Raw genomic sequence first — 72,089 nt, forward strand, 5'->3', positions numbered from 1 at the left:
GTCCAAGCTTTAGTTGATTGAAGTCCTGAGGGTCAGAAAAGGTCGACATTATTATCCCTTAGGTCCTATTGATCTGGTGGTTGAGCGCCCAGGGGGGATTTAAATTCTGCAAAACAGCTCAAGACAGCGCTTCAGGCTAGTCTTTACCATTGAAATAGAACTGGGAGTCTTTACAACTGATGTGTTATCTTTGCTATGGTTACTCCTCTCACCTGATAAGTTTGTCCTTTTGTTTTCTTAAGATCATTATTACTGAGACCTGCTCCAGGACAAGCATTGTGGCCAGGCTTAGCTCACAAAATGGCTTAGGCTGAAATGGCTTCTCTTATGTCGAGAAAGTGACGCTTAGTTCTCTTTTGGGGGGGACCCCCTACCCTATCTGCTTACACAGCAAATAATTTTTTAGTGTGTGTCCCCAATATTAGAGATACAAGTATTCATCCTAAAAAAAAATTATTTGCTGTTTAGATGAAATTCAAATTCATCCGGACATCCTGTATTTTTATGTGCTAAATCTGGCATTGGAATCCCCCGATCCCGCCCACAGGCTGTACTGGACCCTTCATTAAACCTTTGTTGGGGTCTTCCATTTCCTGCCATTTCTGACTCACACACAGCCGTCCGCGTTCCACTGAGGCTCTGGGTGTTGCTGCAGCAGCAGGTCCTGCCCTCACTGACGGTGGGGCTCTGCCAGTCCCAGCCGCCGAGCCCAGGTCAGCGAGCACACACTCCCTCCTCCCACAATGCATGATGTGTGGAGGCCCTGAGGGACCCTCATGTCAATCAAGAGGCGGGGCTCCCTTCATGGGGCTGAGCCCGATCTGCCTGTTCAGGAGGACAGCTGAACGGACTTAGCCTGCCCTGCAGTCCTGGATGTCTGGAAGGAGACCCTCAGGATGCCCGAAGCATCATGGCTGAAGGTGGCACAAGGCAGCGGAGCAGCCCTGAACCCATAGATGCAAATTTCGGGTTGGGTGGCCCTGACCGCTGCTCTGAGTGTGCTTCCCCATCGGTAACTTGGAGATATACTCACCCCTAGGGTGGTCGGGAAGAATATGTATGTAAAAATCTTGGCACGTGGAGGGCATTTCAGAACTAGAAATTATTTGTAAATATCGTTCATCCTATAGGTCTGTCTCCCCTGTGAGGCTGTGAACACTCAAGGCCCGGAATCCTGTCTTCTCAGCGTCTGCCCAGGGCCCAGCCGAGGGCAGGGCTTGGAAATGTCAAAGAAGCAGGAGTTGGGCTGCGTTCACCCTCTGACAAAAGTCGCAGAATGAGCAAGAGAATGCTCTTTCTCTGAGTTAAGCTTCTGGGAGGGAGAGCTCATTATCAGGGCCAGATCCAGACTTTTCGAGGCCCTGAGCCCTAAGCGTGAAGAACAGAGTTAGCACGATCATTTGCATGATTTTTTTCCAGCTGTCAGTACCCACTCCCCCAGCTTTTTGTGCATGTGATCCAGCTTTGTGGCTGCATTAAGTGTAAGCTTTAGCTACGTATTACGTGATCTGATAGTGGGAGCTGGGACTGGGGCAGGGCATTTCTGGGGCAGGAGACCTCCTGCCAGACAGCAGTCAGGCCCTCGCGTAGCCTGGGACCTTCCGCTCCTGGCGAGAGCCAGGACTCCCCTCCAGGGCCGCAGCTCGGCAGGACCAGCCTGATCGCGGCTGGTTTCCCCTGGCTCACAGCCTGCTCACCAGTTCTCGGATGCGCTGGGCCAGGAGCCCAGGAGGTAGATTATATAAAGTGAAAGAGGTCCATTTACGGAGCCCGGAGGTACAGCACAGACACCCCTACTTTTAGGTGACAATGGGGCTTCTGAGGACCCTAGTTCTACCACTGGGCCAGCTGACTCCTGGTTTGACGTCAGGCTGGGTGTGGGCTCCATCACGGGCCACCCAGCACAGGCTTCATCTGGTCTTTGCAAAATAAACGCAGTCGGCAACACCTGGCCACACAAGGCCAGACCCCTCCTGGCCTCAGACCTCCGGGGCTCCCCAGGCCCACATCTCACTAAATTCAATGCTTGGGGCCACGTCAGGCCAGGACAGAGGCAAACCAGTGGAGACCAGGGAGAATCGGAACCACCTGGAAGATTGGAGGGCACATCCCTCTGCTATGGGGCCACACCCCCATCCGCATCCCAGATGCCCTTCTGCAGGGAGGCAGGAGGAGGGGATGGAAAGCTGAGAGTAAGCTGCCCAGGTGCCATCATCTGGAGGAGCAATTTAAACTTATGCATCAGATGAAGTCTCTGGAATGGACTAAAGATGTTTTGCTTTTCTTTCTATCCCGTGGGTGGTAGCTTATTGGGAAGATTGAATCTACCCTCTATGAAATTTAAAAACCTGTTTTCTTTGCAAGTCTGAGTTGTGGTGTGGATCAATTTGGGACCCTGTGGCAAATGGAGAGGCAAATGGTGCCTCATATAGGCACCGAGGGAACCAAGGGTGTTTTGAGGACACTTCCCAGGCTGGTGTCCAGGGTAGCATACTTTTACATCTGTTATAAAGTGGACTTGAGCCATGACATAGAGATCTTTTGAGTTCTCTTTGTTTGGTCATTTTAGCAACAAGTTGTCTCTCTGTGGCCACATGTCAGGGGCCAGAGGACCTGAGCTCAGGGTGTGACTTCAGGTGGCCACAGCTCTGAGGGCGGCTGTGTGTGGTTATAGACCTGCTGGAGGGCTGGAGGGGGTTCTGCTGACCATGGTTGAAATAGCCCCCCACACCCAACCCTCTCCCTGAAATGCGTCATCCTGGACCCATTTGGGTGTCTGGTGGGATCTTTGAGTGACATGTTTCATCCTTTTTCAAAGGATGGCAAGGACCCTCGCACAGCCCTTGGAGATCATGCAGTCTGCCTCTCCCCTGCCAATTTAGGAGCTCTCTCACTCAGCAGTGGCTGTTCCTCCTAGCCTCCCCATTCTCTTGCATCGGTGGTGCTGGTTATATTTGATGACCTGAAAGAAATAGACTGTCAGCAAAAATGGGTTTATTCGGGATCAGCAGAGAATTGCAACTTGGGATCTGCAACCAGGGCAGCCATGTGCAAGTCCCTGCACAGCAAGGGAAGGAGAACGCTTTTATAGAGGGGAAAGGAAGGTGGGAGGGCTCTAGTAAGCAAAGAATCCATGGCTTTTCATTGGCTGAGTCCTTGCCAGGAAAGAGGAGGAATCTTTCTTCTTCCTGTTGGGCTCTGCTACAGTCTCAGGATGTGAGAGCTCCCCCTTCCATTCTCCCAACTCTATTAGTTGAGATTTCTGTTTATTAATTTTTTACATATTCCACTTGCCACCCCTTCTTTGCCTGATCTCCCCTGGGAGGCTGACAGATAGGACTGCATCACCCATGTGCCCCTGCTCCCTCGCTTCTGCTCACGTTTGGGAGGTACTAACATAAGATAGCAGGACAGGAGGAGAGAAAGAACTAGGTATTCATCCCCACCTTACACACACACACACCCACACACACCCTCTTTGCAGGTGACACAGTTCCTTCCCCTGGTCCCTTCAGCCTAGAACCATTCACACTTCCTCTTATGCTGGTTCTAGGGGCTTTTTTTTTTTGGAGTATAGTTGATTTACAATGTTGTGTTAGTTTCAGGCGTATAACAAAGTGATTCAGTTATACATATACATATATCTATTCTTTTTCAGGTTCTTTTCCCATTTAGGTTATTACAGAATATTAAGTAGAGCTCCCTGCGCTCTACAGTAGGTCCTTGTTATCTATTTTGTGTATAGTAGTGTGTATGGCTCTAGGGGCTTTGACATCCCTTTGGCTCTCTTAACTCCGCCCACACCTCTGACCGGTCCTCTAATTCTTTGCAGTTAAACCTTTGCGAGTTCCTGCCAGGAAGGCAGCCTCAGAGAGGCCCTCACTGCTCTTCTAACACACTGGACACCCCAGGGTCTCTATAATCGTTTAGGAAAAGCCCCAGGCTAAAGACTGGGTCTCAGCTGTTGGGCAATGTTGATGTTATCTACTGCATTTCTCAGATTCCCCTCCCCCCGGACCTCTGGAGTCTGATTATCTGAGAAGGTTTGGAAGCTGCTACCTCTGCCTGGGCCTGTCTGCACACAGCGATCACCTTCCCTCTAATTCTAAGACTTTTCTAGTCACTGAATGCTTTGGCAAAATCATTGTAAGCTTTCTAGGAGACCAACCCACTGGATCTACCTGAGGACCCTGGGAAGATATGGCACCACCTTGACCATCACCATCGTAGTCACTACCTCAAAAACATGACCAGAAGAGCACTGAGGTCAAATCTGGGTCACATGTGGCAGAGGCTTGGGTAAAGGGGCTCCAGAACAACCAAGGGAACTTCACACCTTAGACACCTGCAAACTGGAAGCTGAGAGTTTGCTCACTTTCCACCTGACAGAATTATTCTAGACCCAGCCGAGTTCTCTAATGTCACCTCCCCTGCGAGGTCTCCTTTCCTCAGCACAATCAATACTGGATTGTGCCCCGCAGTGTTTGGGGACACATCACATTGTGTTCGTTGCTGGTTTGCCTGCTGCCCTCCGTCCGCTCAATCAGGACTTGAATCAGGCAAGTCAACATTTTCTAGATGTTCATTGAGTATGTATCACAAAACATGCCTCAAATTTAATTTGCACAGGATCAAATCCCAGAAATTCATCCAGACAGTTTCATTTGCCTTCCCTGAAGACCAGTGGGAAACAGAAATACAGAAACATCTTAGATCTTAGCTCCCCGACCAGGGATCGAACCCTCACCCCCTGCGGTGGAAGTGCGGAGTCCTAACCACTGGACAGCCAGGGAAATCCCCCTAGGATTTTCAATGGTTGGAAAATGAGCTCACTTCACAGGTGTCTCCTTTGCTGAGGTTAATAAGTGGAAGAAGCATCTGGCCTCGAGTCAGGGGGCGTTGACTGAAATCCAGGCTCCACTGCTTGTCCCTGGGTAACCCTCAGCAACCGACTTCAGCTCTCGCCCTCAGTCTCTTTATCTGCATGAAGAACCGAATACAAGAATGGATGTGGAGAACCTGGCCCCATAAGGAAACGTTATAAGGGCGGGAGTCCAGCTAGGTGAGTCCTAGTGTTGCAAATCCCACACACAGATAGAAGGGAGTGGTGGCCCCCCAGGAAGGTGTCTGGCAAAACGGTAGATGGACTATTTCGTTGGGCTTTGGATTTGCTGAGTGGAGTACACAGACAGCCCCAGGTTTAGAGAAGGAGGAATTGTACAGAGTGCTCGCTGAAGCAGATTGGTTGGAGAGGAAAAAGGAGGAGATTTGGGAGGGAGAGAGAGAGAAGGAAGGAGGAGCTGCTCTGGGGAGAAGAGCTTGGGGGAAGAATAGATTTATAGCAGGTGTCTCGGAGTACATGCAGAATAACATCTCCTCTTTGCCAGGAGATCCTCAGTAAGACTTACCCTAGGCATCAGTGTCTTGGCAGTGGATATGCTATTTAAGGGGCTACAGTGATGAGGTGAGACTGGCCACAAGGGAAATGTGATGAAGATCACGACTGTCCCCAAAGCCCTAGTCACATTGGACTACATGAGGCTGGGATGATTTGGAAAGGAGTATAGCAGGCATGTAACAGAGAAGCATAACAGCCCTCCCGCCATGGTTTCAAAGCCTGGACCATTCGACACCCCTCCTCCCTGGAGCATGGCTACAGAGTAGGGGTCGGACCTCGAGTTTTCTTGCAGACACCTAGACTCTTATACACAGGAGATTCTGCCCAGTCAGTTAAGAGTGAGCTTCTAGGTATAGGATTAAAGATAAGATCATGTTACGTCTCTTATTCAAATCCAGGTTCCTTACCATGGCCTCCAAGCCCTTTGTGAGCTGGATCCCACCTCCTTCCGAAGTTATCTCCAAGTGCACCTAGACTACTCCTGGCCTCACACCTTTCCATCAGCCACCCTACCTCTAGGTATAGGATTGAGACTTAACACGTGCAATTCCTCCGTATCTGAGCGTAGGTGGCAAAAATTGCTACAGAAAGAAAAGAAGCCAGTTTCAGAAAAAAAAAAAAAAAAAAAGCTCATCCAAGATGAGTTAAGCATTTGTAGCTCTAGGAGGAGGCAGGATGAAGAAATTCCCTTTCTGGGAATTCCCTGGCTGTCCAGTGGTTAGGACTCTGAGCTCTCATTGCTGAGGGCCTGGGTTCGATCCCTGGTTGGGGAGCTAAGGTCCTGCAAGCCACGGCACGGCCAGAAAAAAAAAAAAAAGGAAAGAAAGAAAGAAATTCACATTCTCATAAGGCCCTTAAAAGCATGAGCTCATAATGGTTTAATAAGCTAGGTTATTGCTAATCTGAGTGATAAGAAAATGGTTAATATAGATTTAATTTCCATAGGACCTTGGGAAAGTGTCTTGACAATTGAATATAAATACCCAATATCTGGGAATTCCCTGGCAGTCCAGTGATCAGGACTCAGCGCTTTCACTGCCATGGCCTGGGTTCGATCCCTGGTTGGGGAACTAAAGATCCCATCAGCTGCGTGGTGCAGCCAAATAAAAAGAAATCCAATATTTGTGTTCCTGGGAATGGTCTTGCCTCAAATCAAATAATGAAGTCACAATGTAGGCCAACGCAGAAGGGGTTGTTCTACCCTGTGTGCCCACTTACCTCCATCTCTCAGACGGTTTTAACACTCTATGATTTCTGTTCACATAATTCATTTCTTCCCTTTGGCTGCTGACTGCTTAAGGAAGTGAGAAGAACAGTAGTGCTAGAGGCAAGTGAGAACTAACATTCATTGACTGTCTTTCAGGCGGCAGGCACTGTGCTAGGTAAATTGTCCATGTTCCATGTGTATTGCTCAAGGAAGATGGTGTATTGTCCACGGTTGGGTGCAAGGGTCCACATATCAAGAACTGTGAAGGGTCTCATATTTATTTTATCTTACTTGCAGTCCAGTAACTTAGCCTGCTACAGGGTCAAGGATGCTGACAGGAGACACGAGACTCCTGGATCAGAGACAAAGACATTATTAGTCAGGGCAGAGCAGGCAGCCTGAGTTTCATGCTTATGCCGATTCTTCTTACCCCTGGAGGGCAATATGAGGCAATCCTGTGGATGCTGGACATGCAGTGGGTTTGTTTCACAGCTGAGGAACCACAAGTTTAGGAAGCTCCAATTTTTTATTATGGGCTGCAAGCAAACCAGCTCACATCTTGTCCTGGAGGGAGACATTAACCTTTATTATACTAGACAGTGAACTGCTCTGGAGGGAGATACTGTCTTTGTACTCCAAGGCTGTCCACTACACAGCCATCCTCGAACAGATGTGCAGAACAAAATCTGCACTCACAAGACTTGGAGAAGCATGAGAGACCAATGGAGAATCGTTTCCCAAATACTAGTGAGTATATTAAGTCACACTGGTTAATTACTTTTTCAAATCTCTAGCATTCTTTGTGCTTGACATATCAATACCTGATGGCAGTGTGTCAAAATCGCTCATCATTATGGCGAGTTTGTTCATTTCTCCCTGTAATTCTATCGTTTTTTAAAATATGTATTTTGAGGCTACTTAAATAGGTGGTATACGGGTTTAGAACTGCTGTATCTTCCTGGTAAATTGAACATTTTGCCGCTATGTCATGATCTTCTTTTTCCCTGCTAATGTTTTTGGTTTGAAAATCATTTTTGGCCGCTGTCAACTTTCTTTTGGTTACTATTTGCCTGACCTATTTTCCCATTCTTTGATTTTCAACTTTTTTGTACCCTTATTCCCAGGTGTGTCCCATGTAAAAAGCATATAGCTGAATTTCTTAATCCAAGTTGATAATCACAATCTTTTAAATGGAAAATTAAGAATAAATTTATTGTGCTTTTTGATGCATTTGGATTTGTTTTTAACCACCTTACTTTGTGCCCCATTGTTGCTTTTTTCCCCCTTCCTGTATTACCTTTGATGGTTTCTTTATATACGTCATAGAGATTAGAAAGAAAATCCCCAAGGAGGATTGAAGAAAGGGAAATAGCCTACGATGTTCGCCAGAGAAAACAATGCTTATTCTAATAAACCCCAACACCAAGCAGGCTAAGTGACTGGTTTTCATTTGATCCACCCAAATACATGTTAGTCTCAAAACACTGACATCTGCTTATTCACTGCTCTTGTTTAGTAAAATAAGAAAAAGAAAAGAGAAGTGAAAAAATTAAAATTGCAAAAAATTGCAGTCAGCCAGGCGACAACTATTCATTAAGCACTGGCTTTGTGTAAAGCTCTGAGCCAGAGTTTGGGAGCTTCCAAGCTAAGGGGGAGACAGACAACAGACAAAGACACAGACCCGCTATTTCCACATGTGATCAGCAGCACATTAAAGAGAGTGCTTTAGCGAGAGGCACTGGGACCCGGTGGGGGGGAAACTACTTTAAAGGGGATGGCAAGAGACAGTTCCTCTGGGCTGAGATGTGCAGGAGCGGAGGAGACCGCCTTGGAAAGGGTCAGGAGGAAGAGGTGAAGGTGGTCCAGGCAGTGGGAACAGTAGGTCACAGACTGAGATAAAAATAAACTCGGCCTGGGACTTCCCTGGCGGTCCAGAGGTTAAGACTCTGCACTTCCACTGCAGGGGGCATGGGTTCGATCCCTGGTCAGGGAAGTGAGATTCCAAGGAAACTATGATCCTGTATGTGCATGATGGAAAGGAGTGAGGCCAGGAGTAGTCTAGGTGCACTTGGAGATAACTTCGGAAGGAGGTGGGATCCAGTTCACAAAGGGCTTGGAGGCCATGGTAAGGAACCTGGATTTGAATAAGAGACGTAACATGATCTTATCTTTAAAAAATTTACCATTTTGTAGAAGGAACTTTGAACAAGGTAAACAACTCATCCTAGACTGCCTTTTAGGATTAAAAGTCCCATGTCCTGGGAAATCCGTCAGGACAGAGAAAACTGGGAAGACTGGTCATGGCAAGTATATAGTAGATGCGAATCTTGGTTCACATCCAGATCTTGCCTTATTCTGCCTTAAGGCCCTTCCTTCTGGACAGGTCATTATTGAGATTTCTTCCCCTTTCAGGACCATGAGGGAATCCTTATTAGGTGCTCAGAAAACTGGGCCAGGGCCTCTAGTTGTCATGGTTACAGCAGGTACCCTAACTGTTCAAGACAAGGGTAGTCCCTTCAATGCCTCTGCCCCACAAGTCCCCCTTGGCACCCCAGGCTGCCAAGTTAGCTGATCTGGTGACCTCGTTCCCTGGAGCCTTGGCTGGGCTCCTCACTGCTCTCAGATGCCAATCAACTGTCTCCCTTCCCAGTCTGAGAAAATCTCATCTCTGGCTCTGCTGCTGGATCCAGACGCACTCTCTATCCTCCAGAACCTCTAGCAAAGAAGCATCTGTGATTCAGGCTCCACAAGTACAGACATCGTTAGGCTGCTTTACAGCTTTCCTATGATTCCAGGACCGTGGGGTATAAAGTCTGTCTATCTGCTTGAAAATTGAAATGCAGGGCAGGGGAATGAAGCAAAGAAGGGAAAAATAGAGGACTTTTCAGTAAATTTTTTCTGCCATGAGTGAAAGCAGAGAGACAAGTTAGGAAGCTACTGTATATTCTAGGAGACAGAGATGGTAGCTTGGATTAGAGTGATGGCAGTGGGGATGGAGAGAAAGGGACGCTTGTAAAACATATTTTGGCGATAGGACCAATGGTACATACTACTGGAGGTGGGAGATGAGAGGACAGAAGGACTCAAGGATCACGGCTTAAGTAATCCTTTTGGTTTGAGCATTTGGTATAAATAACTTCTGATTTGGAGACTCGGGGCCTGTGACCACACACCAGACAAGAATGTATAGCAGGCCCTGTATTTCTGCCTCAAATGTGAAAGCTCTGGCAGGGGGTGTGGAACTGGGCTGTCCACCCAAGGGACAGCTCTGTCACATGAGGGTGGCGGTTACAGCAACGTGAATGAGCTGGCACCGGCAGTTTCATATCTTGGAAGCTCTAAGAGGCCTTGGTTATATTTGTCTTGTGGAATGCGGCGCTGGACACATGATGCAAGATAGTGAAGATACAAGCTGTACTTTTCTCAAAAATGCACCAAATGCACTCAAACCTCTTAAAAGAGTTCAGGAAATAAACAAAATTTTAATTACATGTTACAAAGAAAAGAGAAACATTTTTAAATACAGCTAGACCAGTGGGAAAACTCTGTTTTTAACTTTTTCCTTCTGATTTAGTCGGACTTAGCAGTTGGTTCTTTACTGAGTCCTGAGCCATGCAGTGGTTGAGAGTCCGCCTGCCGATGCAGGGGACACGGGTTCGTGCCCCGGTCCAGGAGGATCCCACATGCCGCGGAGCGTCTGGGCCTGTGAGCCATAGCCGCTGAGCCTGTGCGTCCGGAGCCTGTGCTCCGCAACGGAAGAGGCCGCAGCAGTGAGAGGCCTGCGTAACGCAAAAAAAAAAAAAAGAATCTTCCTGCCAATTCAGGGGACACGGGCTTGATCCCTGGTCTGGGAAGATCCCACATGCTGTGGAGCAACTAAGCCCGTGTGCCGCAACTACTGAGCCTGCGCTCTAGAGCCCGCGAGCCACAATTACTGAAGCCCACGCACCTAGAGCCCGTGCTCCGCAACAAGAGAAGCCAATGCAATGAGAACCCTGTGCACAGCAACGAAGACCCAACGCAGCCAAAAAAAAAAAAAAAAAGGAACTCCCTTCCCCCTCCTCCCTGAAGAAACTCCAACAAAATAGCAGAAAAACTAAAGGTCTGCTTTAAAATGTGTGTGTGGGGTGGGTGTTGGTTGAGTGAGTGGCAGTGGGACTGGGGTTCTGTTCACTGCTTTGAAAACATCTGACAAAGGAGGGTGTGGGGTGGTCAAGATGAGATGGGGAAGTAGGGAATCAAGTCAGTCCAGGGTTTGGGGGAAATTAGGGGACATGGGAGAAGGGAATAGGGAGGGAGGAGCGTGGGAAAGCGGGAAGAGGGCTGGAGGAAATTGGAATCGCACAGCACATTGACAGCACGCCATTAACCACTACCATATGCTGACCATCAAGTTGCAACACAGGCTGGCTTTTTTTGTTTGTTTGTTTTTTGAGCAAAGCCCTATTATTGTGGAGTCCAAACCTTGAAGAGCTTATAAAGCAGAGGGTTCACCAGTCCACCCTGTTCAGGGATTTCCTCTGCAGGCCCCCTGTCAGGAGGGAGGGTCTCTACATAGATTTACAAACCCAAAATGTCGGGGAGAGTCTAGTTTAGAAAGAGATTTCCTCTGGGTGGGTTTAAAGGCCTGTGGGACCTATGTCATCTTTCCCATCCTTGGACCGAGAAGTGAAAAGGCCAGACTTCACTGCAAAGCAAAAAGTAATGCTTGGTGGAGCCATTGTGCTCCTTGGCCAACTCAAACTCATCCCGGCTCTTGTAGCGTCCTGTCCCCCCTGCTCCAAGCTCCAGGCCCGCCTTCCCCAGCCCCTGGTCTGGGCTGTCCACCCCAGAGCAAACGGGTGAGCTGCACTCTTGAATCCTGTCCACGCTGCTCCGGAGCATACTCTGGTCTCCATCCCCACCCATCTCCCCTTGTCATCACTTTTGCTCTAAAGTGGCTGCCCCTGTGCCTGCAGCCCTCTGGGAGGAAAGGCTGAGACACATCTCTGATCTATGGAGCTGGGCTTTAAAGTAAAGGCTTCTGTACATGCCATAAAATTTCAAAATTACAAAAGATGTAGATGAAATTTTAAAAATTAGTCTATTTCTTTCCTATTCCCTACTCAGTTCCTCTCTTTGGAGGCAACTGCCTTCTCCCCCATAATAATGTCTTGTATGTCCTTTAAGATATGTACTATGCATCTACAATCATAACCACACACATTATTTAAAATTTTTTTAATAGCATATTTTACTTACTGTCTGCAGCTGTTTTCTTTTTTCACTTAGTAATTTACCTTGGAGATATACTCATTTTAGTACCTATAGAGCTACCTTTCCTTTTTTTTTTTTTTTTGCGGTATGTGGGCCTCTCACTGCTGTGTCCTCTCCCGTTGCGGAGCACAGGCTCTGGACGCGCAGGCTTAGCGGCCATGGCTCACGGGCCCAGCCGCTCCGTGGTATGTGGGATCTTCCCGGACCGGGGCACGAACCCGTGTCCCCTGCATCGGCAGGCGGACTCTCAACCACTGTGCCACCAGGGAAGCCCTACCTTTCCTTTTTAATGGCTACATAGTATTCCATTCATACCTGTGATGGTTAATTTTATGTGTCAATTTGGGTGGGCCATGGGGCGACCTGATATTTGGTCAAACATTATTCTGGATGTTTCCCTGAGGGTGGTTTTGGATGGGATTTACATTTAAAATGGTATACTTTGAGTAAGCAGATTGCCTTCCATAATGTGGGTGGGCCTCATCCAGTTGGTTGAAGGCCTGAAAAGAACAAAAAGCTGACCTCTCCTGAGCAAGAGAGAATCTACAAGCAGACTGCTTTCGAACTTGAACTGCAACATTGACTCCTTCCTGTGTTTCCAGCCTGACGGCCTTTGGACTTGAACTGCAACTTTCCTGAGTTTCCAGCTTGCCAGCCTCCTTCATCAGATTTTGGACTCACCAAACCTCCACAATCATGTGAGCCAATTCCTTACAATAAATCTCTTTCTATATATACCCACATCCTATGGTTCTAATTCTCTGGAGAACCTAATACTATAATCTATTTAACCAGGCCTCTATTAATGGACACTTAGCTTTTTCATTGTTCTGCTATTACAAAGAATGCTGCAATGAATATCCGTGTATGTATGTCATTATGCACATGCCACACCCATGTTTTAGCCACCAGTGGTCTTTTGCTTCAGTATAAAGGAATGTAGAAAATCCTCCCAAGCAATAGCCAGGCTAGGTGGAGTAATGTCTCGCTACAAATCTTACTCCGAATGTCATTAGTCATTAGGGTAGTGCAAATTGCAAGCATAATTAAATACCCCTTTGCACCCATTAGCATGGACTAGAATGGCTAAAATGATAAAGACTGAGCAGAGTAAGGCTTGGTGAGAATGTGAAGCACTGGACCTCTTCTACCTTGTTGGCAGGAGTAGAAAAAATTACAGCTACTTCGTAAAACAGCTTGGCAGTTTCTTAAAGAGATGAAAATACACTGACTGATGATACGACCCAGCCGTTCCATTCATAGGAACTTTCCCAAGAGGAATGAAAGCATATAGCCCACAAGGACTTATACACACACGTTCACGGGAGCTTTATTTATAATAGCCACACCCTGGAAACAATCAAATGTTCATCAAGGGGTAAATAAACATATTGTGGGATAGTCATACAATGGAATATTACTCAGCAGTGAAGAAGAATGACCTACCGATTCATACAATGACAGGGATGAGTGCCAAAAGAATTATGCAGAATGAAGGAAAACAGACAAAACAGGTGTAAGTACTATGACTCCATGTATATAAATTTCTAGAAAATGCAAATCTATAGTGACAGAAAGAAAATTGGTGGTTGCCTGGGGAACTGGTGGGAGAGCAAGGAAACTTTTGGGGGTGATGAATCGGTTCCCTACCTTGATTGTGATGACCATTTCACAGATGTGTATGTAGGTCAAAACTCATCAAATTGTACACTTTGAATATGTACAGTTATTGTATTTCAATATTTTAACAAGGCTATGAAGATCTTGAGTGTCAAAAAGTAAATATTAATGCTTTCTTCCTTTCTGCATTCCTTCTAGAACAATCTTCATCTCATCCATGTAAATGAATGCCTCAGGAAAATTAGAAAATATACATACTCAGAAAGGGAAAAGCACATTAATATTTTTCCAAAATGTCACCCCCAGTGAGTTACACGTTTAAATTGAGAGTATGCCCCCTACGCCACCCCCTGCTCATCTCCCAGCACACCCAAAAGGCCAGGTAAGCTGCACCACACTGAACCTTCGGCTCCCCAGATCCACCAGCTGAGGTCACTGTGACTTGTCGAGAGGGCAAAGCTGAGACCAGCTGCGAAGTGTTCAGAGCGGGAGCTCACTGCCAGCCTTGAAGGCAGAAAGGAGGCCCAAGGGGCTGATGCCCCTCCTTGCTCTGAGCTGAGCTCTCCTTGCCTGGCTGCAAGCTGTGGGAGGAGAAAGATGAGTCAGTGCCCCCATCGCAGCCTGCAAGAGGCCAGCTGAGCAGCTGGGGCACGCCTCATTCTTGGCAGCCTGTGCTGATGCCCACCTGCCTGGCCCAGACACGCCCTCAACAGCTGCCCCAGATATAGGGCGGGGTGCCGGCTGAGCAATCGGAAGCTCCGGTTATGAAGCAGCCAGTCCCTTCTGCGTGTCGGCACTGGCCCGAAGCAAGAAGAAAATGGATGCACGAGTGAAGGAGGAAGAGCGGCATGCTCCAGGTGAGGCTGAGAAGGTTCGACACTAGCTGTCCCGCCCTGCTTCAAGGCTGCACACCAGGGAGGGCCAGTAGCCTTTTCAAAGTCTTCTGCTCACTGTAGCTCAGCAAGCCCTCAACCCCATGGCCTGGGATTGTCTGAGAGCAGAAGAAGATTCTGGGAAACTTGGCTTGTCTTCTATGTAATTTTCACTGACATCCATTGTTGTCGTAGGGACCCCGTCACTCCCAATCCCAGCCCACTCCTAGCCCCTCAGCCCCTGACAGAAGGATCTGCTAGGTGCATTGTGTTTCTCTTGGACTTCAGAGGACAATATTCTCCATTTTATAAACTGTACAAAAGAAGGTCGACCTGTCCTGCTCACCCAACAGGGACAAACATTAATGGAATCTGCATTGTTTATTACTTTAAAAAATTATACTTCAGGTATTTGGTAAGTTTGTGTTTGTAGGATAAAGAGAGAGATGCTTAAAAGCTCAGATCTTAAAAACAAAAAGGCAAAGAACTCTGGGTACTTGAGTTTCAATTGCCCAAGATCCCTTTCCAGCCCCTGATTCCATAGATTCTCCTAATTTGCAGGATTGTTTTAGCTCACAGACCCAGGATCCTTGTATTCCCTGGAGCCTCATATGCTTGGTTATGCTTGGCTGTTTGTCTTCATTTTAGATATTCAAGAATAGCTGTTAAATTGAGTAGTGAGGGTGGTAGAATATTCCATTCTCAGCAAGATATATTTAGAAGGTTCTACCGTTAAAAGTCACAGCAGGGACTTCCCTTGTGGTGCAGTGGTTAAGAATCCGCCTGCCAATGCAGGGAACACGGATTCGATCCCTGCTCTGGGAAGATCCCGCATACCGCGGAGCAGTTAAGCCCGTGCGCCACAACTACTGAGCCTGGACTCTAGAGCTCACGAGACACAACTACTGAGCCTGTGTGCCACAACTACTGAAGCCCGCGCACTCTGGGGCCTGAGTGCTGCAACTATTGAGCTCACGTGCTGCAACTACTGAAGCTCGCGCACCTAGAGCCTGTGCTCTGCAACAAGAGAAGCCACCGCTGGGCAAAACTGAAATCTATACGGAAGGTCATTAAGAAGGGCAGGTGGAATTCAGGGGCATGGATGGAAGCTACTGTCTACAGGTAGAATTTCTTCTTCCCCAGGAAGCCTCAGCTCTGCATTTGAGGCTTTTTGAGCAATTGACTCAGGCCCACCCAGATTATCGAGGATAATCTATCGTACTTAAAGTCCACTGATTATGGACTTTAATCACATCTATAAAATGTCTTCACTGCAACACCTAGGTTAGTGTTTGACTGAATAAGTGGAGGCTATAAATCAAGCTGACAGGTAAAAAAGTAATCACAACAGAGTCTGCCTGTTGGCCTCAGTCTAAGACATGTCCATGGAGTCCTCCTGAGAAGTCTGGACCAGTAGGTGAGGTAGCAGCCGGGGCATCTGAGGGATGAGTCCTCCTGCGATGGGTGAATGGAGGGGCCCAGCACAGATTATCCAGCACCATCCCGGCTGTGCACCAGATGGGACTTTATACCATGGGATCGCAGGATGACCAGAGCATCAGAGCTGGGTGAGCCTTTAGAGCCTCTTAGTCAAACTCTCATTGCCCACTGAGAAAACAGGCCCATATCAGTGAAACAGCCAAGATCAGCCAGAAAAAGATCTCCAGCAAGAATGGGGAAAGGAATTAGAAGACTGAGAAGATGGAGAAGCAAGGAAGAAAAAAGGCCTGATGGAGAAGGAAAGGCAAACAGATCCTTAAACCTCCGAGTCAAAAGAAACCCTGGGGTTCCCACAGTCCACACCCTCATTGCACTGATGGGAAAACCGAGGCCCTAGGAGGGGAAGGAACTCCCTCAAGGTCACTCTGTGAGTTGAGGGTATAACTGGAACCCAAGCCAAGCCCATGTCTCCTGGGATGGTGCTGGGTCCCTGCTGCCCTCCCAGGCAGCTGGAGCCACTAAAGGCTGCCCTCTCACCCTTGGGCATTTGGAGACTGGCATTCTTAGAAAAGAAGAATCAATTTATTGGTCTTAATAATTAGTTTAGGAACCAGAGAGCTTGGGGACTGTGTCATGAGAACAATCCCAAACTCAGTCTCTGACCTGGAAAAACATAGCCACCTCTGTCCTGTGGCCACAGATGACATTCCCACCCCCAGTCATGCATGCCAAGGGCACCAGGGAAGGGCTAGGGGGCTTGGTGCTGGCCTGCCCCGTCCCACCCTCCTACTTCTCATTCCCAGAGGGACACATGGCTCAGAACAGGCGCCCTGTGGATGGCAGGGGCGGAGCACGCTCCTCTGTGCTCCACCGTGCAAATGGAAACATGGAGCACAGGGGAGTAATCGGCTCAAGGCCGTGCAACAAGCTACTGACTAAAACACCGGCCCTCTAATTCTCAGTTCAGCATCTTTGCTTTTGTTTGTTTGTTTTTTTCCCATTGTTTTTCACCCACTTACAATTGATTCCAGCAGGGCAGCCCAGCACACAGACAGTGCTGTGAAAGTGTCTGAAAGTGTTTTTACTGTGTGTTCGTTGCCGGATGGAAGGTGGGCAGGCTTGAAAGGGCCCAATAAGGTATCATTTAGCTGCTCAAACTCTTACATTAGAGGACAAGTATTCAAGTGTGGTTTTGAGGTCCCATGCTTCAAAAAAATAGAGAAAAAAATCACAGGGAGAAGTACCATGGGCCTCTGGGAGAAATGTGAGCCTGGGCCTGCTCCAAGGTTGCATAAACAGCGGTTATAACCATGACTAATCCAAACCCCACTCAGAGCTTTGCAGAGTGCGTCAGCTCTCCCTGTGGCTCGTGAAATCCCTGCTCAAAACTGAACCCTTTTAGGGAAGAGGAAACTGACCTTAGCACGGGCAGAAAGCCGCTGTGCGTCAAGTCACACTCCTGCTCGGAGACACCCTGTGTCAGGAAAGGTCACATTTCTGAATGACTAATAGCTGTACCAGATGCCAAAGCTGGGCAGAATCAGGTTTGCAGAGCTCTAAAATAGATGCTCTTACAAGACTAAACTGTGCATTTATCTGTGATTCAGGGTCAATGACCCCTTTTCTGGATTGCCCATCCATCAGCAAATATTTATCGGGCTGGGCTTAGCGCTAGGTGGTTTGGTGTATAAAATGATTCACAAATCTGTCCTGGCCCACCAGGAGCTGTCTAGCCGAGGTGGTAAGACAAACTCATACACAGATACTGAACAAAACCAGCCTGGGTCTGCAAGTGAGTGGCGTCCTCTGGAGTTGTGCGTCATGGAAGCCCTGGCCACGGTGGTCAAGGCAGGGGAGCTCAGAGGAAGAGTAGATCCCGGTGGGCTGGGCCGGCCGGGGAGGATGGCTGTTCAATGCCCATATCCCTCCCCTTCCTCTCTACTGCTGGCAGTCACTGGCTGGGCCTGTTGCCAATGACAGAGGGTAGGAAGGCTGGTGACGGGCCTGGTGAAGCGCCTGAAGAAGGAGGGCACCAGCATGACAGGAAAGCCACGTTCAGCATTCATGCAGATTCCCTTGGCATCTTCCGCTGTGTCACTCCGTCATGGCCGGCTGGCCCCTTGCAAGTGCCGTCCAGCAGGCTCACTGGAGCCAGCTCTCCACCATGCTTACCGGGGACGCTTGCCACCTCCCATTTCTCTAACCAATTACGTGATGTAAGGGACCAAAGTAGTGACAGCTTTTCCAAGTGCCCCCCCGATGCCTTTCCAGAGGGGAAGATTTATCTAAAAATTGTACTAAAATTTTACCATGGTAGCTTAATTCCAATGGAGTTAAGTAGCACCCACCCTGGCTCCCTTTTTTTGAAAGGCCAACAAGGAGGTGAGGGTACTTAAGTTGCTATTACCTTGGTGTGAATTGTCTGTTCAGCTTTGCTGCATCAATAGAAACTGGGTCTCCAGGAAGGGCCAGTGGCCCCCTCCTTGGGTCTGCCTGCTCTGTGCTCTGCTGGAAAGTATATCTCCTGAGAAGCCCACTGCCCTGTGTCCAAAAGATCGCCAGCAATCACCAGCAACTATGCAAGAGGCACAGAACAGATTCTCCCTCGTAGCCCTCGGAAGGAACCAGCCCTCCAGACACCTCGATTTCAGACCTCTGGCCACCAGACCCATGAGACAACAAATTTCTGTTGTTTAAGCCACTCAGTTTGTGGTACTTTACGGCAGCCCTAGCAGACTAATGCCTATGGCTTCTCTGTTTAATTATTTGTGTAGACCCCTTCCTCTTCTACCCTGAAATAAATCAGGTTCCGGGAGGACTCCTACCTCCAGTCCTGCTACCCAAGTCCACGGATAAGAGGAGATGCACACCTTCTCTTCAAGGTGACGCCCTCATCTTCAGAGGCTTATGTTTGCTGATGCTTCCTGGACGATGCTGCTGCTGATTGGGCCTCCCATCGCATCACCACCTCCTTCGTTCTGGCTTCTGTCTGATCTCAGCTGCTCTTAGCAGCTCCGATTCATATTTTGAAGGCTGTGGATCTGCTCCCAATTTTGCTGAACAAAAGTCCATTGATTTGGCCATCCTTCTTGATGCTTTTGCATGACTTGAGAAAAACCAGACAGATGCTAAACCTACGTCACCGTGTTCATCCCAGAAGTCCTGAAGGTTCAGATTTAACTCCATAAGCCCAGGTAGTGATTTCAGCTAAGTGCATGGAAAGTCATTTTCCCACGGTGATAATTACGTAGCATTTTTCATCTTCACGGTACTTGGGCAACACTTAACAATTACTCCTTCTAATACCTGGAGCAATTACAAATAAAAATCACACATTTTTATTTGGCTAAAGGAGATAATTACCAATATTAGGAGACAAGGAATACCTTGAGGGACTGGAGGTGAATAATTAAATTGCGGTAGAAATATTTCAAGGCCTGATTGCCTTCTGTTTTCATGAGAGTAAAGAGATTGAAGCTTCATTAGGGGGACTTCCCTGGTCGCCCAGTGGTTGAGAATCCACCTGCCAATGCAGGGGACAAGGGTTCAAGCCCTGGTACGGGAAGATCCCACAGGCCACAGAGTAACAAATCCCGGGCACCACAACTACTGAGCCTGTGCACCTAGAACCTGTGCACCTAGAACCTGTGCTCCACAACAAGAGAAGCCGCTGCAGTGAGAAGCCAACTCAATGAGAAGCCTGTGCACCGCAATGAAGAGTAGCCCCCGCTTGCCACAACTAGGGAAAGCCCGCGTGCAGCAACGAAGACCCAATGCAGCAACGAAGACCCAATGCAGCAAAAAATAAATAAATAAAAATAAATAAATTTATTTTAAAAATTAAAAAATAAAATATTTATACATTGATTTAAAAATAACAATAATAAATCCATTAGATGTTAACATAGACAACATAATTTTATGAAAAATAACTATATTTTTCAAAATAAAAAATTATCAAGAAGATTGGCATTGTTTTACATTTACTTATGAATTTCTGTGATTTTCCTTTTTTTGTGGGGGAGGCATGCAGGGTATGCAGGGTCTTAGTTCCCCAACCAGAGATCGAACCAGTGTCCCCTGCAGGGGAAGCGCAGAGTCTTAACCACTGGACCGTCAGGGAAGTCCCTGAATTTCTGTGATACATTTTGATAGCAAAGATATCATTCAGTTTGTTATAGATTATTTCCCACTGTTGTTTGCCCTTAGTTAGTGCATTTTCTTTCGTATTTTTCCTTATTCCAAAGCACAATTTTGGGGAGGAGGGGAAAAGAAATTAATTTATAACATAGCTTAAATGTTCTACTGACTTTTACTAATAAACTCCTCTATGAAGCAGAATTCAAATTTCCAGATTTCTGGGAATTCCCTGGCGGTCCAGTGGTTAGGACTTGGTGCTTTCACTGCTGGGGCCTGGGTTCAACCCCTGGCTGGGGAACTAAGATCCCACAAGCTGCACAGCATGACCAAAAAACAAAAACAAAAACAAATTTCCAAATTTCTTTATCTCCGTTAAACTTCTTTCAGGTATATAATAAATTCCTTAAGTACTATACATATTAAGGGAATAACAATTCTATGGAACTGCAGGCTTTGGGCAGACCACTAATTATTTCTATAAAGTAGTTGTGTTGTTTTGAAGCCTCCATCCTGCGTGATTAAAAGGCAAACATTTCAACAAAACCACAAAATGTGCCAAGTGGGACTTTTTAAAGATTCACATGCCATCAAGAATTTATAAGAAAAAAAACATTTGAGGCGATGGTTATGGGAATGATTTGAGAAAATGAAATGAAGTTCTTTTTGAAATATTTCAATAGAATATTAAAGGAAAGCAGCTGGTTTCTATTTTATTACGGAGTATTTCCAGCCAAAACAATGTTTGCTTTATGAAGAGGATGTGTGGACAGACTATCCTGAATATTCCAGCTATAGTTTCCAGATGTCTCAGAACTGATAAGATAGTCTAATGAGGAGTCTAGTAAGGATTTGAATTGATGTTTCACTAATCCTTTTATTTCTGGGAAGTAATGAATACATCATATTACAGATTCATTCATCTGCTCTAAATGCTTTTTTTTTTTTTTTGCGGTACGCGGACCTCTCACTGTTGTGGCCTCTCCCGCTGCGGAACACAGGCTCCGGACGCGCAGGCTCAGCGGCAATGGCTCACGGGCCCAGCCGCTCCGCGGCATGTGGGATCCTCCTGGACCGGGGCACGAACCCGTGTCCTCTGCATCGGCAGGCGGACTCTCAACCACTGCGCCACCAGGGAAGCCCTAAATGCTTTTATTGACGGTCAGATTTTCCTTGGTAGAAGTCTTTAAAAATTATTCCCTTCAAGAATGCTATGGTTAAAGTTGATAAAGAAGTATAATATAGAAGACCACATTTTAACCAAAAATTATGGTGTGAAAGGTCAAATTAAAATAACATGTAATGATTTTTATGTTTATCTCAGTTCAGTTTTTAGCACTTGTTATCACTGGTTGATTTGTTTATTGGTTTGGTTGCTCCCTGCTTTTTAAATTTTATTTAATTTTAATAATTTATTTTATTTTAAATTTTTGATTAAAAATCTTTTTTTCTTTCTTTTTTTCTCCTTTTTCTTCTGAGCCATGTGGCTGACAGGGTCTTGGTGCTCAGGCCTGGTGTCAGGCATGAGCCTCCAAGGTGGCAGAGCCGAGTTCAGGACATCGGACCACCACAGACCTCCCAGCCCCATGTAATATCAATCGGCGAGAGCTCTCCCAGAGATCTCCAGCTCAACACTGAGACCCAGCTCCATCCGACGGTCAGCAAGCTCCAGTGCTGGACACCCCATGCCAAACAACTAGCAAGACAGGAACACAACCCCATGCATTAGCAGAGAGGCTGCCTAAAATCATACTAAGTTCACAGACACCCCAAAATACACCACCAGATGCGGTGTGGCCCACCAGAAAGACAAGATCCAGTCCCACCCTCCAGAACACAGGCACCAGTCCCCTCCACCAGGAAGCCTGCACAAGCCACTGAACCAACATCACCCACTGGGGGCAGACACCAAAAACAATGGGAACAATGAACCTGCAGCCTGCGAAAAGGAGACCCCAAACACAGTAAGTTAAACAAAATGAGAAGACAGGGAAATATGCAACAGATGAAGGAGCAAGGTAAAAATCCACCAGACCAAACAAATGAAGAGGAAATAGGCAGTCTACCTGAGAAAGAATTCAGAGTAATGATAGTAAAGATGATCCCAAATCTTGGAAATAGAATGGAGAAAATACAAGAAACGTTTAACAAGGACCTAGAAGAACTAAAGAACAAACAAACAATGATGAACAACACAATAAATGAAATTAAAAATTCTCTAGAAGGAATCAATAGCAGAATAACTGAGGCAGAAGAACGGATAAGTGACCTGAAAGATAAAATAGTGGTAATAACTACCACAGAACAGAATAAAGAATTAAAAGAATTGAGGACAGTCTCAGAAACCTCTGGGACAACATTAAACGTACCAACATTCGAAGTATAGGGGTCCCAGAAGAAGAAGAGAAAAAGAAAGGGTCTGAGAAAATATTTGAAGAGATTATAGTTGAAAACTTCCCTAACATGGGAAAGGAAATAGTCAGTCAAGTCCAGGAAGCACAGAGAGTCCCATACAGGATAAATCCAAGGAGATACATGCCAAGACACATATTAATCAAACTATCAAAAATTAAATACAAACAAAAAATATTAAAAGCAGCAAGGGAAAAGCAACAAAAAACATACAAGGGAATCTCCATAAGGTTAACAGCTGATCTTTCAGCAGAAACTCTGCAAGCCAGAAGGGAGTGGCAGGACATATTTAAAGGGATGAAAGGGAAAAACCTACAACCAAGATTACTCTACCCAGAAAGGATCTCATTCAGATTCGAGGGAGAAATTAAAACCTTTACAGACAAGCAAAAGTTAAAAGCAGTTCTAAGAGGGAAGTTTATAGCAATACAATCCTACCTCAAGAAACAAGAAAAATCTCAAATAAACAACCTAACCTTATACCTAAAGCAATTAGAGAAAGAAGAAAATACCCTAAAGTTAGCAGAAGGAAAGAAATCATAAAGATCAGATCAGAAATCAATGAAAAAGAAATGAAGGAAACAATAGCAAAGATCAATAAAACTAAAAGCTGGCTCTCATAGAAGATAAACAAAATTGATAAACCATTAGCCAGACCTATCAAGAAAAAAAGGGAGAAGACTCAAGTCAACAGAAGTAGAAATGAAAAAGGAGAAGTAATGACTGACACTGCAGAAACACAAAGGATTATAAAAGACTACTACAAACAACTATATGCCAATAAAATGGACAACCTGGAAGACACGGACAAATTCTTAGAAAAGCACAACCTTCAAGACTGAACCAGGAAGAAACAGAAAATATAAACAGACCAATCACAACTGTGATTAAAAATCTTCTAACAAACAAAAGCCCAGGACCAGATGGTTTCACAGGTGAATTCTATCAAACATTTAGAGAAGAGCTAACACCTATCCTTCTCATACTCTTCCAAAATATAGCAGAGGGAGGAACACTCCCAAAATCATTCTACGAGGCCACCATCACCCTGATACCAAAACCAGATGAAGATGTCACAAAAAAAGAAAACTATAGGCCAATATCACTGATGAACATAGATGCAAAAATCCTCAACAAAATACTGGCAAACAGAATCCAACAGCACATTAAAAGGATCATACACCATGATCAAGTGGGGTTTATCCAAGGAATGCAAGGTTTCTTTGATATATGCAACCCAATCAATGTGATACACCATATTAACAAATTGAAGGATAAAAATCATATGATAATCTCAATAGATGCAGAAAAAGCTTTCAACAATATTCAACACCCATTTATGATAAAAACTCTCCAGAAAGTGGGCATAGAACCTACCTCAACATAATAAAGGCCATATATGACAAACCCACAGCCAACATTGTTCTCAATGCTGAAAAACTGAAACCATTTCCTCTAAGATCAGGAACAAGACAAGGTTGCCCACTCTCACCACTATTATTCAACATAGTTTTGGAAGTTTAAGCCACAGCAATCAGAGAAGAAAAAGAAATAAAAGGAACCCAAATTGGAAAAGAAGAAATAAAACTGTCACTGTTTGCAGATGACATGATATTATACACAGAGAATCCTAAAGATGCTACCAGAAAACTACTAAAGCTAATCAGTGAATTTGGTAAAGTAGCAGGATACAAAATTAATGCACAGAAATCTTTGCATTCCTATACGTTAAGGACAAAAAATCTGAAAGAGAAATTAAGGAAACACTCCCATTTACCATTGCAACAAAAGGAATAAAATACCTAGGAATAAACCTACCTAAGGAGACAAAAGATCTATATGCAGAAAACTAAGACACTGATGAAAGAAATTAAAGATGATATAAACAGATAGAGAGATATACCATGTTCTTGGATTGGAAGAATCAACATTGTGAAAATGACTATACTACCCAAAGCAATCTACAGATTCAATGCAATCCCTATCAAACTACCAATGGCATTTTTCACAGAACTAGAACAATAAATTTCACAATTTGTATGGAAACACAGAAGACCTGGAATAGCCAAAGCAATCTTGAGTCAGGCTCCCTGACTTCAGACTATACTACAAAGCTACAGTAATCAAGATAGTATGGTACTGGCACAAAAATGGAAATACAGATCAATGGAACAGGATAGACAGCTCAGAAGTAAACCCATACACATATGGTCACCTTATCTTTGATAAAGGAGGCAAGAATATACAATGGAGAAAAGACAGCCTCTTCAATAAGTGGTGCTGGGGAAACTGGACAGTTACATGTAGAAGAATGAAATTAGAACACTTCCTAACACCATACACAAAAATAAACTCAAAATAGATTAGAGACCTAAATGTAAGGCCAGACACTATAAAACTCTCAGAGGAAAACATAGGCAGAACACTCTATGACATAAATCACAGAAAGATCCTTTTTGACCCACCTCCTAGAGAAATGGAAATAAAAACAAAAATAAACAAATGGGACCTAATGAAACTTAAAAGCTTTTGCACAGCAAAGGAAATCATAAAAAAGACAAAAAGACAACCCTCAGAATGGGAGAAAATATTTGCAAACGAATCAACTGACAAAGGATTAATCTCCAAAATACACAAGCAGCTCATGCAGCTCAACATCAAAAAAACAAACAACCCAATCGAAAAATGGTCAGAAGACCTAAAAAGACATTTCTCCAAAGAAGATATACAGATGGCCAACAAACACATGAAAGGATGCTCAACATCACTAATCATTAGAGAAATGCAAATCAAAACTACAATGAGGTATCACCTCACACCGGTCAGAATGGCCATCATCAAAATATCTATAAACAGTAAATGCTGGAGTGGGTGTGGAGAAAGGGGAACCCTCTTGCACTGTTCATGGGAATGTAAATTGATACAGCCACTATGGAGAACAGTATGGAGGTCTCTTAAAATACTAAAAATAGAACTACCATATGACCCAGCAATCCCACTACTGGGCATATATTCTGAGCAAACCATAATTCAAAAACAGACATGTACCACAATGTCCACTGCAGCACTATTTATAATAGTCAGGATATGGAAGCAACCTAAGTGTCCATCGACAGATGAATGGATAAAGAAGATGTGGCACATATATACAATGGAATATTACTCAGCCCTAAAAAGAAACGAAATTGAGTTATTTGTAGTGAGGTGGATGGACCTAGAATCTGTCATACAGAGTGAAGTAAGTCAGAAAGAGAAAAACAAACACCGTATGCTAACACATATATGTGGAATCTTAAGAAAGACAAATGGTTCCGATGAACCTTGTGGCAGGACAGGAATAAAGACACAGACATAGAGAATGGACTTGAGGACATGGGGAGGTGGAAGGGTAAGCTTGGACGAAGTGAGAGAGTAACATGGACACATATACACCACCAAATGTAAAACAGATAGCTAGTGGGAAGCAGCCGCATAGCACAGGGAGATCAGCTCCGTGCTTTGTGACCACCTAGAGGGGTGGGATAGGGAGGGAGGGAGGGAGATGCAAGAGGCAAGGGATGTGGGGATATACGTATGCATACAGCTGATTCACTTTGTTATGCAGCAGAAACTAACACAACATTGTAAAGCAATTATACCCCAATAAAGATGTTAAAAAAAATAACATGTAATGAAATAATATTAGCTGGGGTGGGAGTAGGGAGGAGGTAGAAATGGGATTATAAGTATCTGCAGGGAAATATTAAAACAAGGAAAAAAAATCTGCCGGGAAGCTTAGAACAGACGTAAGAAACCTTCTTCCAGGCGCTAACATAATTTAAACAGTCTATATTAAAAATATCATTAGCTTTCTACCTCATACTACTTACACAAATAAATTTCAAATCAGTTATAGCTAATATTTATTGAATGCTGACACTAGGCCCTGTTGAAAGCCTTCATGTGAATAAACTCATGAAATCCTCACAGTACCCACCAGAAAAGTATTATTATCATCTCTGTTTTATAGTCCATTTTATAGGAATTGGAATCTGCTCCTATATCTTGTTAATCTGCCTTCCATGTCATCACTGCTTATTTTTTCTCTCTTTTGTGCTGGGTACTGGTTCAATTTATCATTGCAGTCTTCTAATTTGCCAGTTTTCTCTTTAAAAGACTCAAGAGTTTATCAATTTTGATTTAATTTCTGTATATGGTATGAGGCAGAAGTCCAAATTCATAGTTTTGCATGTAGATGTCCAGTTGTTCCTGTACTACTTGTTCAAAAAACTCTTTTAACCCATTGAAATATCTTGGCTTCTTGGGAGTTCCCTGGAGGTCCAGTGGTTAGGACTCTGCTCTTTGCTTTCACTGCTGAGGGTGCAGGTTCAATCCCAGGTCGGGGTCCCCACAAGCTGCACGGCGTGGCTAAAAAAAAAAATAAATAAAACATCTTGGCTTCTTTATCAAAGATCAGTTGACCATAAATATAAAGGTTTACTTCTGAACTCGCAATTCTATTCTATTGACTCACATGTCTAGCCTTATACCACTGCCACACCCTCTTGACTATATAGCTTTGTAGTAAAATGTGAAAACTGGAACTCCACTAACCCTGCTCTTTTGCAAGAATGTTTTGGCTATTCTGAGTCCCTTGCATTTTTATTCTTTCTTTTTTTTTAAATATAATTTTTACTGGAGTATAGTTGATTTACAATATTGTGTTAGTTTCAGGTGTACAGCAAAGTGAATCAGTTATACATATACCTATATCCACTCTTTTTTAGATTCCTTTCCCATATAGGCCATTATAGAACACTGAGTAGAGTTCCCTGTGCTATAGAGTAGGTCCTTATTGGTAATCTATTTTATATAGAGTAGTATGTATATGTCAATCCCAATCTCCCAATTATCCCTCCCCCTTTGCATTTCTGTATGCATTTTAGAATTAGCCTGCCAATTTCTCTAGAAAAACACAGGTGAGATTTAGATTGGAATGGCACTGACTCTGTACATCAATTTGGGGAGTATTTCCATTTCAACAATATCGTTTTCTAATCCACTAACAAGGATGTTTTCCCATTGATGTAGGTTTCCTTTAAACTCTTTCGAAAGTATTCTCTCTCTTTTCTGTCTGTAAACTCTCCCTCTCTACTGGCACCTTCCCATCAGCATATACTATAGTCAAGTTTCCATCACGTTAAAGGAAAAGAAAAATAAAACAAACTTTCTGGACTCGAATTCCCTCCAGCTCTCATCCTTTACCCCCTTCCTTGACAAAACGTCCTGAGAATGTGGTCTCTCCTTGTTGTCTCCACTAACTACTTACTCTTCAGTCAACTGCAGCTTGGCTTCAGTCCTTACCTCTCCACTAAAATTGCTCTTAACTAGATATCCAAGATCTTGTTCATTTCAACGAGCATTTTCAGCCTCCATCTCACCTCTTACAGCATTTTATACGTTAATTGTTCTTAGTGCTAGAAATTCTTTCCTGGCTTCCAATTAACCACCTCCTCTTGTTTTCTGTGTATTCTCTAGCAGCTCCGCCTCATTCTCCTCTGAAGTTCTCTCTGCCACTGTCCATCTCATAAATGTTGGTGTTTTTCAGGGTTCTGTGACAGACCCTTTTCTTTTCTCATTTTACCTTCTCCCAACTGTGACATTTACAAAACGACTCTCCCATAAATATCACCAGCTCAGATCTCACTCTTGAGCTTTAAGCCCACTTATCCTGTTGCTAAGTCGACAAGACTCTTGGAGAGCCTTTAACCATAACAAATTCAACATGCCCGTTCCCTGGTTACACCTTGTCTTCCACTCCCAGACCCCAGCTAGTATGCACCTAATCAGTTGCTCAAGCCAGAACTCTAGAAGCCATTTCTGACTCCTCTCTCTGTTTCCCAGTCTCAACCCTTCTGTCATCAACTCTGTCAATCATATCTACTGAATAAAAATAACTAACAGTTACCTATAATTTATGAGTTTTAAATAGCTCCAAAGACAAAGAAAAGCACAGAGACTTTAGAATCAGATAATCCAGAAAGGTGAGTTAGACAGTGTACCCAGTTGGCTTTTGGGTCCATGCCAAAACCTTTCCCAACTTTCCCCTACACTTTTCAGGTCTTCTTGATCTGGTTCAAACTTTCCTGTCTGACCCCAGCTCTTACCCTTCTCTTCCCATTCCTCTCCCAACCCCACATTTCTCTAATTGTACCAAATTTCTTTCAGATTGGGATATGCTAGCTGCTATAAAAAAAAAAAAAACTCCCGAACAGTATTGATTTATCCCATTAACATTTACTTCTTATTTGTGTTACCATCCAGTGTCATCTTGTGGCTTCCCCTTATTTGGCGATTCAAGTGCGCAGGCTCTATCTGGTGACTCTGCCGTGCCCCAGGGCCTCAGAGTTCTCTGAATTCAGCCAGCGGAGAAAGAGGGAAAAGGATAGCAAAGATATTATGGGGGGAACTATCCCACCCTCCTTAAAAGCCCTGGTCCTGCTTGACTCACGTCATTTCTGCTCATATTCCGTTGGTAATAACTATTCAGTCAGCCACCTTGACAGAAGGGATGCTGGAAAACGGATGCTAGGTAATGTAGCCCCTGGCAGGGCAGACACCATTTCTGCTGCACAAGCATCCCCTACTCCGTGCTCCCTCTCTCTCCACTACACTTTTTCCATAGTATTGCCTCTGACTTGGTTCAGGCTTTCTCTGTCCCCAGCCTAGTTTCCTTCTACTATCAGCTTAGGTATCACTTCCCCTGGGAAACCCATCCTGATAGGTTAGGTATTCTTGTTCCGTGCTCCCATAACACCCTTTATTACCCTGTGATAGCAGATAGCGTGTCTACCATAGTGACCATGATGGACGACTATCTATCTTTTCCCCTCCAGACTATAAAAAACTACGGGGGAAGGCACATTGTTTGCCTTGTTCATTCTCGTATCCCCGTCACATGGTATATCAATAAAGATGTGCTAAAGTCACATCAGAGGAAAGAACTGTTGTTCTGAGGGGGAAAAAATGGGCGGGGAGAGAAAATGGTTACTGGGGACCGGAGAGCTGCAGGAATCAAGCCGTGACAGGGTCGGGGACTAAGGAGCGCTCGCCGTCAGGATGCTGAGAGCCGGTACCAGATGGCTGCCCCGCCGCCCTCACCCTTCCCGGTACCACGCAAAAGATAAGCTGCTAATCTTTTTGGCATTCATACAACATGGCAGACATCGACAACAAAGAACAGTCTGAACTTGGTCAAGATTTGGATGATGTTGAAGAAGTAGAAGAAACTGGTGAAGAAACAAAAATCAAAGCGCGTTAGCTGACTGTTCAGGTGATGCAAAATCCTCAGATTCTTGCAGCCCTTCAAGAAAGACCTGATGGTCTGGTAGAAACACCAACAGGATACATTGAAAGTTTGCCTAGGGTAGTTAAAAGATGCGTGAATGCTCTCAAAAACCTTCAAGTTAAATGGGCACAGATAGAAGCCAAGTTCTATGAGGAAGTTCATGATCTTGAAAGAAAGTATACTGTTCTCATGGACATATATACACTGTCAAATGTAAAATAGCTAGCTAGTGAGAAGCAGCCACATAGCACAGGGAGATCAGCTCGGTGCTTTGTGAACACCTAGAGGGGTGGGATAGGGAGGGAGGGAGGGAGACGCAAGAGGGAGGAGATATGGGGATATATGTAAATGTATAGCTGATTCACTTTGTTATACAGCAGAAACTAACACACCATTGTAAAGCAATTATACTCCAATAAAGATATTTAAAAAAAAGTATGCTGTTCTCTATCAGCCTCTATTTGATAAGAGATTTGAGATCATTAATGCCATTTATGAACCTAAAGAAGAAGAACATGAATGGAAACCAGATGAGGAAGATGAAATTTCAGAGAAGCTAAAAGAAAAGGCCAAGATTGAAGATGAGAAAAAGGATAAAGAAAAAGAAGACCCCAAGGGAATTCCTGACTTTTGGTTGACCGTTTTTAAGAATTGCTCAGCGATATGGTCCAGGAACATGATGAACCTTTTCTGAAGCACTTGAAAGATATTAAAGTGAAGTTCTCAGATGCTGGTCAGCCTATGAGTTTTGTCTTAGAATTTCACTTTGAACCCAATGAGTAATTCACAAATGAAGTGTTGACAAAGACATATAGGATGAGGTCAGAACCAGAGGATTCTCATCCTTTTTCTTTTGATAGACCAGAAATGATGGGTCGTACAGGGTGCCAGACAGATAGGAAAAAAGGGAAGAATGATGCCACTTTGAAAACCATTAAGAAGCAGCAGAAACACAAGGGACGTGGAACAGTTCGTACTGTGACCAAAACAGTTTCTAGTGACTCTTTAATTTTTTTGCTCCTCCTGAAGTTCCTGAGAGTGGAGACCTGGATGATGCTGCTGAAGCTATCCTTGCTGCGGACTTTGAAATTGGTCACTTTTTACGTGAGCATATAATCCTAAAATCGGTGTTAGACTTTACTGGAGAAGCTATTGAAGACGACGACGATAATGATGATGAAGAAGGTGAAGAAGTAGATGAGGTAATGTTTACCAAATGAGCAAATAATTCTGTATAACACACTGAGAAGCAAATTGAGTGACTTGTGTATTCCTTTGCTATAAATCATTACTCGGTGATATGGGATAAAGACGTTTTTGGAAAAAAATATGATTTTAGAATTCTACAGCCAAACAATGTATGTATGAGGTTTCGATAAATTGCAAAACTCAAAAAAAAAAATGTGCTAAAGGCATGTGAATAAGCTGAAGCCATTATTTAAAAGAGAAAAGTAGGTTAAACTTTGCTATTTGAAGGGCTCCAAATTTGCCCTAATTTCTTATACTGTGGATGTTTCTATATGATTTTCTCCCAGAAATAACCAAAAAAAAAGATAAGCTGCTAATAATACCTTAAAATTATTTTCTCCTCCAAAATGGTGTGCATATTAGATAAAAATTATTCAGACAAAACTTCCATAATCATATTTTTCCCCCTTAATCAACAGTATGTATGTTCTCTGGTGATTGACACTTAGCCACCATCTCATGGTCCATTACACAGAGTCCTAGCACAGGGAAAGCAGACCTTAAGAGCTGATGTGATGCCATGTTAAATATATTTAATTTGGAATATGGATTGATTTTGGCTCATCTAGATAAACCAGGTAACTTTCCCCCATCTTATGTTTCTATTCTATCTTATTATTTTTGTTTGATTGTATTGTATTTATTTTTGTCTGCCACATTTTATATCAAGACAGAATAACATAATGCTGGTCATTAGAATCCCCTGGAGAGCTTTTGTGGTGACCTAAATGGGAAGGAAATCCAAAAAAAGAGGGGATATATGTATACATATAGCTGATTCACTTCACTGTACAGTAGTAACTAACACAACATTGTGAAACAACTATACCTCAATTTAAAAAAAAATTAAAAAAAAGAACTTTTAGCTGGTTCTGTCATCTTCACTCTGGAAGGCAAGTCCATTCTTGTGCTACCCCAAGGTAGGGCTGGTGACTGCAAACAAGGCATGGACAGGGGAGATGTTATTACCAATTGGCAGGTCCCAGAGGACACACAGACATACCTGGACATACCCAGAGTTAGCCTCCAGAATGACTGGAGGCACACAGAGCTGTCTTCTGCCCCAGGGATAGCTGGTTGGGCAGAGAGAGCAGGGAGAGGCAACTGCACCTGGGCAGGGGGTCCACATCTGTCCAGTGTTGGTCATCACCCCCAGTGCTGTACATCCTGATGACTGTGTAGGAAAGCTCACGCTCAGCGAGCTAGGAAACCCCACATTGCTCTGTAAGCTCAGACTTATATTCACAGGTCAAAGAGCCCCAGTAAATTCTTCAGTGGAAAAAAAAAAAATCACCTGGAGAGTTTGAATGCCCAGGTCTGACCCCATAACAATTAAATCATAATGTCTGGGGGTAGTAGCTAGGTAGCAGTGGTTTCTAAAGATCCTTAGGTGATTCTAGTGTGCCACAAGATTGGAAACCATCGGTGTGGTAGGTTTTAATCTAAGTTCTGACACATACTGGCCTTCTAACCTTGGACATGTAATTTAACTTCTTTGTGGAGTTAAATTATGTACAAGTGGTTGCCTTATAGAGTTGTTTTAAGGATGAAATGATTCAAAACAAAGTGATGGGGTCCATGCATAGAACACAGTAAAGGCTATGGAATTTTTTTTTTTTTTTTTTTTTGGTGTGTGTGTGGGTATTATTAGTCTTCTCCCTACCAAGTGGAGAAACATCATAATTCATTCTGAGTTAAACTTCTACCACCCCATTCCATTCTTCAGTGTAGCTTGGCTTAACTATGGCCTCCTAGATAGTTTGAGAGTATTATCCAAACCAGGATAATTGTCCACAGACAATTCCTTCAGTGTTGCAGAAATAAACAAAGTCTCTGCTCTTCTAGAATTTATATTTTAGTGGGGGAGATAAATAATCTACAAATCAATATATAATTTCAGGCAGTGTTCACTGAAGCCATGCCAATGCAATAAACTTTACACTGAATTCACTGTGGTTTTCAGCTAAGAATGGCAAAGGGGAAGGCATTTCTGTTCCCTAAAAGGAAGAGTACTCTCCAAAGAGTGAAACGATATATTTTCTTAAAAAGTTAAAAGTCATGTCTCATACAAATACAAAATGAACATGTGTCAAAGATTTTGTTTACTCATTAATTAACGACGGGACCAGTAAAATCTTAGAACTGGTTTAAAGCACATTGTAATGTACCCACTTACATTGTTCAAATCAGGATTGGGAAATGGATTTACAAATGGCTGCAAAATGGCATTTTCCAAGGAGGGGGATTCAATATGAAGTTCAATGGACACGAGTACTTCTTGCTATCTGTTACCTACATTTAGAGTTGAACGGATGTTGACTGAAAAAAATACACACAAGCTGTAAGTTGAAAACTATGTTTTATTTGTTGTACTTATTGAGGGTTTAAACCCAGGAGACATCCTCTCAGATAGCTCTGAAGGCCTGTTCCAAAAAGGTAACAGAGGAGCCAGGAGATACAGGAGTTTTTTTCAAAAACAATTCCAGGTAGTCAGAACATCAAATGATTACTGTTAATTAAAGAAAACCAGATATCTCAGGTCAATGAATTTAGTGTTTTTCCACATATGAGAAGATGCAAGAGTCTGGCTTATTAAAATTATTCCTTTGATATGCACCATAACCATCTAGGGCCAGTAACCTATTTTTCTCCATCCTGAATCCCCTCAGGATGCACCACTTGTGGTGGCTGCAGAGGCTGATTGGCTCCACGGCCACAATAGCCTTTGTTTACTGAAATAGCAGGTTACATTCTTTGTCCACACCTAGCTCCACAAAGAAAGATGGAGAGCTCCTATAGATTCAGAATACCCTGAAAGGTGAGCCACACTATGGCTGGTTTTTCACTGAAAACACCCGGGAATCTTTTAGTCCATTGCATCGTGTTTCACAATTTTTCCCTATAAAAATCACTCTACCTGTAAACAATCAGCAGCTAAGCAGTTCTTCCGCTTTACTTTGCTTTCATTTTCGTCAAACTTTTTGCTTCCATTTTCGTCAACCTTTTTGCTTCCATTTTCGTCAACCCTTTTGCTTCATTCTTGCCTTTGGCAGGGCTGGATGGTATTTCTTTGCTCCCACCAAAGAGGCGTCAGAGTGAGCGAGAGTGTAAAGCTAACCCTTTCCCCCTCCAGTAAATCCCCGATTCCCTTAGCCGGGAAGTCCCCAGAGCAGGGATTAGCCCCGCCCCCTTTCCCTCGGGCACCGCCCCTGGCCAGCCCCATAATTGAGCTACGCGCAAAAGTCACGTGAGCAGTCGTGGTCCCGTGTCGCCTCCGAAGCGGTACGTGGCAGATGTCACTCAGGAAAGTCCTTCGTTCCCGGTTTCTGCCCCCTACTCCATCTCGACCCTCTTTTTTTCCCCATTAAATGCCTCTCTTCTTGCCGCTCTCATCTCGGGGATGCTGAACCACCCGCCTCCCCTCAACCCGAACTACCCTACACCTATAAGCCACCCATCTCCCTCAAGTAAGAGGCAGGGATCCATTAGCGCTAAGGCGAGTTGCGGTTCTGATTGGGCGTGAGATCTTGTCAATCTCCAAGTTTTTCCAATCAAGGGCCGGGTCCACCTAGCTTTCCGCTCTTCCATTGGCCTGTGTGCGGGGAAGGTGGAGGAAAAGGGTAAACCGAGCTCGCGCGAGAGCAGCGCTGGGTCTTCAGTGCGCAGGTGCGAAGGGTCTGGCTGGGGCCCGGGCCGGGGGCGGGCTAGAAAACGCGTCGTTTGATTTTGGACAGTGACGGAGTTATCTGGGTTCAACCGCTGGGCAGAAGGCGTTTGTCAGGGCCCCGGCCAAGAACGAGGCCCGCCAGATTCCCAATGGTGTCCATGACTTTCAAGCGGAGCCGCAGCGACCGGTTCTACAGCACCCGGTGCTGCGGCTGTTGCCATGTCCGCACCGGGACGATCATCCTGGGGACCTGGTACATGGTAAGGGCTGGCGAGGCGGGAGGGTACGGCTCTGGGGGGAATGCGGCAGGAGCGGGAAGTGGGGGGTGGTCCGAAAGGGTGGAGCCACTGGGAGGGGGTGGGGCGGGAAGGCGTGGGGGACCTTTTTAGGGGCCTCTAACTTTGAGGGGGCAGACTTGTGTCCCGGAATCGGAGTGGTGGTAGGTGGGAATAGGGAGATGGTTTTTGGGCGAGAGTAAGAGGAGGAAAGCGGGACTGGGAAAAGCAGGGGGGCTTGGGGGGCGGGATGAGGGTGCTAGGTTTTGGTTTGGGGAGTTCTGGAAATGACCAGGTTTCGGGATCTTTTTGTGTGCTTCCGTGACCTGAAAGAACTCTCCCTTCCCCCAGTGCTTCCTGGAATTTTTTTTTTTTTTCCCAGCGAAACAATTAGGAATGCACCTTGATAGATGCAGCCTAGTTTTAACATTACTTCTTGCTTGAAGGGAAGGCGACATATCCATTTTTAACGCAGTTGTCTGTGGTTCCTGGACCTTATTTGTTACAGTGTGTTTGTGATGTTACAGTGTGTTTGTGATGTAGGCAGAAAGGCCTCTGTTGTGAGTCTGGAAGTACGCTTGGAGGTAATACCATTTGCCAGGATTTACATACACTCGATTTGCCTTTTCCTAATGCAGTAGATCCCCTCACTCCCCCATTCCGTGCTCATGAGACGCTTTTCGTAAAAGACCTATTCCGGTTTTGAGACCTTTGTTGAGGGCTTACTCCGTTTTGGTCACATATGCTGGCATTCCCTGGGGGCCAAGATCTATGTAATTCTATGTCAGAACCAAGTTGACAGTGTTACTGATTGGTGGTTCACTAGTAATACCTTTGTGATTTCTTACCACCATCTCCAGTATCCATATACATTGAATCTAATTTGTGACTCGTAAATATGTGCTTCTGTTTAGGTAGTTTTAGGTTATGATGACTTTACAGAAGATTTGACAAAGTTCTCATATTGCCGACTCGGTCATGTTCGCTAATGACTTTGTGACTTTTTTAGTTTTTGTTTTTGGTTTGGGAGGTTGTGGCATTAGTGATACTGCAGTTTCTGATAACATCTGTGAACTGCGAAAAAGGAAAAGCTTTATCACAGGCATGTCTTTCTGCCTTTCTCTGTTCTCATTTCTTCCCAACCCAGAGGTTTGATCGAAATCCTCACCATTTGGCAAACACCAGATGAGAATCATCTTCAGTTAGGCAGGTACAGTTTCATGCCCCACCCGCAGAGGACTATTGGAACTCGACCTTACTCCTAATTGCCATGTTGTTATTTACAGTCTTGCTTCATGAATGCACATTAAAAACAACAAAACTTGAATGTGTAGGCTTATTGGGTTGTTTCTAAGCTTATTTTAATATTTCCATTGTTTTTATATTCAGAAACATCATTGCTATAATTATATCACATTTCCCACGAAGACCGCCCCCCCTTTGTATTTTAACTGATTTGTAAAACTGGACACTGATCAGATCAGGGCAACAGCAGCCTTGTATTTCTAACTTTTTATTTCTTCATTTTGCTAAGGGTCTGGGTCTTCAGTTTCTTTTGTTTGTCCTTAGCTCTGCCTCCCCTAAATGAATAATTCAAATCTTTAGGGTCCTCAGGCCTCTTAGTCAACCCTGCTTCCCTCATCCCTAGAAGATGACCTTCCCTCCTACTTAATTGAGAAAGAGCTCAGCAGCCTGGAACTCAACCTGCAAACTTACTCTTCCTGTTTCTTCTCATATCCTTCCCTCCATTCACAGAACAAAGGATTTCTAACTCCTCAAGAAGAAAATAAGCACCATCTCAGTTTCAACCATCCGAATGTAATTGGCCGTATTTCTTTCCAAGGCAGATGTTTTTTTGATGCTATGGGCTCAGCTCATAAAAATTAAGGGAATAGCAAGGAAAATTAGGAGTTATAAACCATGAAACTCAAAATGCAGAGAGAAGAACTTTAGTAAGGGCATTTATTCTCCCAAAATAGGGAACAGGGAGTTGTAAATCTGTTTCCCACTGGAAGGACTTGATAAAACATTTTGCATAGCATCCTTTTTGCGTGCTTTAGTTTTATAAAAAGATGCCGTAGCTATTCTTTCTTTGCATGGATTTCTCTGGTTAGTAGAATATTTAAGCTGCTTATATCAGTTAATCTGTTTTAAGACATATATTGATTATCTACAGTGTAAATGGCTGTGGTGCACATACAAAAAGAGTAAATCACAGAGATGTGTTATTCGTCTTTTGTGTTCCTATTAGCTGCCACACAGAGGCTCTGAAGTGTTTCTTGTCTTGGCCATGGCATCTGCCATTAAGATACTGATGGTATTGCAGAGAACTTTGGAGCAAAGATACAAAAGTGAAACTTAACGGTACAGTGTCAAGGGAGAAGGAGAAGGTGATCAGTAATATCAGATTCAAATTACGTTAAGAACTGGAAAAGGCCATTGGTTTTGTGGATTACAGTATTGTAATTGTATTGGTGACTTTAAAAAGCGTGGCTTCAGGATCCTGGCAATACAAAGACACAATATCTGTCTAGTTGGGGAGACATGTAACATTCAGAAAACAAGATCACCAAGACACAAAACGAAGAGGAGTTGTCTGAACAGTGCATTTTTTTTGCCAGAAGCTTCTTTACTAAGAGAAATAATATGGGAGTGGGTGGGCGAACTGGAATGTCCCTTCCCTCTCCAAGTACCTTGTCGGGATACTCTTCCTCTTCTGTTCCAGCTGAGAGAATATGATTCTCTTTAGATTGCCCTGTGCTGTTTGGAACCTAGGGGTTCAGTCTTCCCTCCTGCCGGGTGCAGACACTGTAGCAACGACTTTGTATCTGATATAGTGTCATTGCCTTCTAGAACTGCCTCTACTGGTCGCATGTTAGGCGATTGCACACTGTATAGTAAAGGATTAATTGTATGGTATTAAGTAGTGCAGTAGGACACAGAGAAGCCAGAGCCAGTTGAAAGAAGCATGCCTGTCTTAATACCTGGTTTAAGTAATATGAAATTTCAGAATGAGCTCCAGTTTAAACTCTGACGTTCATACATTGTTTTTTCTATCATTTATTGAAAAATTTGAAGCCATGTGATTTTAAACAACAGTTTCTTATGTGGTATAAGTTCAGATGCTTATTGAACGATTGAAAATGAGCTTAAAAAGGGGTGTCCTCTTTCATGGTTAATGGTGTACTACAAGAAGACATTTTGAGCATTTGTTATAATTTTAGGTCTTGGAAAGATTTAATATATGGCTAATTTTTCATGAGTGTCTTCACCATAAACAGTCTAAAAGGTAGGTAGCTGAGGTAGAAGTGAAGACAGGCTCCCTCAAGCTGTGTTCCTTTCCAATCCTCACCCCCGACTCCTTTAAATAAGGATAGCTTGTGTATATTTCAAAGTTAGTATCCTTCCTCAAATACCTTTTTTTTTTTTGCCTCAGTGCCTTTGAATATGCTCTCCAAAATGCTCTCCCCCAAGTCACTTTTTAAAAACTTTATTGAGAAAAATCTCAAATACACAAAAATAATGAAATAGTATAAAAACCTTTCATTTACTTATCATACAGCTTCAACCATTAACAACCATTTTGCCAATTCCAGTTAGTTATTTATTATTTTTTTAATTGGGGTATAGTTGTTTTACAATGTTGTGTTAGTTTCTACTGTACAGTGAAGTGGAGTTCCCTGTGCTATACAGCATGTTCTTATTAGTTATCTATTTTATACACATTAGTGTATATATGTCAATCCCAATCTCCTGATTCATCCCACCCCCAACCCCCCACTGTCCCCCCTTGGTGTCCATATATTTGTTTTCTACACCTGTGTCTCCATTTCTGCCTTGTAGACTGGTTCATCTGTGCCATTTTTCTAGATTCCACATATGTGCGTTAATATATAATATTTGTTTTTCTTTTTCTGACTTACTTCACTCTGTATGACAGTCCCTAGGTCCATCCCTGTCTCCACAAATGACCCAATTTCATTCCTTTTTATGGCTGAGTAATACTCCATTGTATATATGTACCACATCTTCTTTATCCATTTGTCTGTCAGTGGGCGTTTAGGTTGCTTCCATGACCTGGCTATTGTAAATAGTGCTGCAGTGAACGTTGGGGTGCATGTGTCGTTTTGAATTATAGTTTTCTCAGGGTATATGCCTAGTAGTGGGATTGCTGGGTCATATGGTAATTCTATTTTTAGTTTTTTGAGGAACCTCCATACTGTTCTCCATAGTGGCTGCACCAATTTACATTCCCACCAACAGTGCAAGAGGGTTCCCTTTTCTCCACACCCTCTCCAGCATTTATTGTTTGTAGATTTTCTGATGATTCCCATTCTAACCAATGTGAGGGGATACCTCATTGTAGTTTTGATTTCTCTCATAATTAGTGATGTTGAGCATCTTTTCATGTGTCTCTTGGCCATCTGTATGTTTTCTTTGGAGAAATGTCTATTTAGGTCTTGTGCTCATTTTTGGATTGGGTTTTTTTTTTTTAATATTGAGCTGCATGAGCTGTTTATATATTTTGGAGATTAATCCTTTGTCTGTTGATTCGTTTGCAAATATTTTCTCCCAGCCTGAGGGTTGTCTTTTCATCTTGTTTTTAGTTTCCTTTGCTCTGCAAAACCTTCTAAGTTTCATTAGGTCCCATTTGTTTGTTTTTATTTCCGTTACTCTAGGAGGTGGGTCAGAAAAGATGTTGCTGTGATTTATGTCAAAGAGTGTTCTTCCTACGTTTTCCTATACAGTTAGTTTTTTAATAGTTCAGTTGTTTTCTTGATGAAGCTTCCTTGACTCCCAGCCAGAGGGATCTGGTTTCCTCACTGTGTACCTGGAAAAGTTACTGCATACCTCTTGTATGTACTTACTAAATAGTACTAATTACACATTAGTATGATTATCTTTTTAAAAATTTTTACCCCCTACAGCAACATGTCCTCCCTGAGGGAGGAGAATGGTATGCCTTTCTCTATAAACTGTGTGTTTAATAGTAACTTATTAGAGCATTTGAAGTACTTATTAGACATTTATTAAATGAATTATCTCCTCCAAAAATAGTAGGAATAACTCATTTGTAACTGCACGTAATGGTAAACAACAACTGTATACATACATTTAACTATATATACATTTAACAACATTTTTAAAGATAGTCCATTTTGGGCTCTATCTGATGACGGCTCTCTGACTTGCTTGAGACCCCATCAGGTTGCCCTAAAACACTGTTCTAATTATAGTCTTCGCAGATATTAGGTTGTGGCAAAGTACGCTGTGGGAAAACTAAAGAATAATGATTAAAAAATAAAACAGAAACAAAACCGGTCCTCAAGGGTCTTCTGGGATGGGTGTGGCGATGAAATGAGAAGCAAAGAGGAATTACTCTCCCCAGGCTGAGTGCTTCCAAGGATCCGATACTATTCCTTTGAAACAAGTGAAATCTAACACATCTGGTCTTCAGTTGCTGTATGTTTACTTATATAAAGTGTGCACTAGGCTTATAACACAAACCACATTGTTTATCTCACTAAATACAGTACTGCTCCTACATTGGTGTGTCCATTGCCCATGCTGTTGACATATTTGCTGCATTCTATACCTCTCCATATTACTAGGTTTAGAAGTTGACCATTATTTTAATTACATTTTTACTAATTTTCTTTCGTGAATGCAGTAAAAGGGAAAAATGAATCAGGAATAAATATTCTGGAATTGTTTGTATATAGTTGCTCTCTTCATAGAAATTTTATATTACAAAACTATAAAGTTTTATGTGTGTTTTGAAAAACGGTACATGGAACTTAGTAGAAATATCAACTGTAATCAAAAGTAAATAGGATAGGGCCTGCATATGAGCACAGGATAGGTGCTCAGTGATGTATCTTTTAAGATCACAAGGATGGGTTTTCCAGATTAGTACTTTAAAATGTTAAGTTGGGGTGCTAATGAAATATAGTTAATTCAGTGAAGATTTGAAAAATTGAGCATTTAATGAAATAGTGCTGAATTTATTTTACCATTTCTTGGTCCTTTTGATTAGACCTATATTTATTTTGTTTAATATTTGGGGGTATGACTCACAGTGAAAAGAAATTTGAAGTGTCACTAATACTAGAAGATAATAATGGGTGAGCCTGTGACTTACCCATGGAAGAGAAGAAAAGAGATTTTTATAAATCCTACATGTGATACAAATATTTAAGAAGGGAAAATTAAACTCCTGAATATTTTTGTTGTGTCATTTCCTTCACTTAGTAATTGAGTTTGCATGTTTTTCTTGACATGAAAGTGTTTTTCTGTGCAGTGCAGAGCTTTTAAACTATGACCGTATTGTGCTTAGCAAAGAAGAGTTTGGTGAATTGATTTCTAACTCATTTCCATACACAGAATATACAGTGTTTTAGTAGATATATCTGATTGTTCAGTAATTAAGTCACGTGATTGTATTAACTCATACTCATACTGTCATATGTCATACACATACACACATATGTTATACACATACTGTCACAACTCATACACATATACTGTCCAAAACCCATTGCAATAAAAATGGGCAAAAAAAAAAAAAAGTCAGCCTTCAACTGGAGAGTCACCTTGCAAATATGATTGTCCCTTGTAAGACCTTTCAAGCATTGAAGGATAAAATACCTTGCTTTTGAGCAGTGCAAGAAAAAAGGCACGTTACTGAACATATTTATTTAGAGGGTAAAGTATAAACATTTTATAGCCTTAAATAATGGTTTATTTTGGAAAGATCTCAAAACAAGGGTTGCTTAGGAATGGTTATAAGTAATCCTATAGTGGTAAGAAGAAGGGTGCCTTAAAAAGAACCAGATTTGTAACCTAGCTCTTCAGCTCAGTGAACTTAACACAAGTTATTTCACTTTGCTGAGCCTTAGTTTACCCATCTGCAAATGGGCATAAGTAATATTTACTAAACAAGATTGTTGTGAGGAATAAGTGAAGTAATATAGATGAATTTACTTATTTATAGTATATAGTCAGAAATATCAATTGATTCTGAATTAGGTATTGTGACATTGTTTATCTTATTTAAAGATAAAACTTGGGCTGCATGTCTTATAGAATGTGAAATGCCTTCAGCTGATAAGCTGTGTTACTCAGGGTGGACAGGAGAGAGCTACATAATAGAGATTGTTTAAAACACTGTTGGTAAAGCTCCCATATCCCTTGAAAGTATCAAATGTTCACAAAGGGAAGGAAGACAGATTCTGTGAACTCTAGATAGGGAAGCCTACTCCAATCCTCAAATCATTAGTGTTGTTTTGATCACTTAAAGGAAGTGGTGCCTCCTGGGATAACTGTACAATTCACTAACAACTAGAGGCCTAGAGAATTTCCTTTTTGAATTGGAGTTACACCCTGGTAGACTAAGAAAATTCACCAGATACCGGTGATGGGATTTCAGCAAGATGTTTGACAAAGTCTCAAGATGTTTCTCTGGACTAGATAAAGACTTTTATTCAGAGGTTGCTGGCTGATGGGAAGAGAACAGCCTCTGTCTGGCGGCTTTGTCATCAGGCCTGTTCTTTTGCTTATGACTTAGTTGGAGATTCTCATTATATGATGATCATATTTTCAAATGCAGGCAGCTGAGAGTAAGTCTGTCCGCAGGGCGTCAGAATCTAGATGGAGAAAATCTTGATAGGCAAGAATGTTAGTAAGATGAAATTTGATTGCAAATATATATAAGCGCTTATGCTTGGGCCTCTGAATCCAACTCTACAGGTAGATATAGGTGGTAGCTTAGCAGGATCAAATGTGAAAAAGAACTGGGAGTTTTAGGGAGTCACTCATGTGACATTTAAAAGATTTATGCAGCCAGTGCCGCTTCAGGCTGCGTTAATTGAAATGTGTTAGCCTAGGATATGGGAACTGAGATCCCGATGTGTTGTGATCAGGCTGATCTTCTCTCATTTTAATAGTATGTTGAACAAACTGGAATGTGTGTGTGGAGGGGAGCAAAGAGGAACTAGTGAGCTAGCTGGAAAATATGCTGGTTAGAAAACTGGTTTAAGTACCTGAGCGTTTATTCTAGAAAAGACAATATTTGGAGGCATATGTTGGCTGCCCTTACGTGTCAGAGGAGCACTTATTCAGAAGGGGTAGCAAATTATCTCAAACTGTAGAATTAAGACCAATAGGTGAAAGTTAAATGGCACAGTCAAAATCTTTTTAAGCATTTGAGTGTAGCTCAAGAGTTTATAGTTACCTATCGCTGGACAGGAGATAACTGTGGAGGGGCTTTAGGCTTATCTGATGGATCATTACATACTTAGCCCATTGAAATTATATTTATCTGATAGATTAGCTTCTTCAAATCTGGAAATTCTGAGACTGGGATATGAATAAATATGTGATTCAAATGAACAATTTGTGATGATCTCTCATTTTTCATTGTTGTGCCTTCTTATTCTGTTATATTGACACAGGATCAGTCAAACATCTTTTCTCTGAAATGATTAAGTTTGTACTTTCACTTTATGAGATATTTACTTTAAAGTATTTTTTCTTTTTTTTTTTGCATACGCGGGCCTCTCACTGTGGTGGCCTCTCCCATTGCGGAGCGCAGGCTCAGCGGCCATGGCTCACGGGCCCAGCCGCTCCGCGGCATGTGGGATCCTCCCGGACCGGGGCACGAACCCGTGTCCCCTGCATCGGCAGGCGGACTCTCAACCACTGCGCCACCAAGGAAGCCCCCGACTTTAAAGTATTCTTAAAATGGTATTGTGTATTTTGTCTCACAGGTAGTCCCCTTTTTGTGTCTCTGTTACTTCAGGGAAAACAGTGTTAAATAGGGGAAGACATCTAAAGATTGTGCTGAGGACTGCTCACTCCCTGGCTAGTAGTATAATTGATAAAATGTTATCTTTCACAGGTGGTCAATCTTTTGATGGCAATTTTGCTGACTGTGGAAGTAACACATCCAAACTCAATGCCCGCTGTCAACATTCAGTATGAAGTCATTGGCAATTACTATTCATCCGAGAGAATGGCTGGTATGTTTTTAGTTGAAAATATCTCCTGCTAATTACACACATACAGTTAACTTAGAGGAGGATTGATTAAATTATGTTTGTTATTATACTTGCCGAGAGAGGCACAAAATGTTTTTGTAGGTTTTTTTAAAAATTATAATTGAGAATTATAATTGAGCATTTGTAGCCAGAAAATGTAATAGGCTGCTAGAAGATTTTTGAGAAATGTGTATTGTATACATTGGGGTACTGTGGAGAGAGGGGGGGAGAAGGAATTACAAACAAGACTGAGCCTTTGAGGGTCAGCTGACAAGTTGTAGTAGAGGATGGATTTGCTCATGGAGCAAAAATCTTACAGTAAAGTATAAAATGTGAATTATTTGGAATATTTGGTGGTATCTTTTGCCCAGGGTCTGAATTCTTAATATATTTTTATTGTTTAGATGAAGATTTGACATTGGCGTTAAAAATAGAGTACTCCTAGAACATTCATGGAATGAATGTTCATGGAAATTACCTTTTTAAACCTATTTATTCCCTGATAGCAGTATTTTTCATTATTTATGTTTCTCTAACATACAGGTTTAATTTTGTATTAAAATTATGGTAAACATTTAATATTTGAACAGAAAATTATGCTTCAGACTTTTTAGTGTGAACAATTTCTTCTTCAGAAAAATGTTCCCAGTTCACATGTGTGTTGTATTTATATTGTAGGATCTTTTTTAGATTAGCTTTTATCATAAAGTTCTGTACTTCTGTACATTATGATCTTCTCTGATCCATTAATGAAGTTTTTTTTAAAAAAATTTGGTTATTAATTCAAATGATTCATTGTCCTCAGGGCTAACCTATTTTAAGGAGCCAAGTAGAGTTTTCTGGCCATCTGTTATACATTGTAGTATGATAACACTAACAGTTGTTCATACTGTGTATTAAAGTGTTTTTTTTTTTTAATGAGTTTCCTGATTGTATTTCCAAATACAGTATAATCCTTTAATTTTATTGTCAAATTAATAGCAGAAATACCAAGAACATACAGAAACATACCTTCTGGCATTTGATTTTTTTTCTTCTGAGTAATCTGTTTTTATTTAAAAGCCAGAATAGAACAATAAATAAAACTTTAGCTTCCAGTGACAGTTTTTTGGCATTTATAATATTTTACTTTAGGCTGTAAAATTTTACTGAACCTGCTAATGTCAGCGTTTTCCCTTGTCACGTGTGTTTCTCTTAAAATTGAGGTGTAGAAAAAGATTTATGGTTATTGAGAGTCTCGTAGGTCGGTACAGCTGACTCTTTTGTTAGAGCTGCAGGGAAGAAGTCACACATTCATTGCATGTTGTGTGAGTGTTGTCACTGCTGTAGAGAAAATCAGATCTATTCATTATCATATGTTTGTTGATTATATTCTACCCAAGCCCTGTTATTGAGCAAATATAAAAAAAAAATACATAGTTCTTGGTCATACCGCAGTTGGTGTTTCTTTGGAAGGTAAGATTTTACTTTCCCACAGACCCAGTATTGCAAAGGTAAGTTAATTTCTAATCATTGGCCTGATAACTGATTTTTTAAAATGAGGTTTGTGATTAGTTATTTTTAATCAGCCAAATAGGATGTGACACTCAGTTTACAGGAAATACTTCTGCAGCATATGCAAGCTGTTTTTCAAATATGAATTTATCCTTATTTATACTCACTTTGGAGATGGGTGGACACTTGGGGCCTCCAAAGGAGGTGCTGAATGTAGTGATGGCTGGGAACCTGAGGTTCTTCTCTGGCATCTAGCCTCTCATATTTTGTTTGCCTTATTGATTCACACATACTGGAGTGTCCCTTGTTCCAGGCATGAAATGTGTTTCCCACCCACCACCCCATCTCTCCTGTTTTGCTTTTTGTTGCTCCAGCGAAAGACCTTGAACTTCACTTTAATTATTCCGATACTTTAAGAAGTCAAAATCAACTCCTAGTCTTCCAGTAACAGATTTTTGAAAGCTGATTGTTTGAATGATAAATTTTGCTTTCAAGTTTGTTTATATTTGAATTCTTCCCTTTGAGTGCCATTTTGCGTGCTGCAGCAGGGAGGTTCTTTAAGTCCTTAACGTTTAGCTATCCTGTGTCCTCTAGGAAAATTTAAAGAGGGCTATTCTTACTTAGTTTAGTGCCAGATATTGATGCTGTGTGCATTGCCAAGTGACAAGATGATACATAACGTTTATCCAGTAGTGTGAACATTCAGCAGTTAGTCTAATCATTCAGCATTATTAGTGCCTTTCAGGTTCTTAACTGGCCAGAGTCAGAGAATCAGCTTTAGATTTGTGCTGAGAAGCTCATCAGGTCAAGTGTGGGTGCTCTTTTGGTTTGTTTTTGTTTTGTTTGAGATTACATGAGTGCTTTGTGAGAACATTTAGTGAACATGGATTAATGTAGAGAAGGGCAGCAATCTGAGGAAGGGTTGAGGAACAAAGAAGAAAATAGACCAGGATGTAGCAGACAAGCCATGGTTGAAGGGATGCGGAGCAGGGATTTTGGGTGTTGAAATGGGGGTGGGGGATTAAGGGAGAACCTTGAATTTCAGGCTGTGTATTTTATCTAAGGCAGTTGGGGGCATCTGTATAATTCTGTGTTTAATACATCTGTCTCTTAAGCAAATACCAGCCTTTTCCTCCAGTCAAACCCTGCTTATCTCACAAGACCCAACTTGTACCATTTCTTTCATATTTTTTCCCTGATTCTACAGGCAAAACTAATCGTTTCTGCTTCTGTTGTAGTACTTGCCACACTGAATTATAATTATCTATTTCACATCTTCAGAAGTTAGACTCTGAGCAGAGATCTGTCGCTGGCAGAGTACCTGCTTCATGTGCCATCCTAAATAAGTGGCAGTGAGTTGTGGCCGTTTAACAAACAAGAAAAAGGCACGGATTTCTCAAACTTCATTACTTAATAACATTATTTTGTCATAAAGAGTTTTATTCTTTTTGTTATATAAGTAGCTTAATTAGATTCTTGTTTTTGTTTTCTTAGATAATGCCTGTGTTCTTTTTGCCGTCTCTGTTCTTATGTTTATCATCAGTTCAATGCTGGTATACGGAGCAATTTCTGTAAGTATTCTATGATTTTAACTTTTTTTTTTTTTGCTGTTTATTTTTTTATTTTATTTAAAAAATTTATTTTGTATTGTTTTTTACATCTTTATTGGAGTATAATTGCTTTACAATGGTGTGTCAGTTTCTGCTTTATAACAAAGTGAATCAGTTATATATATACATATGTTCCCATATCTCTTCCCTCTTGCGTCTCCCTCCCTCCCACCCTCCCTAACCCACCCCTCTAGGTGGTCACAAAGCACCGAGTTGATCTCCCTGTGCTATGCGGCTTCTTCCCACTAGCTAGCTATTTTACGTTTGGTAGTGTACATATGTCCATGCCACTCTCGCGCTTTGTCACAGCTCACCCTTCCCCCTCCCCATAACCTCAAGTCCATTCTCTAGTAGGTCTGTGTCTTTATTCCTGTCTTACCCCTAGGTTTCTTCATGACATTTTTTTTTTCTTAAATTCCATATATATGTTTTAGCATACGGTACGAGACTTTCTCTTTCTGACTTACTTCACTCTGTTTGACAGACTCTAGGTCCATCCACCTCATTACAAATAGCTCAATTTCGTTTCTTTTTATGGCTGAGTAATATTCCATTGTATATATGTGCCACATCTTCTTCTTTTTTTTTTTTTAACATCTTTATTGGAGTATAATTGCTTTACAATGGTGTGTTAGTTCTGAGTTTTACTGAATGGTACCCAGTCATTGAATATACGTGATGTGATGTTGTGGTTGCTGTTTCTTTCCTTCAGTATCAAGTGGGTTGGCTGATTCCGTTCTTCTGTTACCGGCTTTTTGACTTCGTTCTCAGCTGCCTGGTTGCTATCAGTTCTCTCACTTACTTGCCAAGAATCAAAGAATATCTGGATCAGTTAGTAAGTGTGTATGCTAATTAAACTTTTTTTTTTCATTCATTGAAATTCAGAGTCAACTTTTGGGCACTATTTTTATTTTAACCTCCCCTGTTTCTTTTTTAAAATGTTTTAAAGCAATGATCATTACTACTCTTAATGACCATGTTGAAACCAAAAAGATGAAAATAGAATATCTTCTTGCCATACCACGTGGATAATCCAATATTAAAAGTCCCTAAAGATGGATATCATAGAACTTCAGGAGTAGTTCATCTTTTGTTTTGGGTATATGAAAAATATAATAATTCGACTGTATTTAGCACTCATTGGAGTTGTAGCTTTCTGTCTTTGCAAGCATCTGTAGCAAATATTTGATGCCTTCTATAGCCTTCACTCTATTCTAGGCAAACTGTTAGTGAATGGTATAAATAGAAACATAACTTCCTTCTCTTCGAGGAGCAAAGCATGTATTTGGGGAGTCAAGACATGAAGATCTCATTTGTGATAATAAGCTAGGGCTGTCCCATGACAGCAGTAAATGAGCATAAGTTAATGACATGGGATGGAGAGGCAGGGAACACTGTGGGCTGAGGTAAGGTCTGGATGGAGGTGTAGGATCCAGATGAATGGAAGTTTATTTAACAAATGCTGTCTTTTGGGGAATTTTCTTGAAACCCACTTCAGATAGTCCATTTTGCATACCACAAATTTATTATTCATTCATTCAAAAAACATTTGTTGATGGCTTCCTATGTGCAGGGCACTCTGCTCAGTCCTAGGGCTATATCAGTTAAAACTTACTTTCTAGTGAATTGGGAAGTTGACGATTATTGAATTAAAATTGTGATAAAAACGGTGAAGTAAAAGTGTCGGTTGCTTTGTGAGTGGGTATCACACAGATACCACACCTGGGGTGGGAAGTGAGCTTTGAATTGCACTCAAGAGTCTGAGTAGGACTTGAGATAGGAAAAGTACAGAAGAAAGTTCCAGGTAAAAGAGACACCTTGATGCAGGAAGGAACGTGGCATAGTCAGGGAACTCAGAGGTGACCGCGGTGGCCCAGCAGACGTGGTGGGAGCAGCCTGTGATGGGGCTGGAGAGAGGTGGCCCGGGGCAGGGCCTGCTGGCCTGGTCAGCAGCTTCCTGAGCATAGTTCTCCCTGATCACGTAGTCCTTGGCTGAAAATTTGCAAGGCTTCTGAATAAAATTTATAGCGTTCCCCCTGGAGCCGGTCCCATTGAGTTTTTGTCCTTTTCTTATTTATAGATGAAGGCTTAAAGAACAGTTTTGTTCCAAGGAGACACTTTGTAGCTAGGGTTTGGGGTTGGTGTGTGGATACTATTTTCTTCTGGTCCTTGGGATTTCTGTGTGCTTTTTTTATGAAAATGTAAAATTATTTGGGCCTTTGTGTTGATGTTTCCATTAAAAACAGAAGTTTTAAAGGATTAAATGAACTTTATAGAAGAACATCAAAAGGAATTTACTATTCCTTTGGCAGAACCCCAGTGATTTCTCTGTTCTGTTATTCACTTGGTGTCCCAGACTGGAAGATGCTTTCTCTGTTGGCCAGCTTGTAAATCCTAACTTAGTTTGTAATGCCTTTCTCCCCGAACCTAGCTCATTGCCTTGCACACAGTAAATGCTAAAGAAATATTTGAGTAAATACAGCTGATCTGGGCTTCCCTGGTGGTGCAGTGGTTGAGAATCTGCCTGCCAATGCAGGGGACACAGGTTCGAGCCCTGGTCTGGGAAGATCCCACGTGCTGCGGAGCAACTAGGCCCGTGAGCCGCAACTACTGAGCCTGCGCATCTGGAGCCTGTGCTCCGCAGCAAGAGAGGTCGCGACAGTGAGAGGCCCGCGCACCGTGGTGAAGAGTGGCCCCCACTCGCCACAACTAGAGAAAGCCCTCGCACAGAAACGAAGACCCAACACAGCCAAAAATAAATAAATTAATTAAAAAAAAATACAGCTGATCTTTCTCAGCAGAACATTTTATGTGTCCAGTAAATAGTATAAGCTTGCCTGGCTTCATAACCAGGGACGTGCCTTCTTTTGGCCCCTTTCTGATGAGCATTGAGACTGACAATTGGCTTTTTTTTTTTTTTTTTTTTTTTTGGCCACACCATGAGGCTTGTGGGATCTTAGTTCTCCGACCAGGAATGGAACCCCGGCTACCACAGTGGAAGCACGGAGTTCTAACCAGTGGCCCACCAGGGAATTGCTGACACTTGGCTTTTAAAAAATCATTTTCCCCATGTAGGACTGAATGGCCCAAGAAACTTAGGTAAATCTCAGCACCTCCTGACTTAGTGACCCAGGGACAAATCTGGGGTCATGTACAGGAGACAGTGTGTTCCCAAAGGCCAGGAAGATGTAAAATGAGCTCAGTGTAGACTCTTACGAGTATTCTGAGTGTTCAAACATATATTTTAAGTGATCAATAGCATGCATTAATGATGCTGAGGCTTAAAAAGCACTTTGAGTTAAATTCTGTTTATAAGTTTTTATTAGAATATCAGTTCTGATTTGGGTGCCTTTTGTTTTGTATTCTTAAGATGCTTTCTAGGTTATCACAAAATACAGGTGCCATGGCTGAATTATAAGTGTGTGTGTATATGTTTAATTAATAAACTTTAGTTTTAGAGCAGTTTTAGGTTCATAGAAAAATTGAACAGAAAGTACAGAGTTCCCATATACCCCCTCCTGCCCACCCAGCCTCCCTCACAGTCCATATTCTGAGCCACAGTGGATATTTGTTCCAGTTGATGCACCTGCACTGATACATCATTATCACTCAAAGTCCGTGGTTTGCATTAGAGGTCACTTTTGGTGTTGTGCATTCTGGGGATTTGGACAAGTGTACAATGACATGTACTCACCATTGTGATATCATAACAGAATAGTTTCCCTGCTATAAAAATCCTTTCTGCTCTGCCTATTCATCCCCCACCCCCCCCTTTTTTTTCTACAGCCTGATTTTCCCTATAAAGATGACCTCCTGGCTTTGGACTCCAGCTGCCTCCTGTTCATTGTTCTTGTATTCTTTGCCTTGTTCATCATTTTTAAGGTGAGTTGCTCACTAAATATTTGGGGGGCCATTTGGACTGTGACACTGTCCATCTAAACCTTCTTGTTGCTGTGTCTCCTTACAGTTCTCCTATTCTGATGTAGTGGTAGAGACAGCTTCCAGGGAACGTCCTCCCTCTTGTTTCCAGGCAGTGGTTGGAAGCGCCAGGATTCTTCCTAAGGAACATCATTGTGTTTTTGGATGTGGTTCATGATTTGGATTGAAAATCTGTTAAAATTCCCAAGGTTCAGAAATAGAATTTCTTCTGCAGCACAATGGTTGTCACACTTGAATTGGAATCCGAAACTCTGGTTTCTCTGTAAAACAGTGGTAATAAAACCTGTGACATTTAAGTGAGGGCAGGTAGGGAAAGCGCCTGGCCTGTGCTAGGTCCAAGTGGATGCCGGTTTCCTTCTCTGTGGAGAAAAGTGGGGAGAGCATTATAAGTCACCTTCATTTTAGAGCAGGTGGCCTATTGAGTTTCGAGCATATGTAAATTTTGTTTATATTCTTTTAGGCTTATCTAATCAACTGTGTTTGGAACTGTTATAAATATATCAACAACAGAAACATGCCAGAGATTGCTGTGTACCCTGCCTTTGAAGCACCTCCACAGGTGAATGATCCTTTACAGTATTAAATCTTCACTAGCCTTTATCAGTTATTCCAAAGAGAAGACCCTGGATCTTGACTTTCTCTTCAATGCCATAACTATGGTTTAGGGATAATCCTAAACTTGTGGATAGCTTGTATCTACAAGTTTCAGCCTTTCCCACTTGGAATCCTGGGTACATGGGCTAGAGGCACCCTGCACTGCTCATCTCATTCTGTTTGGCCGATAGGTTTGATTCGTAATCGGTCTCCAAGTGTTACATTTTGAGGGGGAGATCAGACAGGGAACCGCAGTGTGGGCGAGCCAGGCTCTTGGCTTCTGGAACTTCTAAGGATAGGGTACCATCAGCTGAAGCTTGTGTTGCTTTCCGAAAACATCCATATGATCCAAAGGGGAAGCTGATTTTCCTGTGGGGAGATGAATGCAGTGGATTCCATGAGTCTGTTGGGAGGCCTACCTCTCAGGCCCTCTAGTTGCTGCTGTACTGTTTTCCCAGGTTTCCAGCATGTAGAGTATATGTGACACATGTAGGGCCAGCCTGTCACATTGGAGTCACTTAGATTAAAAATGCCACTCTTCTACATAGATGTGCCCTTTACCTTAGAGCAGAAGACACAAGTACTTGATCCTTTGCCTACAGATTCTGATGAAATACAGCCTCATGATGGAGCGTTCCTTTAGCGTGGTTCAGCGGGACGCTTCACCAAGATCCTAAGTTCCTGAGGTGTACTTGGCACTGCTGCTTTATCAGTCACAGTGGAGCGAGGGGAGGGTGGCGGCACATACCGCCTGTCAAGGTGTCCTGGTGGCCTCAGGGTCAGTTCAGAAGCAAAATTTTTTCTGCCCTCCCTCCTTCCATCATCCATCTCTAGTGATCTTGGATCAGACATCTCACCTGCATGTAAAAGCTCCAGGTTATTAGTCATCTCTACTCTCAGGAGCTATAATTGACCCTTGGACAACATGGGTTTGAACTGTGAGGGTCCACTAATATGTAGATGTTTTTCAGTAGTAAATACTACAATACTGTACAGTCTGCGTTGAATCCTCAGATGTGACACTGCAGATACGGAGGGCCATCTATAAGTTATATGTGGATTTTCAACTGTGCAGAGTGTCGGCGCCCCTAATGCCCACATTGCTCAAGGGTCAGGTGTACTCAGGGGTGAAGTGTACTTAGCTAATGGTTTCTTCAGCTCTTCCGTAGGTTTATATACCCCTATTAAAGGTATTAATTCTGAAAGCTGAATTATTCAGGTAGAATTTTAAAGGAGAATTAAGTCTAATATAATTTTTTGTCTCTCTTCAGTATGTTTTGCCAACCTATGAAATGGCAGTGAAGATGCCTGAGAAGGAACCACCACCTCCTTACATACCTGCCTGAAGAAATTCTGCCTTTGTCAATAAACCCTATACCAGCTTTTTGTTGTGTTTATTTTACAAAATGCTGCAACACAGGGCTCTTCAAACTTGTTGGATATAAAGTACATTTTCCTTTGTTTAAACACTAACAAGCTTTTTGGATAGTTATTAAAAGTCAGATTTTGTTGTTGTTAAGTGTATTACATTTTAATAGTTTTTGAAGACAGTCTAGGTTAAGCAAGAGCAAAGTGCCATTGTTTGCCTTTGATTGGGGGGTGGGTGGGAAGCGGGCATTCTCTACGCATATTCTTTTCTAACTGCACTTTGTTTATATAATAGTTTGCATTTTGGTTATTTGCTGCCCTGGATACTTCCAGGAAGAATGAATGAGATATTCAGGGTGAGCGAGTTCGGTATAAGATCTGAGATTTTCAGCTCTGAAAACAGGAAAAATATATAACATTTTAACTTGACTGTGGAAGATGATGGTTGCATGTTTCTAATTTTGTATGTGTTTCCATCTTTGTGATAAGATGCTTTAATAAATCTCTGAAATATTTATTGTGTTTTTTTTAAATCTGTTATCCTTTTTTGATAGGTGAAACCCAACATTTTCTATTACAATAAACTCAGACTGCCAGGGTTTTTTAGTACTTTGAGAATAGCCATAGCCAAGCTCGGTGGACCCAACTGGGCACTGTTCCTGTCCCTGGAGTGGATATGTGGACCATCACAGCTTCTGATCACTACTTCATTCGAAGCAGGTTTGTCTTCTGGGAAAGGACACAGGCCTTACACTTTTTAACTGGAGAACAGTCATAATATATTAACCCCAATTATTTCCACCAAGGAAGGGGAAAATGTTGTTATTGTTAAGGGATCATTTTCCATCAGAGGGAAATCTGTTGTCACATAACAGTTAAATATCCTAGTAAATATACCCAAACTGTTTGCCTTTAAAAGTTAATTTTTTTCCTTCTGCTAGTGCTAGAGAAAAACTAGGTTACTTAGTATATTTGATTCTGAAATTCAGATAGAGGTAGCACTGAAAGATAAATGCTTAGCCCTGTTTTTTAAAATAAGCAACTTCACCATGAGTAGCTCATACATTTCACCCTTCTGACTCATAAGTTTGATACTCTCTTCACATTCCCACAAAAATGTCTCATGAGATGCTGATGCCCTCCTAAATGACAAAGTTCTGTTATCCTTTCTAACTTCATTTTTTCTTAATCATTCAGTGTTACCAACTACCTAACCTTCAAAGTCACTCTTCTCTTGGCCTTCAAAATATTGTATTGAGGTTTGCCTATCTTTTTAATTACTCAGTTTCTTTCTCTAGCTTTCTTCACCCACATCTACACTTGTCCATGCCACTCTGTGTTGTGGTTTTGGCTATCTTGCTTCACTTTCTCAACTTTTACTTAACACTGTGTAGCTGCAAAAGCTCTGTAAAGTTCCAGGTGTTTCCGAGATCTGTCAACTAAAGGGTCCCATGAGGCCCTTGTTCCCAAAATTGAGCTCACCAGAATATACATTCTCTCTGGCATCCTCTATTGGGTTCAATACCCAGTTCTCACTTCTATTTAATCTTGAGCAAAAGTTTAATGCAATTCAGTAAGTTTTGAGCATGTACTTTGTTCCAGGTGCAAGAAATGTAGGGATGGGCAAAATGTAAAAAAAAAAAAAAAAATCCCTGGTCTTATTTTAGTGGGGAGAGGCAGATGATTTAAAATAACCTGTATAGTAAGTTAGTGATAGAGCTATGGAGAAAAACAAAGAAACAAGGAAAGGTGGGGGGGGGGAGTGCAGTTTTAAATGGTGTCAGGAAAGGCCACACTTTGAAGGTGACATGTGAGTAAGACCTGGAGAATGAGGAAGGAGGAATATCCCAGGCCAAGGGACCTGCAGGAGCACGCCAGGTACGTTCAAAAAGTAGCTTGGTGAGTGGAGAGGGAGGAGAGTGGGGAATGATGGGAGACAGTGCAGAGAGGTTTTGAATTGGCCATTGTAGGTCATTATGATGACTGTCTTTATTTATTTTTGTGTTGGGTCTTCGTTGCTGTGTGCGGGCTTTCTCTAGTTTCTGCGAGCAGGGGCTACCCTTCGTTGGCGGTGCGTGGGCTTCTCATCGTGGTGGCTTCTTGTTGCAGAGCACGGGCTCTACGTGCGCAGGCTCAGTAGTTGTGGCTCGCGGGCTCTAGAGCGCAGGCTGAGGAGCTGTGATGCACGGGTTTAGTCTTCCCGGGCCAGGGATGGAACCCATGTCCCCTGCATTGGCAGGTGGATTTTTAACCACTGCGGCACCAGGGAAGTCCCTGATGACTGTCTTTTAGTGGACAGGAAGCTACGGGTTTCAAACAGATGAGAGTCCTGAAATGAATTATACGGCTCCTTGGAGTCTCTCATCTGGAAAAGGACTCATAATTCACAGAGTTGTAAATAAATGCTGTAATTCATGTACCTACCCTAGTACAGTGCCTAGTACATAACCGAAAATCAGTAGCTGCTGTAAGACTGTAGGGAGTTGCTGAGAAATCACATGATGGATTCAGATAAACTTGGTTTTAAACCCCAGTTTTGCCACTGATTTACCATGTAAGTGTGGCCAAGTTACTTAACTTCTGTGAGCTTTAATTCGTACAGTAACTTCCTAAGATGAAGCCAGTGTGTACAGTGTTTAGCACAAGGGCAGACTTGTAGTAAGTACTCAGAAGAATACATTTTTATATACTGAAATATTTTAAAAATACTACTTAAAAGAAGATTTTACTAAGTGGTAAATTCTGTACATTGGTCATTCTCTCCTCTGATCATTTGACAAATGGACTTTCTATGAATTGGCTTTGGAGAATGATTTGGTGAATTGGGCTGCTTCCTTTCCTCTCCAGCACCTGCCTCCATTATAGCTCATGTTATATTGTATCTGTGTCCCTGTTAGTGGACAACTTGGAAAGAAGGGCCTCTTTTTTTTCCATCCACAGCATTTAGTTCAATGACCTATGCAAACCGGGGGCGTGGGGTCGGGAGTAGTAAATGTTTACTGAATGTAACAATTAGTCGCCACAAAATTTTCACTGCTAATAGATTATTTTCAGTATAAGTTGGGTTATCTAAATGTGGAGTACAGCACACCTACATTTAAAGGGTCTTACAATATGAAACCAAGAGACTTTCCATTGTTAAACTATACATTTTGTTCCTTCTGTTTGATGGTGTACTAATTGCTCTGTTTCCCAGGCTAATTTGTTCAGTCATTGTGGAACTTAGTTTGTTCTAAGTCCGTTTGTTCCAGTGTTCCTTGTAGGCAAATGCTGTGTGTGCCATTTTCAGGTCTCCTTTTCCTTTCACAGAAGGCATATGTTATAAATAAGCTCAAGAGTTGACTGAAAGAAAAAGTCGTGCCTTTGCTTTTCTGAGGTTGCTTTGTTTTTCTAGAAAAGTCATGACTTCAAGTATGAGAAAATAAGAGCAAGGTGAATGTTGCCAAATAACATGAAATTCGGGCACATGAGGGAGGCAGAATGGCGCTGGTGGAATGAGCACAAGACCTGGAGACAGAAGATTGAAATTCAGTTCCTAATTTCACCAAGATATTCCCTCATCTTGGGAAATTTCACTGGGGTCTGAGCTTCAGTTTCTTCATCTGTAAAATCCAGAAGATGCAAATTCCTGGCCTACAGACTTCTTGGAGTTGTTTTTAGGATCAAGTGAGGGAGCAGACGTGGGAGGGTTGGCAGCTATAAAGCCCTATGCAAATATTATCATGAGGGGGTGTGTGAGCAAGAATGGCTAGAGGAAGGTCTGAAAAGGAAGAAGAAAAGTATTTGACCTGGAAACCAGAAAAAGAGTAACTGTTTTCTGGTCTGTTGGAAAGGAGCTTTGTATCTGTCATCATTCAGTTAGGTAGCTGAAAATCTGGACAAGGCATCAGGAAACCTGATTTATATTCCTGGCCCTCCCATCAGTTGAATGATATTAGTAAATAACTCTGCAAACAAGTGGCTGCCAAGATTCCTTCTTCCTCTGACCTTCTGTGACTCTTATTTTTGGTTAAACAGTTAATTATCTTTTAAAGAGAAAAATAATTTAAAAACCTAGGGCTTCCCTGGTGGCGCAGTGGTTAAGAATCCACCTGCCGATGCAGGGGACACGGGCTCGAGCCCTGGTCTGGGAAGATCCCACATGCCGTGGAGCAACTAAGCCCATGCGCCACAACTACTGTGCCTGTGCTCTAGATCCCATGAGCCACAACTACTGAGCCTGCGTGCCACAACTACTGAAGCCCACGCACCTAGAGCCCGAGCTCCGCAACGGGAGAGGCCGCCGCAATGAGAGGCCCACGCACCGCAACGAGGAGTGGCTCCCGCTCACCGCAACTGGAGAGAGCCACACGCATCAGTGAAGACCCAATGTAGCCAATAATAAATAAATAAATTTATAAAAACCTACATATATACCCATTTAGCTACCATTTCTGGTGCTTTCATTCCTTTTGTAGATCCACATTTCCATCTGTTAACATTCTTCAGCCAGAGGACGGTTTTTTGGGGGTTTTTTGAATTTTATTTTTTTTACAGAAGGTTCTTATTAGTCATCCATTTTATACATATCAGTGTATACATGTCAATCCCAATCTCCCAATTCATCACATCACCACCACCACCGCCACTTCCCCCCTTGGTGTCCATATGTTTGTTCTCTACATCTGTGTCAATTTCTGCCCTGCACACTGGTTCATCTGTACCATTTTTCTAGGTTCTACATATATGCGTTAATATACGATATTTGTTTTTCTGACTTACTTCACTCTGTATGACAGTCTCTAGATCCATCCACGTCTCTACAAATGACCCAATTTCATTCCTTTTTATGGCTGAGTAATATTCCATTGTATATATGTGCCACATCTTCTTTATCCATTCATCTGTCAGTGGGCATTTAGGTTGCTTCCGTGACCTGGCTATTGTAAATAGTGCTGCAATGAACATTGGGGTGCATGTGTCTTTTTGAATTATGGTTTTCTCTGGGTACATGCCCAGTAGTGGGATTGCTGGGTCATATGGTAATTCTAATATAGTTTTTTAAGGCAGAGGACGTGTTTTAACATTTTTTTGCAGTGTGGTTCTGCTGTTACTGGATTCTTTTGGCTTTTGCATGTCTGAAAATGTCTTTAATTTACCTTTGTTTTCAAAAGATACTTTCCCAGGATATGGTATTCTAGGTTGTCAGGTTTTTTTTCATTCAGTACTTTAAAGATGTTGCTGCACTGTTATTCTGCACACATTGTTTACATTGAGAAATTTGCTGTCTTGCTTAATTTTGTTCTTCTGTATGGAAATTCTTTTTGGTTTTTTTCTTCCAGGTGATTAAAAGTTTTTCTCTATCACTGGTTTCGAGCAGTTTTTTATGATGTTCCTTGATTGTACATTTTGATTTGTACAGTTTTTACATTATGTACATTTTTTTTTTTTTTTTTTTTTTTGCTGTACGCGGGCCTCTCACTGTTGTGGCCTCTCCCGTTGCAGAGCACAGGCTCCGGACGCGCAGGCTCAGCGGCCATGGCTCACGGGCCCAGCCGCTCCGCGGCATGTGGGATCTTCCCGGACCGGGGCACGAACCCGTGTCCCCCGCATCGGCAGGTGGACTCTCAACCACTGCACCACCAGGGAAGCCCCATTATGTACATTTTTATGTTCTGTGTTTGTGTGTTTCTTGTGGCTGGGGTTCATTGACCTTGGATCTGTGGATTTATAGGTTTCATCAAGTTTGGAAATGTTTTCAGCCATTATTTCTTCAAATATTTCTTCTTGTCTTCCCCTTCCTCTCCTTTGGGGCTCATGTCTGGCTGGAAGGATAAGAATATACTTTCTACAATTAGGTGATTAGAGATAAGCCTTGAGAATTGGACAGATCTGAACAGGTGAAGATGTGGGTAGAAGACTTGGTAACTTTATTTATTTATTAAAATTTTTTGGCCGCGCTAAACAGCTTGTGGGATCTTAGCTCCTTGACCAGGGATTGAACCCAGGCCTTCGGCAGTGAAAGCATGGAGTCCTAACCACTGGACCGCCAGGGAATTCCCATTGGTAAGTTATTTAATATAAAGGCCTCGAGAGAGGAAAGAGGACACCGACTTCATGCCTGTGTGGCTGGGAGAATACCGGTACCACTGGCAGAAATGAGAATAAAGGAGAGGGAGTTCATTAAAGAGGAAGAGGTTGAGTTCACCCTTGGAAATGCTTGAGCTTGGAGTGCTTTTGTGACCTGTGAATAGAGAGTACAACCGGCAGGGTTATTAATGGAGGTCTACTGTCCAGGAGCAGGATTGGGACGAGACCCAGATTTTGTAATTACCAGCAGAGGAGTGGTAGCTGAAACCACATCAGATGAAATTCCTGACAGAGATGGTACACAAAGAACCAAAGAAGCCCTGGTCATTCAGACTTTCCACTTCCAGCAATTTATTCTAGGGAAGGAACAGTAATTCACAACAATTCATAAAAGGAGATTCATTGAAGCACCGTTTATAATTTAAAAACAAGTAGAAACTAAATGTCCCACAATGGAGAATTGGTTAAATAAATGGAATATACGATGGAATACAGTATAGCCATTAAAAATGTTGTCTTAGAAGAATAATTGTAATGGTACATTGTTTGCAATGCATTAAGTACAGAAAGCAAGTTACAAGACCACAATATACAGTATGATCTCATTTTAAATAAAATAGATGAATATATAAGCAGAGAAAAAGAGATAATATCCCATAGTGTATCTTTGGGGTGGTAGTGTCATGGATATTTTTTTTTTCTTATTTTTGCTTACCTACATTTCCTGGATTCTATACAGTGTTATATTACTTTTACAACAAGGAAAAACACCTATTATAATTTTTTAAAAGTACCTAGAAAAAAGCCTGTGGATTTCCAGACTGTATAGAGTGTGGAAGGCAGAAAAGGAAGTGGCGAAGGAAATAGACACTTGGTACAGAATCGGGGTCATACCCCAGCCCGGCAGGAAGGGGCTGAAACTGGAGCATCGGCCAAAGTGGAACTGTCTGAACTCTCCCAAGGGGCCTTTGCATTTGGTGATCCAAGTCATCAGTGACTACTCTTGAGAAGTGTGGAGAGAAGGAGGAGAGAGGGCAGTCACTCCCTGGTCCAAGATGTCTCATGACCACAGAGCTGGTCCCTCGGCAAGGCCCCTTTGGTGTGGGAACGCGGTCTCACCATGCACCCTCCATGCTGGGTGGCTATTTTCTTGCCCCTGCCCCTGCAGTGGGTCTCCGTCCAGGCTTGTTGCCAAGATCTTTAGAACCACCATGTTGCAGACTCCCTCTGTGGCAGTTGCCTCCAGAGGTTGTTAAATGCAGATTCCTGGCTGATTCCCAAACCACCTGAATCAGAATATCTGGGGTGGGGACCCAGGACTCTGCCTTTAAAAGTCTCCCGAGTGATTCTTATGCATGGGTTAGGTTGTGTGTTCAACAGGCCTACTTCTCTAGGTTTCCAGCAGAGTCAGAGATGACTGAACCTGAGAATTTCTCTAAATAGCACAACTGGGCATTTTTGTCATAAATCAGTAAGTCCAGAATATGGAGAAAATATCTCTCGGAGTCCAACCGACACCACAGCCTTGCATGTGTCCTGGGAGCCTTTGAAGCTGGGCAGCAGCACACAACCAGAAGGAGAGGGCTTGGCTCCTGGGAGTGATGACAAGGCTTTCAGTTGATTTGCCAACTGGCCTGGGCGGGGGAGCTGGTGCAGCTCCCTTACTGACCAGTCACCAAGCAGCAAGAACATGGAGACCAATCCATGGAGGCTCTCTCACCCTGGAGCCGAAAAGCTGTTAGAAAGTGGTTAGATCAGACGAAGCCAGGGGCCTCTTGATGAGAGACTGATCTGGATAAAAAACCCAAAAGTTCTTACTGAACCAAGAGAGGAAACCCCAGGGGGTACCCATCCATCGCATTATAAAAGATGTATAAAGACATTGTGCTAGATCGCATTATGGCTTTTAGCAATTTGGTATACCTCTTGTAAAAGGCTTATATTCCCCATCCGCTGACATCAGGCTTGCCCACGTGATGGGATTTTGGTTTGGGGTTCATTAACTTGGGGTAACATGTGAGTGGAATTAACAGAAGCCACTTCCTTGCAAAAACGTTAAGATCTGTCATCTGGTTCTGCCATCTCTCATTTCTTCCCTTTGTCACAAGACCAGCATATTCCAGATTGAGGCTGCCCCTTAAGTCTGTGTGCCAGAATGAAGATGTAGCCATATGAAAGACACATAACAGAGCAAGAAGTAAATCTTTGTTGCTATAAGACCCCGAGATTTTGGAGTCATTAGTTATCAGGGCATAACCTAGCTAGAGCTGAATGATAAAGAAACAGTCTTGTAGAATTGTACAAACAACATAGCAGTATTGACGAATTTTTAAAGAGAGTTACCCATAATTTATTCACTAGCCGAAAGAGTTTAGACCTCTTTATCAAAACCGAAATGGTCTTGATTTCTACATGTGCCTACATGCGAATGTGCTGAAACAGACCATTGTGCTTCATGTTGCGTCTCCCCCTGCATTTCTTCAGAGAAAGAGCCTGTGGTAGAGGAGCACCAACTCCCCCCGCTAGAGGAGGCCAGAGGAAGGGCCTGTCTGCGGGGCCCATGCCCAGCACAGAGCCGGCTCTTGTCAGGCAGTGGAGTGAATCTGAGAAAAGCCATTTCCTCAGCATCGTTTGACTCTTGGAAAAGTAATGCCAATTAATTTCTTCTACAAACAATCTGTCATGCCTGTTTACTGTCCTGCCAAGGCACAGCTAAATATCAGCCCTGTTCTATGAGCTTTCATTTCCTGAAGTCCTGGTCCCACCATAGACCGTGAACCTGCACACGGTGAGGGAGAATTTACAGGAATTCAGCAGACAACACAGGCGTCAGCTCTGCGCTCCCAGAGCCTTCAGTCTAGTGGGGTATAGAAATAAATACATTTAATATTTTTAAAAAATATATAAAAGAAACACACAGGATACTGTAATAGATTGGAAAGGAAGAGACACTAGGAAAGAATATTTAAAACAATTTTCAAACTGCTGACTGAGAAACATTAGTGAATCATGAACTCTGTTTAGATGTTGATGACCAGATTTTTTTAAAAAAATGAAATAGAACCGAATGGACATGAATAAAACAGAAGACATTAGAGTATGTCACATGTGGTAAGGGTAACTTGTTTCAGGAAATTACTACTTCTGTTGTATATATCCCTATCGTATATTTATGTAGCACCTGATTCATGATATAAAATGTAGTTGTTATAGTAGATAGTGGTAAAAATAAGCTTGAAAAAACTAAGATATGGCCTCAGGAAAGACTGCTCTGAAGAGGAAGACATTACATTGATGACTAATGAATTGGTTGACATTTTTTTTTATTAAGTAATGGAACTTAATACTCATGCTTATATCTATAAAATGAAACAGTAGGGCTTCCCTGGTGACGCAGTGGTTGAGAGTCCGCCTGCCGATGCAGGGGACGTGGGTTTGTGCCCCGATCCGGGAAGATCCCTCGTGCCGCGGAGCGGCTGGGCCCGTGAGCCATGGCCGCTGAGCCTGCGCGTCCGGAGCCTGTGCTCTGCAACGGGAGAGGCCACAACAGTGAGAGGCCCGCGTACCGCAACAAAACAAAACAACAACAAAAAAAGAAACAACAAAAATCAATGCCAATCTTTTATTAAAGGAATCAAAATTGCTGTGAGTTGCTCTTTTCAAATATTAATTCAATTGTTTTGAATAGAAATACATCTTGAGTTCTAAATGTTAATTAATAGCAGTAGGTCATTAAAAGACCTCTTCAGAACTTATTGGCAATGATACAAATGTGCTACCTAAGTTTCAAAAGTAGTCCTCTTCTTTTCCAGAGCAGCCAACATGGCCTTCAACCAACTCTCATGTAGCAAGGAAGCTGGCATTAAAAACTGCACAGACATTAGAACATAAAGTTTAAACTTAATTCCCACATTTTCTGCTTATTCTCAAAGACTTAATAGAATCATGATCACACAGTCATGAAACACTCCCAGATGATATTGCAGGTCAGTTCTAGGGGACTTCTACAGCTACTGCTGCTGGGCACAGACAACAGAGCTCACCCTGCTTTCCCCAGGCACTGAATCCAGCTCTACCCTCTCCATGGCTGCTTTGAAAGCTAGCTGTCTCCCCACCCTTGTCAGAATGAAGTCTACAAAGTGCTTGCTTCTTTTCACCACTAGCTGCTGAAACAGAATGGCCGAGCTCATCTGGTCAGTGAAGTCTGGGTCCCTTGCATATATAGCTGCAAGAGATGCTGAGAAACAAGTTGCTGGATTCTACTTGGGGAGGTGCTGACTCATAAAGTTGGAATCCTCAAGTTTAGTAAGAGTGTTCAAAGGCTTTGAGAATCATCCAAAGAGTATGATGACTGACAAATGACATATGTCCATAGAGCTGGCAGACATTGTGTTTGGCAAGCCCTTCTCACCTTGGCATAATTTCTTTCAATCTTCTTAGTGTCCCTTTCCCATTATGATAACATTCTAGCTTCTTCTAAGATTCTTTGAAATTGGTGAATTCTCACTGGGAGCTGAGAGATGTTTTCCCTCCTTATGACTCTCAATGTCCTAATAAGCTGCTCCCATGGATACTGATGGAGTGTGTAGATTCTGTGAGGTTTGATGAGATGAGAAATTGTTTGAGAACCACTGCTCTGAGGTGATGAGAGGGAGATGGGTGTGTTAGGGTGGGGGGAGAAGATGGCAGATGGGAAGTGGGACAACCAGGTGCCAAGGCCACAAGGTGGGAACAAGCTTGGTGTCCTCCAGGACAGAGGGAAGGGTAGTGTGGTTGACGCATGGAGAGTAGAGTACAGTCCCAGATGTGGTCAGTTCAGTAGACGAGGTGGCCATGAAAAGGAGCTCGGATTTTACTGGAAGTGACATTGCAAGGCTTAAGAAGAGAAGTGATTTTAAGGTTACTGTGTGGAGTGTAGCTTTTAAAAGCTACTTTAGAAGCCTTACTGGTTTCCTCAGGCAGAGCCAGTCTCTCCTTGAATTCAGTGTGTTTTGTTCCCTTAGACAGGTACACCATTTATGCATCTTTCTCTGCCAGTAGACTGAGTTCCTGGAGGGTCCCCTGGGCAGCCTCCAGTCCTGAGCTGACACCATCACTCTTCTGGGGAGGAAGTGGGATAAAGGGAGAGCCTTCGAAGCCTGTGGTACAGGCTGTCCTTCCAGCTCACAGGGGGCTCTCTGGGCAACGTATGTTTGACTTTCTAGTCCTGGTAATATAAGTTCAAATGTTTATGGATTTTTGAAGCTGCGATGAAAGCATGTCTATTCATGCTGGTAGAAATCTATGAGCCTTTTTTAGTTTTAATTTTTTTTACAGAGAGCCCACAGAAAAACCTGGGTTACTTGGTAGGGGAAAGGAATGTAGTGTGAGGATGGAGGTGAAACCTTGAGGCAGGCAAACCTGAACGGAGCTGGACGGCAGAGCTCGGGCTTCCTGAACCGGGAGCCTGAGGCCCTGGCCAGACGAGTGGGGTCGACCAGGCCCCGGGTGTACAGCGAGGCAGAAGTTTGGAGGGAGGCAGAGCCCGGCCGGGAGGCACCGGGCCGAGACCACCCAGACGAGACCGGGCCGGCGCAGGGCAGGGGCGGGAGGGGCGGCGGCGGCGGGCCGGAGTCGGACACCGCGCCGCCGGCCGAGAGGCCCCAGACATTCCACGCCAGCCGCGGGAATGCACTGAGCAGGCGGCGCGCGGCCCCGGACGGGTTCGCTGGGCGGGGCCTACGGCCGAGGGGCGGGACCGAAGGCTGCGGGGCGGGGCCCACGGCCGCGGGACCTTTAAATTGGCCGCCCGGGAGCGGCGCACGGGCCCACGACTGACCCAGCCAGCGAGGGAGCGACGACCCCCCGACGGACACGGGCAGCAGCGCCAAGCCCACGATGCTGCGCCATCTGCCGGGACTGCTCCTGCTGCTCTGGCAGCTGCTGCTGCTGCCACCCCCCGCCGTCCCCGGCCCCCTGGACCGCCCCGGCTTCCTGAAGTTGGGGACCCGCGGCCCAGGGGGCAGCCCCGGACGCCGTCCCGCTCCGGCCGCCCCCACCGGCACGCCCTATTCTGGGGCCGGCCAGCACGGCGGGGCCCGCGGTGCAGGTACACGGCCTGGGCGGGGACGGGAGAGGGACCCCAGGCCGAGAGGGACCTGAGAGGGCCTCAGGGAGGGACACCCTCCAGGAAGGAGGGAGATCCCCGGCCGGGGCCGGGCGGGATGGTTGGGTGGGCAGGGGCATCAGGCGTTGAATGAGGAGGAAGAGCCTCCGTCATCCACCAGGTATTCCCTCCATCCCAGCCGGAGCCAGACTGTGGTGCAGGAGAAAGATCCCCTCCCCGATGAATCTTGTGGGGATACTGAGGTCCAGAGAAGGGAAGAGAGAGATGCCCAAGGTCACTCATAGTCAGGGCTAGACTTTGGGTCTCCTGAAGGTCAAACTCCAGCAACTGCCCCCTGAGATTTGGGCAGAGAGGATGGGGCAGCCGTGGGAACACCAGGCGCCTCTCAGCTCTCTGTCCTAGACCCACCTCTGGTTCAGCTCAGTAAACCTTTCCTGAGATTCTGCTTTTAGTTCTCTGGTTGAGCAAAGCTCCTAGAGCAGCAGAGAGGGAAGATCATCTGACACAGCCCCTGACAGCAAATATAGGGTAACTGAGGCTCGTCAAGGGGAGGGGACCCAGCAAATCAGTGTCAGAGCCCAGAATAAAACTCAGGACTCAGATAACTCAAGCATGGAACTTTCCACTGCTTCAAGCTACCAAGCTGTCAATATGGTTTACATAAGGTTTTATTTTCATTACCAAAAAGTCCAGCATCAGACTTGTTAAAGTCCTGCTTTAAAGAGAGGCTGCATCAAACCATTTTCTGGATGTCCAGCCTCATCTGGCCAGTGATGCTTCATGGCCCAGGTTGATTTGTGTTGTCTACCCCTCCTGCACCTTTCTGGATAATGTTGAGGAAGAGCACAAAGGATTCTTTCCTGCATCAGCTCCAGTGGGCTGGATTTGATATGGCAAGAGCATTGTCATTGAGGCAGGGAGTGCCAGGGTTCACCATGGTTCAATTCAGTTAGTAACCAGTTGGTTGCTCCAGGCCAGGAATGGGGGTAGGGGAGAAGCCTTTCTCCCAGAAGTTAATTTTACCTCTCGTCCTGATCCACCTCCCTTGGGGAAGCATCAGGGAGGGAGAGGAGGGATTCTGCGTGGGGTGGTCAATGTTCCTCCTATGCAGTACTGGTCCTTTATTACCTGAAACCCAAACCAATATTGAATGATAATTCTTTAATAAACACAACATTCCACTCTTTTTCAAATTCACTTCTTTTTGCACCCAGAAACTGCTAAGCTTTGCTATGGGCTTTTATTTCTAGCAGAGCTATCAGAAATGGACAATTATTGTGAGTAAGGAAACATTTTAGGAAATTCAGATTCTCATTTTCTTGGTTTCTGAGAATCAAAGTGCTGTTATCTAGTAAAGGGGAGTGAGATTCAAAAACAATTAATGATAAGGGGGTCTGAATCAGGAAGTAAGCAGATGCTCACAGAATGTCCTGCCATCTGAGTCAAGCCCCCTGTATTTTCTATTCCTGCTGTAATAAATTACCATGAACTTAGTGGCTTGAAACAACACACATTTATTATCTAAGAGTTCTGTGGCTCAGAAGTCTGACACTAGTCTCACTGGACTAAAATTAAGGTGTCGGCAGGGACATGTTCCTTTTGGAAAGATCTTAGAGGAGAATCCGTTTCTTTGCCTTTTTCAGCTTGTAGAGGCCGCCCCCATTCCTTGGCTTGTGGCCGTTTCCCTCCATTTTCAAAGCCGCCAAAGGCAGGATGAGTCCTCACATGTCATCTCTCAGATCTCCTCTTCTGCCTCTCTCTTCCACTCTGGGAGCTGTTGTAATTACATTGGACCCACCAGAATAATCCAGGACAACATCCTCAATCTCAAGCCTTTAACTTAATCACACATGCAAAGTCTCCTTTACCATGTAAATTAACATAATTACAGGTTCTGGGGATTAGGACATGGACATCTTTGGGGGGCATTATTCCTGCCCACCACACCCCTGTGACCTCCCATAGATGATTCCATGTGAAAAATCAAGTGAAGAAGCAAGGAATCCTGCATGTTTACTTACAAGAACATAGCCTCGATATTAGTAAGGACACCACTTGGGTGTTAGTGACAGCATTGTCAGATATGGGTTTGTATCACATGTAGTTTTCCCTTTACTCAAATTATGCAAAAAAGTCCAGATCCAACTCCTGGAAGGATTTTCTTCTTCTTTGCTTTCGATGCATGGTAATTAGGGATGAAATGAAATTCTGGAGGTTTTTTTTTTTTTTAAAGAATTAATTCCTTTTGACCTAGCTAAATACATGACGCACAGCATATTTCAGGCTGGTGGCTCAAAGTCACCAAGCAGGATGTTTACTAGGTACATGAGGTAATGTTAATTTTGGTAGTAGAAAATGTTCTTTCAGAGAGAGGCAACCATGAAATGAAAGGTCCCTTTGGGCTGGGAGTCAGGAAACCTGGAGTGCAATCTACCGCTATTTTCTACCACTTTCTAGGTCTTACAGCTTCCTGAGACTCAGTTTTCTCGCCTGTAAAATGGGTATAAAAACAACCTCTGCATCTCTAACTTCACAGGGTTGTTGTGTTGGAATCCTGTGATCCCTCAGTGTTATTGAAAGTAGGATGTTATTTATTGTTTTAGTTAATACCTCTAGGAATCAGGCTAAAACCAAGAGGATACTTTTCAGTTTTTAAAAGAAAACTATACAGATGCATAATTCCTGCTCCAGACTGGGCTTTTTCTGTCATCAACTGCTTAGCCTAGGAATTTATTTTGAATGAATAAATACCTACACCTTTTCCCCCTACACAATGAGTAAATTGCCTTCTTAGAGTTGCATCAATTTCCAGCCCCCTACTAGGAAAGAAAAGAACCCTGAATGACACTTCATGCCCAAGGATCTCATTTCCATTCAGGGCTTGGTGTGTGTATGCATGTGCATGTGCATGTGTGTGTGTGTTGAAAGAAGAGGAATGGCTTCTTTCTTAGCTAGTCCTGACTTTTGGATTTGATTTGGGTGGCTAGGACAGGGAGGAGTATAGAACGAGATTAGAGGAAAAAAGGATAAGAAGGATGTGCTGAAAACAAAAATGTAGTGTTGCTGCAATGTGCAGGTACTTTTGTGTGGGAACGATGCAAGCTTCTTGAGGGCAGGGAATCTGGCTTATTTGCTTTTGTAGCCCCATGGCTTAATACATGGTAGGCTCTCAAAAAAATATATTTGGTGAATGAAAAAATGAGAGAGAGGTGATTAAGACACTTTGGTGGGGGCAGTAGGACAGATACTAGGTCAAAATCTCTGCTTCTTAAAACAAGACATGCTGACAAAGATGGAAGTCAACAGGGACCAGATTAAGTTGTTATCCTTCTTTCCACTTTCAAACTGTAACTCAGGGCTAGTTGGACCTCAAAGTTCACTAAACGTGAGTGAATGACCAGATGGAGGGAGAATTTAGGGCTACTCTGGAGCAGTTTTCACTGCCTTGGAAGTGGGGTAAAAGAAGGAGGCCAGCACGAGAGCACCAGTGTGCCTTACCTCACACACTGCCATTGCCCGAGGGGCTCTGAGGCCTGGGCAGGCAGGGGAGGGTGCAGTGAGGGTGCCCTGAGTTCACCTTTCACACGATTCAGGGTCACTGTCCCATTGCCTCTGATGGCCAAGAAGCCCAAGAGAGGTCTGGAATCCATTCATTCCTGGGAGTCTAGAGGAACCTTTGAACAAAACTTTAAGCAGAAGGATACGGTTCCCAGTGAAATTTGAAGACTCAGCCAGCCTGTAGGGGAGATATTTGGGGAAATGTCACACCTGTATGTGAATTCTCACTAGGGAATCCTGAAGGCCTCAGTGCTTTCAACATCCAAAGGGAGGGTGGTCTTGGGGGAAGACAGCAGACAATGGGGTATTTGGGATCAAGGGATGCTGGCCAGAGCTCTCTGGGTGGGAGAACTGACCCCCTTTCTTTCTTGTTTTTTTTTTTTTTGTTTGTGTTGGCCTGGCAGCACGGGCATGTGGGATCTTAGTTCCCGGACTAGGGATCAACCCTCGCCCCCTGCAGTGGAAGCGTGGAGTCCTAACCACTGGACTGTCAAGGAAGTCCCAGAACTGCCCCATTTCTGACTGTGGTCTGCTCATCGCTTAGTTATGTCTGTTTCTCACACCCTTCTTTGCAGGTGTTTGCAAGAGCATGCCCTTGGACTTGGTGTTTATCATTGATAGTTCTCGTAGTGTACGGCCTCTGGAGTTCACCAAAGTAAAAACCTTTGTCTCGCGGGTAATTGACACTCTGGACATCGGGCCGGCAGACACGCGGGTGGCAGTGGTGAACTACGCCAGCACCGTGAAGATCGAGTTCCATCTCCAGACCCACTCGGATAAGCAGTCCCTGAAACAGGCCGTGGCGCAGATCACACCCTTGTCCACAGGGACCATGTCGGGCCTGGCCATCCAGACAGCGATGGACGAAGCTTTCACAGTGGAGGCAGGAGCTCGGGGACCCGCTTCCAACATCCCTAAGGTGGCCATCATTGTGACAGATGGGCGGCCCCAGGATCAGGTGAATGAAGTGGCGGCTCGGGCCCAGGCGTCCGGTATTGAGCTGTACGCCGTGGGCGTGGACCGGGCAGACATGGAGTCCCTCAGGATGATGGCCAGTGAGCCCCTGGACGAGCACGTTTTCTATGTGGAGACCTATGGGGTCATTGAGAAACTTTCCTCTAGATTCCAGGAAACCTTTTGTGGTAAGTCTTTGCTTCCAACTAGAAAATATGTTATATAGTCAGACATTGTGTATCCAAAAAAAAAGAGATTTATTCTTTTTTGGTGGAAATTTATGGAAAACTTAAATATAAGCAATACTTTTTCATATGTGTGTATTTCTTTTTTTTTATTTCTTTTTTTTTTTTTTTTTTTTTTTGCGGTACGCGGGCCTCTCACCGCTGCGGCCTCTCCCGTCCCGGAGCACAGGCCTTGGACGCGCAGGCCCAGCGGCCATGGCCCACGGGCCCAGCCGCTCCGTGGCATGAGGGATCCTCCCGGACCGGGGCACGAACCCACGTCCCCTGCATCGGCAGGCAGACTCCCAACCACTGTGCCACCAGGGAAGCCCTCTTTTTTTTTTAGCAACTTAAACATACTTTGTTGGTTTAGAAATATAGAGCTGCCTTATATATAACTTGGTTTGCTCATAAAAATCTTCGTGTTTGCATTAGAAATGTGAAATTCTGGAAATATCCAGGGTACATGATCCTGCTATTCCCTGATGGGGTCAGAAAAAAATACAAATAAAAAAATCTCCAGACACCTCTCTTCTCCCCTCTGCCCACCACATTTTTTCCAGATATTTTCTTTAGTTTTTCCATCTCTAGATTTAACAGGACTCTGCTTGTTTTGGGGCAGAAGACGGGGACTGTGTCTGTCTGTGGAAAGATCAGCTGGCTTATATTCCAGTGTAACTGTCAGTCAGTGTGTACACTTAGTGAATGCTCCAGTTTTCAGATTCAGCCCGGTGTCTGATTATTCCTTGTGGAGGGAGAGGCTTAGGGACCAGGAAGGTTAGGATTTCAGCTCACTTGTGAGATAGCAAGAAGCAGGGTATTTCTTATTTTAATTTTTTAATTATTCTGTTACTGTTCTTCTCCTTTCTTCCTTTAGGATGGAGCTTAAATCCAAACATGCTGATTTAATTAGAATTTTTAGCATGAATCAGCCAAACCCATGAATATGAATCCATTCAAGGCTCGGGTTTATCTGTAGTCACTGACCAGAATTATGAATTTGTGGGACTCAAACTTTTTAATTTTTACTTTTAAATTTATTTTTGTTTTTCTTTTAAAAATTTCTGTCTTCCTTTGTTTCTTTGTTTCTTTCTTTCTGTAGTCATGCTTTATTTTTTATCATTTGGAGATAATCTTTCAAAGCCCTCTGTGGAATTATCTAAGCAGGTGTGGACAAATTTCTAGTTCAGGTGAATTTTAAAATGTAGATACCTTTTGCTATATAATCTATTTCACATTTGTTTTTTCAACATGTGTTTATTGATCACTGATGATACAAAGATAAGGTAGTCCCTCCCTACCATCAAGCAACAGTCTGCAGCTGGGGATGAGACAAACAAGTGAACCAATAATTACAATTGTAAATTTCAAGGAGACTTTATATATAAATGAATGTGAAACTCAGCAATCAACAATTTGTCAGGAAATGAGAGACGAAGTCTCGGTCTGGAGCAAAGTCTGGCCTCATCTCAACCAGACCCGGCCAGGGACCCTTTATCTTTCCTGCCCTAGGACACTGGGTCTTCACAAGCTGTCCTTGGCTTTGGTGGCATTGACTCAGCATTCATTGGTTTCCCAAAAGAAAATAGCTTTCTTTCTCCCAGAAAACACCCCTGTGTTTGTGGGTGAGAACTTTTCCATAAAGATGCTGGTCTATGGCAAGGCTGGGTCTCAAAGATAGCACCTGGGGTTGGGCTTGAAGGACATAAAGTAACAAGTGGTGAGTGGTCATCTTTTCATTCTGGTACGAAAGATCTGCTTGTTCTGGGGGGAAAATATCCTCTCTATGGAAAAAAGACTGAGAGGTAGCTGTTGTAGTCAACGAGCTGGAAAGATTATTCCATGAGAAGGCCCTCCTTGGGAAAATATTAACCTGTCCTGTTGCCAAAACAGTGGAGGCTGGGTGACCTGCCACAGGGGTGCCAGCCTCCTGCAACAGGCCTCCTTGGTTTCTCAGAAATGATTAAATTCATTGATTCTTTTATCAAAGCATGTCACTGGGGGAAAAAAATCTGAGGTTAAAAATGGCTCCAGGAGCAAAAAGATGAGGATGCAGTTAGGTAATGTAATCTAATTTGTTGTTTTCTTCCTTTTCTTTTTACTGGTTTGTATATAGCATGTAAGTTTATTCTCCTGGCAGATATGAGAGTCGCATGTGTATACATTTGGGCTTAGGAACCCATGCCGCATATTCGGAAGGCAGTTACCTACGTTGCCCTCCACCATTTGCAATTTCAAACATGTATTGCTGCCCAAGAGTGAGTGGGTTCCAGGCC

General features: G+C 43.2%; 2 protein-coding genes and 1 pseudogene across 2 annotated transcripts in view; all 3 read left to right on the plus strand.

Annotated features, from left to right (window-relative positions):
• The first annotated feature begins 29,534 nt into the window (after positions 1-29,534).
• On the plus strand, positions 29,535-34,641 carry LOC114900493 (annotated as a pseudogene).
• On the plus strand, positions 34,565-53,419 carry LAPTM4A (lysosomal protein transmembrane 4 alpha). The gene is made up of 7 exons (XM_029232384.1): positions 34,565-34,844; positions 43,759-43,879; positions 46,886-46,962; positions 47,714-47,836; positions 50,788-50,883; positions 51,401-51,499; positions 52,806-53,419. The coding sequence occupies exons 1-7, from the start codon at positions 34,734-34,736 to the stop codon at positions 52,878-52,880; spliced, it is 702 nt and encodes a 233-aa protein (XP_029088217.1). The 5' UTR covers positions 34,565-34,733; the 3' UTR covers positions 52,881-53,419.
• Positions 53,420-64,848: 11,429 nt separating this feature from the next.
• The window catches only part of MATN3 (matrilin 3), a 19,910-nt gene continuing 12,669 nt past the window's right edge, over positions 64,849-72,089 (plus strand). Inside the window, exons 1-2 of the mRNA XM_029232688.1 lie at positions 64,849-65,059; positions 69,211-69,777. Of these exons, the coding sequence (XP_029088521.1) occupies positions 64,849-65,059; positions 69,211-69,777 (778 nt within the window). The remainder of the gene's footprint in view (positions 65,060-69,210; positions 69,778-72,089) is intronic.

This window comes from Monodon monoceros, unplaced genomic scaffold (assembly GCF_005190385.1).
Source record: "Monodon monoceros isolate NGI ecotype Baffin Bay Population unplaced genomic scaffold, NGI_Narwhal_1 Super_Scaffold_19, whole genome shotgun sequence".
Lineage (NCBI taxonomy): Eukaryota > Metazoa > Chordata > Mammalia > Artiodactyla > Monodontidae > Monodon > Monodon monoceros.

Coding starts and splice junctions, on each gene's coding strand:
- LAPTM4A (XM_029232384.1), top strand. CDS start 34,734: ATGGTGTCCATGACTTTCAAGCGGAGCCGCAGCGACCGGTTCTACAGC. Junction 43,880..46,885: donor TTCATCCGAGAGAATGGCTG/GTATGTTTTTAG, acceptor TTGTTTTCTTAG/ATAATGCCTGTGTTCTTTTT. Junction 47,837..50,787: donor AAGAATATCTGGATCAGTTA/GTAAGTGTGTAT, acceptor TTTTTTCTACAG/CCTGATTTTCCCTATAAAGA.